The sequence below is a fragment of the Colletes latitarsis genome, unplaced genomic scaffold (genome assembly GCF_051014445.1).
Source record: "Colletes latitarsis isolate SP2378_abdomen unplaced genomic scaffold, iyColLati1 scaffold0006, whole genome shotgun sequence".
Lineage (NCBI taxonomy): Eukaryota > Metazoa > Arthropoda > Insecta > Hymenoptera > Colletidae > Colletes > Colletes latitarsis.
In genome coordinates this window covers 11,202,685-11,274,773 of record NW_027488366.1, presented here as the reverse complement: position 1 = coordinate 11,274,773, position 72,089 = coordinate 11,202,685, and positions in this window count along the sequence as shown.

The window sequence follows — 72,089 nt, the reverse complement described above, 5'->3', positions numbered from 1 at the left end:
AACAGACAATTAAACTTATTTTCGATCAATATTTTAGAGGATAAAATCGATTAGTTCTGGGTTAGGTCCGGGTTATGCCCGCATCTGGCTCATGATTTTGCCTTCTTCGCAAATTTGTTGGCCGGATCCTGGATTTTTTCAGGTTTGGATCACGTAGTATTGTGGTACCACACTGAAACAAACAACTAAACCTGGTTTCGATCAATATTTTAGAGGATAACACCGGTTAGGTCTGGGTTAGGTCTGGGTTATGCCCGCATCTGTCTCATGATTTTGCCTTGTTCGCATACTTGATGTCCAGATCCTGTGTTTTTACGGGTTTGAACCACATAGTAACGTGGTACCAAACAGTTACAGTCAATTAAGCCTGGATTCGGTCAGCATTTTAGAGGATAACACCGATTAGGTCTGGGTCAGGTCTGGGTTATGCCCGCATGTGGCTCATGATTTTGCCTTTTCCGCATACTTGTTGGCCAGATCCTTGGTTTTCTCTGGTTTGGATCACGTAGTAATGTGGTACCACACCGAAACAGCCAATTAAACCTGGTTTCGATCAATATTTTAGAGGATAAAACCGTTTAGGTCTGGGTTAGGTATGGGTTATGTCCACATCTGGCTCATGATTTTGCATTTCCGCATTCTTGCTGACCAGCACCTTGGTTTTATCTTGTTTGAATCAGGTAGTAATGTGGTACCACACTGAAACAGACAATTAAACTTGTTTTCGATCAATATTTTAGAGGATAAAACCGGTTAGGTCTGGGTTACGTCCGGGTTATGCCCGCATCTGGCTCATGATTTTGCCTTCTTCGCATACTTGTTGGCCAGATCCTGGGTTTTTTCGGGTTTGAATCACGTAGTAATGTGGTACCACACTGAAGCAGTCAATTAAACCTGGTTTCGATCAATATTTTAGAGGATGACACCCGTTAGGTCTGGGTTAGGTCTGGGTTATGCCCGCATCTGCCTCATGATTTTGCCTTCTTCGCATACTTGTTGGCCAGATCCATGGTTTTTTCGGGTTTGAATCACATAGGAATGTGGTACCACGAAATAACAGTGAATTAAACCTGGATTCGGTCAGTATTTTAGTCGGTAACAACGGTTAGGCCTGCGTTAGGTCTGGGTTATGCCCTCATCTAACTCATGATTTTACATTCTTCGCATACTTGTTGCACAGATCCTGGGGTTTTTCGGGTTTGATTCACGTAGTAATGTGGTACCACACTGAAACAGTCCATTAAACCTGGTTTTCGATCAATATTTTAGAGGATAACACAGGTTAGGTCTGGGTTAGGTCTGGGTTATGACCGCATCTGGCTCATGATTTTGCATTCTTCGCATACTTGTAGGCCAGATCCTGGGTTTTTTCGGGTTTGAATCACGTAGTAATGTGGTACCACACTGAAACAGCCAATTAAACCTGGATTCGGTCAATATTCTAGAGGATAACACCGGTTATGTCTGGGTTAGGTCTGGGTTATGCCCGCATGTGGCTCATGATTTTGCCTTTTCCGCATACTTGTAGGCCAGATCATGGGTTTTTTCGGGTTTGAATCACGTAGTAATGTGGTACCACACTGAAACAGCCAATTAAACCTGGATTCGGTCAGTATTTTAGTCGGAAAATCCGGTTAGGTCTGGGTTAGGTCTGGGTTATGCCCGCATCTCGCTCATAATTTTGCCTTCTTCGCATACTTGTAGGCCAGATCCTTGGTTTTCTCTAGTTTGAATCACGTAGTAATGTGGTACCACATTGAAACAGTCTATTAAACCTGGTTTCGATCAATATTTTAGAGGATAAAACCGTTTAGGTCTGGGTTAGGTATGGGTTATGTCCACATCTGGCTCATGATTTTGCCTTTTCCGCATTCCTGTTGACCAGAACCTTGGTTTTATGTTGTTTGAATCAGGTAGTAATGTGGTACCACACTGAAACAGACAATTAAACTTATTTTCGATCAATATTTTAGAGGATAAAATCGATTAGTTCTGGGTTAGGTCCGGGTTATGCCCGCATCTGGCTCATGATTTTGCCTTCTTCGCAAATTTGTTGGCCGGATCCTGGATTTTTTCAGGTTTGGATCACGTAGTATTGTGGTACCACACTGAAACAAACAACTAAACCTGGTTTCGATCAATATTTTAGAGGATAACACCGGTTAGGTCTGGGTTAGGTCTGGGTTATGCCCGCATCTGTCTCATGATTTTGCCTTGTTCGCATACTTGATGTCCAGATCCTGTGTTTTTACGGGTTTGAACCACATAGTAACGTGGTACCAAACAGTTACAGTCAATTAAGCCTGGATTCGGTCAGCATTTTAGAGGATAACACCGATTAGGTCTGGGTCAGGTCTGGGTTATGCCCGCATGTGGCTCATGATTTTGCCTTTTCCGCATACTTGTTGGCCAGATCCTTGGTTTTCTCTGGTTTGGATCACGTAGTAATGTGGTACCACACCGAAACAGCCAATTAAACCTGGTTTCGATCAATATTTTAGAGGATAAAACCGTTTAGGTCTGGGTTAGGTATGGGTTATGTCCACATCTGGCTCATGATTTTGCATTTCCGCATTCTTGCTGACCAGCACCTTGGTTTTATCTTGTTTGAATCAGGTAGTAATGTGGTACCACACTGAAACAGACAATTAAACTTGTTTTCGATCAATATTTTAGAGGATAAAACCGGTTAGGTCTGGGTTACGTCCGGGTTATGCCCGCATCTGGCTCATGATTTTGCCTTCTTCGCATACTTGTTGGCCAGATCCTGGGTTTTTTCGGGTTTGAATCACGTAGTAATGTGGTACCACACTGAAGCAGTCAATTAAACCTGGTTTCGATCAATATTTTAGAGGATGACACCCGTTAGGTCTGGGTTAGGTCTGGGTTATGCCCGCATCTGCCTCATGATTTTGCCTTCTTCGCATACTTGTTGGCCAGATCCATGGTTTTTTCGGGTTTGAATCACATAGGAATGTGGTACCACGAAATAACAGTGAATTAAACCTGGATTCGGTCAGTATTTTAGTCGGTAACAACGGTTAGGCCTGCGTTAGGTCTGGGTTATGCCCTCATCTAACTCATGATTTTACATTCTTCGCATACTTGTTGCACAGATCCTGGGGTTTTTCGGGTTTGATTCACGTAGTAATGTGGTACCACACTGAAACAGTCCATTAAACCTGGTTTTCGATCAATATTTTAGAGGATAACACAGGTTAGGTCTGGGTTAGGTCTGGGTTATGACCGCATCTGGCTCATGATTTTGCATTCTTCGCATACTTGTAGGCCAGATCCTGGGTTTTTTCGGGTTTGAATCACGTAGTAATGTGGTACCACACTGAAACAGCCAATTAAACCTGGATTCGGTCAATATTCTAGAGGATAACACCGGTTATGTCTGGGTTAGGTCTGGGTTATGCCCGCATGTGGCTCATGATTTTGCCTTTTCCGCATACTTGTAGGCCAGATCATGGGTTTTTTCGGGTTTGAATCACGTAGTAATGTGGTACCACACTGAAACAGCCAATTAAACCTGGATTCGGTCAGTATTTTAGTCGGAAAATCCGGTTAGGTCTGGGTTAGGTCTGGGTTATGCCCGCATCTCGCTCATAATTTTGCCTTCTTCGCATACTTGTAGGCCAGATCCTTGGTTTTCTCTAGTTTGAATCACGTAGTAATGTGGTACCACATTGAAACAGTCTATTAAACCTGGTTTCGATCAATATTTTAGAGGATAAAACCGTTTAGGTCTGGGTTAGGTATGGGTTATGTCCACATCTGGCTCATGATTTTGCCTTTTCCGCATTCCTGTTGACCAGAACCTTGGTTTTATCTTGTTAGAATCAGGTAGTAATGTGGTACCACACTGAAACAGACAATTAAACTTGTTTTCGATCAATATTTTAGAGGATAAAACCGATTAGTTCTGGGTTAGGTCCGGGTTATGCCCGCATCTGGCTCATGATTTTGCCTTCTTGGCATACTTTTTGGCCAGATCCTTGGTTTTATCTTGTTTGAATCAGGTAGTAATGTGGTACCACACTGAAACAGACAATTAAACCTGGATTCGGTCAATATTTTAGAGGATAACACCGGTTATGTCTGGGTTAGGTCTGGGTTATGCCCGCATCTCGCTCATAATTTTGCCTTCTTCGCATACTTGTTGGCCAGATCCTTGGTTTTCTCTGGTTTGAATCACGTAGTAATGTGGTACCACACTGAGACAGCCAATTAAACCTGGATTCGGTTAGTATTTTAGTCGGCAACACCGGTTAGGTCTGGGTTAGGTCTGGGTTACGCCCGCATGTGGCTCATGATTTTGCCTTTTCCGCATACCTGTTGACCAGATCCTTGGATTTCTCTGGTTTGAATCACGTAGTAATGTGGTACCACACTGAAACAGACTATTGAACCTGGTTTCGATCAGTATTTTAGAGGATAACACCGGTTAGGTCTGGGTTAGGTCTGGGTTATGCCCGTATCTGGCTCATGATTTTGCCCTCTTCGCAAATTTGTTGGCCAGATTCTCGATTTTTTCGGGTTTGAATCACGAAGTATTGTGGTACCACACTGAAACAGACAATTAAACCTGGTTTCGATCAATATTCTAGAGGATAACACCGGTTAGGTCTGGGTTAGGTCTGGGTTATGCCCGCATGTGGCTCATGATTTTGCCTTTTCCGCATACCTGTTGGCGAGATCCTTGGTTTTCTCTGGTTTGAATCACGTAGTAATGTGGTACCACATTGAAACAGTCAATTAAACCTGGTTTCAATCAATATTTTAGAGGATAAAACCGGTTAGGTCTGGGTTAGAAATGGGTTATGTCCACATCTGGCCCACGATTTTGCCTTCTTCGCATACTTGTTGGCCAGATCCTGTGTTTCTTCGGGTTTGAATCACGTAGCAACGTGGTACCAAACAGTTACAGTCAATTAAGCCAGGATTCGGTCAGTATTTTAGAGGATAACATCGGTTAGGTCTGGGTCAGGTCTGGGTTATGCCCGCATGTGGCTCATGATTTTGCCTTTTCCGCATACCTGTTGGCCAGATCCTTGGTCTTCTCTGGTTTGAATCACGTAGTAATGTGGTACCACACTGAGACAGCCAATTAAACCTGAATTCGGTCAGTATTGTAGTCGGTAACACCGGTAAGGTCTGGGTAAGGTCTGGGTTATGCCCGCATCTGGCTCATGATTTTGCCTTTTCCGCATACTTGTAGGCCAGATCCTTGGTTTTTTCTGGTTTGAATCACGTAGTAATGTGGTACCACAGCGAAACAGTCAACTAAACCTGGTTTCGATCAATATTTTAGAGTATAACAACGGTCACGTCTGGGTTAGGTCTGGGTTATGCCCGCATCTGTCTCATGATTTTGCCTTCTTGGCATACTTTTTGGCCAGATCCTTGGTTTTATCTTGTTTGAATCAGGTAGTAATGTGGTACCACACTGAAACAGACAATTAAACTTGTTTTCGATCAATATTTTAGAGGATAACACCGGTTAGGTCTGGGTTAGGTCCGGGTTATGCCCGCATCTGCCTCATGATTTTGCCTTCTTCGCATACTTGTTGGCCAGATCCTTGGTTTTTTCGGGTTTGAATCACATAGGAATGTGGTACCACGAAATAAAAGTGAATTAAAGCTGGATTCGGTCAGTATTTTAGTCGGTAAAACCGGTTAGGTCTGGGTTAGGTCTGGGTTATGACCGCATCTGGCTCATGATTTTGCATTCTTCGCATACTTGTAGGCCAGATCCTGGGTTTTTTCGGGTTTGAATCACGTAGTAATGTGGTACCACACTGAAACAGACAATTAAACCTGGTATCGATCAATATTTTAGAGGATAACACCGGGTATGTCTGGGTTAGGTCTGGGTTATGCCCGCATGTGGCTCATGATTTTGCCTCTTCCGCATTCCTGTTGACCAGAACCTTGGTTTTATCTTGTTTGAATCAGGTAGTAATGTGGTACCACACTGAAACAGACAATTAAACCTGGTATCGATCAATATTTTAGAGGATAACACCGGGTATGTCTGGGTTAGGTCTGGGTTATGCCCGCATGTGGCTCATGATTTTGCCTTTTCCGCATTCCTGTTGACCAGAACCTTGGTTTTATCTTGTTTGAATCAGGTAGTAATGTGGTACCACACTGAAACAGACAATTAAACTTGTTTTCGATCAATATTTTAGAGGATAACACCGATTAGGTCTGGGTCAGGTCTGGGTTATGCCCGCATGTGGCTCATGATTTTGCCTTTACCGCATACTTGTTGGCCAGATCCTTGGTTTTCTCTGGTTTGAATCACGTAATAATGTGAAACAGTCAATTAAACCTGGTTTCGATCAATATTTTAGAGGATAACACCGGTTAGGTCTAGGATAGGCCTGGGTTACGGCCGCATCTCGCTCATGATTTTGCCTTTTTCATATACTTGTTGGTCAGATCTTGTGTTTTTTCGGGTTCGAATCACGTAGTAATGTGGTACCACAGTGAAACAGTCAATTAAACCTGGTTTCGATCAATATTTTAGAGGATAACACCGATTAGGTCTAGTTTAGGCCTGTGTTATGCCCACACCTCGCTCATGATTTCGCCTTTTTCATGTACTTGTAGGCCAGATCTTTAGTTTTTTCGGGTTTGAATCATATAGTAATGTGGTACCACACTGAAACAGTCAATTAAATCTGGATTCGGTCGGTATTTTAGTCGGTAACACCGGTTAGGTCTGGGTTAGGTCTGGGTTACGCCCGCATCTGGCTCATGATTTTGCCTTTTCCGCATACTTGTTGGCCAAATCCTTGGTTTTCTCTGGTTTGAATCACGTAATAATGTGAAACAGTCAATTAAACCTGGTTTCGATCAATATTTTAGAGGATAACACCGGTTAGGTCTAGTTCAGGCCTGTGTTATGCCCACATCTCGCTCATGATTTTGCCTTTTTCATGTACTTGTAGGCCAGATCTTGAGTTTTTTCGGGTTTGAATCATATAGTAATGTGGTACCACACTGAAACAGTCAATTAAACCTGGATTCGGTCAGTATTTTAGTCGGTAACACAGGTTAGGTCTGGGTTAGGTCTGGTTTATGCCCGCATCTGGCTGATGATTTTACATTCTTCGCATACTTGTTGGCCAGATCCTTGGTTTTCACTGGTTTGAATCACGGAGTAATGGGGTACCACACTGAAACAGTCAATTAAACCTGGATTCGGTCAGTATTTTAGTCGGTAACAACGGTTAGGCCTGCGTTAGGTCTGGGTTATGCCCTCATCTATCTCATGATTTTACCTTCTTCGCATACTTGTTGCACAGATCCTGGGTTTTTTCGGGTTTGAATCACGTAGTAATGTGGTACCACACTGAAACAGCCAATTAAACCTGGATTCGGTCAGTATTTTAGTCGTTAAAACCGGTTAGGTCTGGGTTAGGTCTGGGTTATGCCCGCATCTCGCTCATAATTTTGCCTTCTTCGCATACTGGTAGGCCAGATCCTTGGTTTTCTCTGGTTTGAATCACGTAGTACTGTGGTACTACACTGAAACAGTCAATGAAACCTGGTTTCGATCAATATTTTAGAGGATAACACTGGTTAGGTCTGGGTTAGGTATGGGTTATGTCCACATCACGCTCATGATTTTGCCTTTTCCGCATTCCTGTTGACCAGAACCTTGGTTTTATCTTGTTTGAATCAGGTAGTAATGTGGTACCACACTGAAACAGACAATTAAACTTGTTTTCGATCAATATTTTAGAGGATGAAACCGATTAGGTCTGGGTTAGGTCCGGGTTATGCCCGCATCTGGCTCATGATTTTGTCCTCTTCGCATACTTGTTGGCCAGATCCTTGATTTTCTCTGGTTTGAATCACGTAGTAATGTGGTACCACACTGAGACAGCCAATTAAACCTGGATTCGGTCAGTATTTTAGTCGGTAACACCGGTAAGGTCTGGGTTAGGTCTGGGTTATGCCCGCATTTGGCTCATGATTTTGCCTTTTCCGCATTCCTGTTGACCAGAACCTTGGTTTTATCTTGTTTGAATCAGGTAGTAATGTGGTACCACACTGAAACAGACAATTAAACTTGTTTTTGATCAATATCTTAGAGGATAAAACCGGTTAGGTCTGGGTTAGGTCCGGGTTATGCCCGCATCTGGCTCATGATTTTGCCCTCTTCGCATACTTGTTGGCCAGATCCTTGGTTTTCTCTGGTTTGAATCACGTAGTAATGTGGTACCACACTGAGACAGCCAATTAAACCTGGATTCGGTCAGTATTTTAGTCGGTAACACCGGTAAGGTCTGGGTTAGGTCTGGGTTATGCCCGCATCTGGCTCATGATTTTGCCTATTCCGCATTCCTGTTGACCAGAACCTTGGTTTTATCTTGTTTGAATCAGGTAGTAATGTGGTACCACACTGAAACAGACAATTAAACTTGTTTTCGATCAATATTTTAAAGGATAACACCGGTTAGGTCTGGGTTAGGTCTGGGTTATGCCCGCATGTGGCTCATGATTTTGCCTTTTCCGCCTTCCTGTTGACCAGAACCTTGGTTTTATCTTGTTTGAATCAGGTAGTAATGTGGTACCACACTGAAACAGACAATTAAACTTGTTTTCGATCAATATTTTAGAGGATAAAACCGGTTAGCTCTGGGTTAGGTCCGGGTTATGCCAGCATCTGGCTCATGATTTTGCCTTCTTCGCATACTTGTTGGCCAGATCCTGGATTTTCTCTGGTTTGAATCACGTAGTAATGTGGTACCACACTGAAACAGACAATTAAACCTGGTTTCGACCAATATTTTAGAGGATAACACCGGTTAGGTCGGGGTAAGGTCTGGGTTATGCCCGCATCTGGCTCATGATTTTACCTTCTTCGCAAATTTGTTGGCCAGATCCCGGATTTTTTCGGGTTTGAATCACGTAGTATTGTGGTACCACACTGAAACAAACAACTAAACCTGGTTTCGATCAATATTTTAGTCGGTAACACCGGTAAGGTCTGGGTTAGGTCTGGGTTATGCCCGCATCTGGCTCATGAGTTTGCCTTTTCCGCATACTTGTAGGCCAGATCCTGTGTTTTTTCGTGTTTGAACCACATAGTAACGTGGTACCAAACAGTCAATTAAGCCTGGATTCGGTCAGTATTTTAGAGGATAACACCGATTAGGTCTGGGTTAGGTCTGGGTTATGACCGCATCTGGCTCATGATTTTGCATTCTTCGCATACTTGTAGGCCAGATCCTGGGTTTTTTCGGGTTTGAATCACGTAGTAATGTGGTACCACACTGAAACAGCCAATTAAACCTGGATTCGGTCAATATTTTAGTCGGTAAAACCGGTTAGGTCTGGGTTAGGTCTGGGTTATGCCCGCATCTCGCTCATAATTTTGCCTTCTTCGCATACTTGTTGGCCAGATCCTGGGTTTTTTCGGGTTTGAATCAAGTAGTAATGTGGTACCACACTGAGTCAGCCAATTAAACCTGGATTCGATCAGTATTGTAGTCGGTAATACCGGTAAGGTCTGGGTTAAGTCTGGGTTATGCCCGCATCTGGCTCATGATTTTGCCTTTTCCGCATACCTGTGGGCCAGATCCTTGGTCTTCTCTGGTTTGAATCACGTAGTAATGTGGTACCACACTGAGACAGCCAATTAAACCTGGATTCGGTCAGTATTGTAGTCGGTAATACCGGTAAGGTCTGGGTTAAGTCTGGGTTATGCCCGCATCTGGCTCATGATTTTGCCTTTTCCGCATACTTGCAGGCCAAATCCTTGGTTTTCTCTGGTTTGAATCACGTAGTAATGTGGTACCACAGCGAAACAGTCAACTAAACCTGGTTTCGATCAATATTTTAGAGTATAACAACGGTCACGTCTGGGTTAGGTCTGGGTTATGCCCGCATCTGGCTCATGATTTTGCCTTCTTGGCATACTTTTTGGCCAGATCCTTGGTTTTATCTTGTTTGAATCAGGTAGTAATGTGGTACCACACTGAAACAGACAATTAAACTTGTTTTCGATCAATATTTTAGAGGATAACACCGGTTAGGTCTGGGTTAGGTCTGGGTTATGCCCGCATCTGCCTCATGATTTTGCCTTCTTCGCATACTTGTTGGCCAGATCCTTGGTTTTTTCGGGTTTGAATCACATAGGAATGTGGTACCACGAAATAACAGTGAATTAAACCTGGATTCGGACAGTATTTTAGTCGGTAACAACGGTTAGATCTGGGTTAGGTCTGGGTTATGACCGCATCTGGCTCATGATTTTGCATTCTTCGCATACTCCCCTCAGGGGCTGCCAGCCTTTCAGCTGCAGTACGGGCTTAACGAACCCGGGGTACCCGAGTCATACACACACCGTAAGCCTCCTGTTGGTCGTCACAACGACCCATTCACAATTCCCTATTGGTTTTGTGAATGGTACGTGACGGCAGGAGGAACGGGGGTCTTGGCTTAACCGCCTGGGCCACGAGTATGGCGACTCTATAAAATCGCCCTCCAATCCTAAGCTATGGTGCGCGGCGATGGGATGCATGGTTGGGGGAGGAGGCCCAATCCCAAGCGACCACCTCCGGGGAACCTGCCGAACCCCCGGAGTATTAGGCTTACCCGGGTAAGGCGGCTCTGCCCGGGTGGACCTTTATTTCCGACCATCTCGTGGGATTTTTTATGGACTCAGAAAATAAAATGGGGATGGGGCGGGTTTTGTCGGTTGGGGAGGACGGAGACGGGGTTGGGGTTAGGGTGGCGGCGCTCGCGCCCCACTCAGCGCCAGGTCCGGCTTCGTGGAGGGTGGAGGAGGACGACGAGACGGCGTCGGTCTCGTCCTTCTCCTCCAGCACGAGCCACATAGGCTCTAAGAGGAAGAGGACGGGGCAGGCCGTCGTCGAGGTGGGCGGGGCGATGAGCCCGTCGGTGAGGCTGAGTTGCCTCAGGGACGAGGTGACCGAGGAGATATCGGAGAGGATCTCCTCGTCCCTGAGGCGGGTGGAGAAAGTCGCCGCTGCCTGCGCCTTTAAGGGGCAGAAAAGCGGTGGCGCGGAGGCCCTGAAGGCCGCGGCGGAGGAAATGAGGGAGGCGGCGCGGGAGCTCAGAGGGCGGAACGCCCGTCTGCAGCTCCTGTTGGAGGAGGAGCGACAGGGGAGGAGGAGGGCAGAGGCGCTGTGGAACAGCGCGGCCCTTCCTCCCATCCTCCCTCCTCCTCCACCGCCGCGTCCCTCGGCGGAGGTAAATAAGCGGAGTGCGGCGGCAGTGGTGCGGGGCACCGCGGGCCCCTCCACCCGCACTCCGCCCGTGAAGAAGTCCCCGTCCTCCTCAGAAGACGATCTTCTGAGGAGGATTGGGGACATGATTGATGGCAAGCTGGCCGCCTTCCGGGAGGAGCTCCTCGCCGGAAGAGCGGTCAGCAGGAAGGCGGTGCCTCCCCGACCTGTTCCAGTACAGTCGGGGAAGGCAATGAAGGGCGGAGTGAAGGCTCCGCCCAGCGTTGCGGCACCAGGGCCCCGGGTCGCGACCCCCAAGGGGGGTGGTGTACCCGTGGTCGCGGTGGTCGCGTCCTCCACGGCACCCTCCCAAGGGGGGGTGGCGTGGAGTGAGGTGGTGGGGCGGAAGGCGAAGCGGGCGGCGAGGAAGGCCTCGCAACCGCAGCCTCCGCCACCGCCGCCGGCGGCCAAGGTAAAGGCCGCGAAGGTCGGGAAGGCACGACCAGGTCGTCCCCCAAAAACGGCAGCGGTGACGCTGACCGTTGCGCAGGGGGGCGACCTGACCCTCGCGGAGGCGATGCGGCTCGCCAGGGAGAATATCTCCCTGGAAGAGCTGGGCATCGCCTCCGTGAGGGCGAAGAGGGCCGTGACCGGGGGTCTCTTGCTGGAGATCCCCGGTGCAGAAGGCGGCGCGAAGGCGGATCGTCTCGCCCAGAGGCTCCGGGAGCAGCTGGGCGAGCGAGGTGTCCGGGTCGCCCGGCCCACGAAGCGCACGGAGATGCGCGTTTGTGGGCTGGACGACTCGGTCAGCGCACAGGATGTGTCCCGTGCCCTTGCGAGGGCGGGGGACTGTCCTGTGGAGGATCTGCGGGTCGGAGAGATCCGCAGGTCGCCCTCCGGCCTCGGGTCGGTGTGGGCCCGGTGCCCCCTCTCCGCCGCCCGTAAGGTGGCGGAATCCGGGAGGGTGTTGGTGGGGTGGGTTTCGGCGCGAGTGGAAATCCTCGCGCCGCGCCCGCTCCAGTGTCACCGCTGCCTCGAATTGGGGCACGTGAGGCAGTGGTGCACCTCGCCGGTGGACCGCAGCGGTCAGTGTTACCGCTGCGGTGCCAAAGAGCACCGTGCGAGCCAGTGCTCGGCGGCCCCCCACTGCCCGTTGTGTGCGGACATGGGGAGGCCAGCCGATCACAGGGTGGGGAGCAAGAAGTGCTCCCCCCCCTCCCGGAAGGAGAGGAAGAGGCGGGCTGCACCGGCTCCGGTGCCGAGGGCGGTGGCATCGTCCTCGATGGAGGTGGACGGTGCTACGGGGACGGACGGCCGGGAGGAGGCTGGCGCGGCCATTAATTAATGCCGCCCCGCCTCCTCCTCCAGGCCAACCTCAACCACTGCCGCGCGGCACAGGACTTGATGTCCCAAGTCCTCGCGGAGTGGGGGGTTGGCCTGGCGGTCGCCGCCGAGCCGTACCGCGTCCCTGATCACCCTCATTGGGTGGGCGACGCGGACGGCTTGGTGGCGACGGTATGGGGAGGGGGCGACGGGTCCCCACCGTTCTCCTTGTTGGAGCGCGGTCGGGGATTCGTCGCCGTGGACTGGGGGGGAGTCGCTGTGGTGGGGTGCTACATTTCGCCCCGTAGCGGTCACGCTGCGTTCGAGCTGTACTTGGCCGAGGTCGCGGCATGCGTGCAGCGCTGCGCGGCCCGGCCGGTGCTGGTCCTGGGGGATTTTAATGCCAAGTCGGTGGCTTGGGGATCCCCCAGGACCTCCGTTCGCGGCGGGATCCTGGGCGATTGGGCGGCGGGGCTCGACCTCCGGGTATTGAACCGGGGGTCGGAGCACACATGCGTGCGGCGATATGGGGGGTCCATCGTGGATGTTGGATTCGCGACCCCCAACGCCGTGCGCATGGTGTCGGGTTGGCACGTGGTCGCGGGGGCAGAGACACTCTCCGATCACTGGTACATCCGGATGGAGGTCTCTGCCGCCGCGAGTGCATCCCGACACGGCCGCCTGCGTGGCACCCCACCACGCCGCTGGGCGCTTCGGCGCCTCGACAAGGACGCCCTGATGGCAGCTGCCCTCGCTGCAACTTGGCCGCAGGGAGCGGCCGAGTTGCCGAGCATAGAGGAGGAGGTCGCCCGGCTCGGAGCATTGGTCGCGGGTATTTGCGACGCGGCGATGCCTCGTGTCGGGCGGGCTTCTCCTCGCCGGGCGGTGTACTGGTGGTCGGACGCGATCGCGGAGTTGCGAGTCGCGACTGTCCGCGCCCGACGCCAGTACACCCGCGCGCGCCGTCGTCAACGTACAGGCGACGGCGTGGCGCGAGCGAGGGCAGCTGATGACCTGTATGGAGCATACCGCGTGGCGCGGGTTGCTCTGCAGGTCGCCATCAAACGGGCCAAGACCCGGGCATGGAAGGAGCTCCTCCAGACCCTTGATGACGATCCATGGGGGCGCCCATATAAGGTGGTGCTGAATAAGCTCCGCCCGTGGGCGCCCCCCGTCACCGAGGGTCTTGACCCCCGGCTGCTGGAGGACGTGGTCAATACACTCTTCCCAATTGGGGAGAGGGGACCGCGTCCTCCGGCGGCGGCGGCTGTCCCAGTGGAGTGGACGGCCGAACTGGGGGTCACGCAGGAGGAGCTGGCAGCGGCCATCAGACGGCTCGGGGTTCGTAACACGGCCCCGGGTCCGGATGGTGTGCCCGGCCGGGTTTGGGTCTTGACCCAGGGCGTCCTTGGGGCCGACCTCAGGCGGTTGTTCGACCGCTGCCTGAGGGACGGGCGATTCCCCCCCAGTTGGAAGGTGGCGAGGATGGTCCTCCTCCGGAAGGAGGGTCGGCCCGCGGAGTCTCCCTCCGCATACCGGCCCATTTGTCTCCTCGACGAGGTGGGCAAGCTCTTCGAGCGTGTGATTGCTGCCCGCCTCGTCGAGCACCTGTCGCGGGGTGATCCCGGTCTGGCCGACTGCCAGTTCGGTTTCCGGGGGGGCCGATCGACTATCGACGCGATAGGTCGTGTGAGGGCCCTCTCGGGGGCGGCCGTCTCCCGGGGAGGGGTGGCATTGGCAATATCCTTGGATATTGCCAATGCCTTTAACACCCTCCCCTGGGAAGAGATAAGGAGGGGACTCGAATATCATCGGGTCCCCCCTTGTCTCAGGGCGGTCGTCGGGGATTATCTCCGCGGCAGGTGGATCGAGTATCCGGGCCGGGATGGTGATATGCGGAGGGAGGTGTACTGCGGTGTTCCGCAGGGGTCGGTCCTCGGGCCACTCCTGTGGAACATCGCGTACGACTCGGTGTTGCGGGCCGGCCTCCCCGACGGCGTCAGCACGGTGTGTTATGCGGATGACACACTGGTGCTGGCCGTCGGGGCGCACTGGGGGAGGGCCATGCGTCGCGCGGAGGAGGGGTCGCAACGCGTCGTCGACCGGATCAGGGGGATGGGGATGACGGTGGCGGTCCATAAGACCGAGGTGATTGCGTTTCATTCACCTCGGCAGGATCCGCCACCCCCTCTGATCCGGGTGGGTGGGGCTGACATCGAGGTGAAGCCCCAGATCAGGTATCTAGGGCTGATCCTCGATAGCCACTGGCGTTTCGAGGAGCATTTCCGCTGCCTGGTCCCCCGGTTGGAAAGGATGGTTGCGGCTCTGGGCCGGATCCTGCCCAACCTGGGGGGCCCGGCGGGCCGAGTTCGTCGCCTCTATGTGGCAATGGTCCAGTCGGTGGCCCTATACGGGGCCCCCGTCTGGGCGGACGACCTGGCTGCCTCCCGGCGCGGCATGACTATGCTGCGTCGGGTGCAGAGGCGCATGGCGCTCAGGGTCGTCCGCGGGTATCGGACCATGTCACATGAGGCGGCGACGGTTCTAGCGGGGATGCCGCCCATGGACCTGCTCGCGCGGTCGCACGCGGTGATGTACCGGCACCGCGTCGACCGTCGCGCGGGGGTGGGGGCGGTCCCGGGCGGGCAGGAACCTGCTTGGGGCGATTTGAAGCGCCAGGCCCGGCAGTCCGTGTTGCTCGCGTGGCAGGAGCGGCTGGCTCTGCCAACCGCGGGGCACCGGACTGTCGGGGCGGTTCGGCCACTCCTGAAGGAGTGGCTGGACAGAGGCCATGGCAGCCTCACCTACCGGATGGCACAGGTATTTTCCGGGCATGGCAGCTTCGGAAGATACCTGTGCCGGATAGGGAAGGAGCCGACGGCGCGTTGCTGCCACTGCGACGCTGAGCAGGACACGGCGGATCATACCCTGGAGGTATGCCCCGCGTGGGAGGGGGAGCGCCGTGTCCTGGTCGGCGTCGTCGGGCGGGATGTCTCGCTACCGGGCGTGGTGCGCGCCATGCTCGGCAGCGAGGAGAAGTGGAGGGCCGTGGCCTCCTTCTGCGAGAACGTAATGTTGCAGAAGGAGGCCGCGGGGAGGGAGCGCGAGCTTCAGCGGCGGGCTGAAGCTCGCGCTCGTGCGGTGGCCCGAGGTCGTCGCCCGGTCGCGAGGCGTCGCGGGCGGCCGCCTCGGCGTGGCGGATGACCTAGGCTGGGAGGGGGGTCCTGAGGGGACCCTCCTCCCGCCAGGCGGCGCCGGGTCGGACCGGTTGGGGGTAGGAGTGCCTCCCCCTACCGGTCCGACGCAAGGGGAGGCACCCTCGGCGGTCTGGTGCGGCCATGAACGCCCGGCCGCCGAGGGGTGGAAACGGGGTCGCGGGCGGTTGCGAGTTGGGGCTCGCAGCCGCCACTAAACGCGGCCCCGGGACGGATAGCGGCGGGATGGAGTGGCCCCGTCCCGCCGCTATGAGGCAGTGTGTCTACTGGGGGGACCGATTGTCCCCCCGGGGGATGGGCGCGAAAGCGCGGGCACGGGGAGGATACCGGAAGAATGCTTCGAGCGATTCCCGGTATCCTCCCAAAGCGTGCCGAAGGGTCACCGTGGGGTTTTTTAGTGGGTAGGTCCCGCGCCTGTCGTTGTACGGGCGCGGGGAATCCCACACACCCCTCCCACCTCTCCCCAAGGAGGTGGGAGGGAGTCTTTCGAAGATTTTCCCCACGACAAAAAAAAAAAAAAAAAAAAAAAATTCTTCGCATACTTGTAGGCCAGATCCTGGGTTTTTTCGGGTTTGAATCACGTAGTAATGTGGTACCACACTGAAACAGCCAATTAAACCTGGATTCGGTCAATATTTTAGTCGGTAAAACCGGTTAGGTCTGGGTTAGGTCTGGGTTATGCCCGCATCTCGCTCATAATTTTGCCTTCTTCGCATACTTGTTGGCCAGATCCTGGGTTTTTTCGGGTTTGAATCACGTAGTAATGTGGTACCACACTGAAACAGACAATTAAACTTGTTTTCGATCAATATTATAGAGGATACAACCGGTTAGGTCTGGGTTAGGTCCGGGTTATGCCCGCATCTGGCTCATGATTTTGCCCTCTTCGCAAATTTGTTGGCCAGATCCTGGATTTTTTCGGGTTTGAATCATGTAGTATTGTGGTACCACACTGAAACAGCCAATTAAACCTGGTTTCGATCAATATTTTAGAGGATAACACCGGTTAGGTCTGGGTTAGGTCTGGGTTATGCCCGCATGTGGCTCATGATTTTGCCTTTTCCGCATACCTGTTGGCCAGATCCTTGGTTTTCTCTGGTTTGAATCACGTAGTAATGTGGTACCACATTGAAACAGTCAATAAATCCTGGTTTCAATCAATATTTTAGAGGATAAAACCGGTTAGGTCTGGGTTACAAATGGGTTATGTCCACATCTGGCCCACGATTTTGCCTTCTTCGCATACTTGTTGGCCAGATGCTGTGTTTTTTCGGGTTTGAATCACGTAGCAACGTGGTACCAAACAGTTACAGTCAATTAAGCCAGGATTCGGTCAGTATTTTAGAGGATAACACCGGTTAGGTCTGGGTCAGGTCTGGGTTATGCCCGCATGTGGCTCATGATTTTGCCTTTTCCGCATACCTGTTGGCCAGATCCTTGGTCTTCTCTGGTTTGAATCACGTAGTAATGTGGTACCACACTGAGACAGCCAATTAAACCTGGTTTCGATCAATATTTTAGAGGATAAAACCGTTTAGGTCTGGGTTAGGTATGGGTTATGTCCACATCTGGCTCATGATTTTGCATTTCCGCATACTTGTAGGCCAGATCATGGGTTTTTTCGGGTTTGAATCACGTAGTAATGTGGTACCACACTGAAGCAGTCAATTAAACCTGGTTTCGATCAATATTTTAGAGGATAACACCGGTTATGTCTGGGTTAGGTCTGGGTTATGCCCGCATGTGGCTCATGATTTTGCCTTTTCCGCATACTTGTAGGCCAGATCATGGGTTTTTTCGGGTTTGAATCACGTAGTAATGTGGTACCACACTGAAACAGCCAATTAAACCTGGATTCGGTCAGTATTTTAGTCGGTAAATCCGGTTAGGTCTGGGTTAGGTCTGGGTTATGCCCGCATCTCGCTTATAATTTTGCCTTCTTCGCATACTTGTAGGCCAGATCCTTGGTTTTCTCTGGTTTGAATCACGTAGTAATGTGGTACCACATTGAAACAGTCTATTAAACCTGGTTTCGATCAATATTTTAGAGGATAAAACCGTTTAGGTCTGGGTTAGGTATGGGTTATGTCCACATCTGGCTCATGATTTTGCCTTTTCCGCATTCCTGTTGACCAGAACCTTGGTTTTATCTTGTTTGAATCAGGTAGTAATGTGGTACCACACTGAAACAGACAATTAAACTTGTTTTCGATCAATATTTTAGAGGATAACACCGGTTAGGTCTGGGTTAGGTCTGGGTTATGCCCGCATCTGCCTCATGATTTTGCCTTCTTCGCATACTTGTTGGCCAGATCCTTGGTTTTATCTTGTTTGAATCAGGTAGTAATGTGGTACCACACTGAAACAGACAATTAAACCTGGATTCGGTCAATATTTTAGAGGATAACACCGGTTATGTCTGGGTTAGGTCTGGGTTATGCCCGCATCTCGCTCATAATTTTGCCTTCTTCGCATACTTGTTGGCCAGATCCTTGGTTTTCTCTGGTTTGAATCACGTAGTAATGTGGTACCACACTGAAACAGACTATTGAACCTGGTTTCGATCAGTATTTTAGAGGATAACACCGGTTAAGTCTGGGTTAGGTCTGGGTTATGCCCGTATCTGGCTCATGATTTTGCCCTCTTCGCAAATTTGTTGGCCAGATCCTGGATTTTTTCGGGTTTGAATCACGTAGTATTGTGGTACCACACTGAAACAGACAATTAAACCTGGTTTCGATCAATATTTTAGAGGATAACACCGGTTATGTCTGGGTTAGGTCTGGGTTATGCCCGCATGTGGCTCATGATTTTGCCTTTTCCGCATACTTGTAGGCCAGATCATGGGTTTTTTCGGGTTTGAATCACGTAGTAATGTGGTACCACACTGAAACAGCCAATTAAACCTGGATTCGGTCAGTATTTTAGTCGGTAAATCCGGTTAGGTCCGGGTTAGGTCTGGGTTATGCCCGCATCTCGCTCATAATTTTGCCTTCTTCGCATACTTGTAGGCCAGATCCTTGGTTTTCTCTGGTTTGAATCACGTAGTAATGTGGTACCACACTGAGACAGCCAATTAAACCTGGTTTCGATCAATATTTTAGAGGATAAAACCGTTTAGGTCTGGGTTAGGTATGGGTTATGTCCACATCTGGCTCATGATTTTGCATTTCCGCATACTTGTAGGCCAGATCATGGGTTTTTTCGGGTTTGAATCACGTAGTAATGTGGTACCACACTGAAGCAGTCAATTAAACCTGGTTTCGATCAATATTTTAGAGGATAACACAGGTTAGGTCTGGGTTAGGCCTGGGTTATGACCGCATCTGGCTCATGATTTTGCATTCTTCGCATACTTGTAGGCCAGATCCTGGGTTTTTTCGGATTTGAATCACGTAGTAATGTGGTACCACACTGAAACAGCCAATTAAACCTGGATTCGGTCAATATTTTAGAGGATAACACCGGTTATGTCTGGGTTAGGTCTGGGTTATGCCCGCATGTGGCTCATGATTTTGCCTTTTCCGCATACTTGTAGGCCAGATCATGGGTTTTTTCGGGTTTGAATCACGTAGTAATGTGGTACCACACTGAAACAGCCAATTAAACCTGGATTCGGTCAGTATTTTAGTCGGTAAATCCGGTTAGGTCTGGGTTAGGTCTGGGTTATGCCCGCATCTCGCTCATAATTTTGCCTTCTTCGCATACTTGTAGGCCAGATCCTTGGTTTTCTCTGGTTTGAATCACGTAGTAATGTGGTACCACATTGAAACAGTCTATTAAACCTGGTTTCGATCAATATTTTAGAGGATAAAACCGTTTAGGTCTGGGTTAGGTATGGGTTATGTCCACATCTGGCTCATGATTTTGCCTTTTCCGCATTCCTGTTGACCAGAACCTTGGTTTTATCTTGTTTGAATCAGGTAGTAATGTGGTACCACACTGAAACAGACAATTAAACTTGTTTTCGATCAATATTTTAGAGGATAACACCGGTTAGGTCTGGGTTAGGTCTGGGTTATGCCCGCATCTGCCTCATGATTTTGCCTTCTTCGCATACTTGTTGGCCAGATCCTTGGTTTTATCTTGTTTGAATCAGGTAGTAATGTGGTACCACACTGAAACAGACAATTAAACCTGGATTCGGTCAATATTTTAGAGGATAACACCGGTTATGTCTGGGTTAGGTCTGGGTTATGCCCGCATCTCGCTCATAATTTTGCCTTCTTCGCATACTTGTTGGCCAGATCCTTGGTTTTCTCTGGTTTGAATCACGTAGTAATGTGGTACCACACTGAAACAGACTATTGAACCTGGTTTCGATCAGTATTTTAGAGGATAACACCGGTAAGGTCTGGGTTAGGTCTGGGTTATGCCCGTATCTGGCTCATGATTTTGCCCTCTTCGCAAATTTGTTGGCCAGATCCTGGATTTTTTCGGGTTTGAATCACGTAGTATTGTGGTACCACACTGAAACAGACAATTAAACCTGGTTTCGATCAATATTTTAGAGGATAACACCGGTTAGGTCTGGGTTAGGTCTGGGTTATGCCCGCATGTGGCTCATGATTTTGCCTTTTCCGCATACCTGTTGGCCAGATCCTTGGTTTTCTCTGGTTTGAATCACGTAGTAATGTGGTACCACATTGAAACAGTCAATTAAACCTGGTTTCAATCAATATTTTAGAGGATAAAACCGGTTAGGTCTGGGTTAGAAATGGGTTATGTCCACATCTGGCCCACGATTTTGCCTTCTTCGCATACTTGTTGGCCAGATCCTGTGTTTTTTCGGGTTTGAATCACGTAGCAACGTGGTACCAGACAGTTACAGTCAATTAAGCCAGGATTCGGTCAGTATTTTAGAGGATAACACCGGTTAGGTCTGGGTCAGGTCTGGGTTATGCCCGCATGTTGCTCATGATTTTGCCTTTTCCGCATACCTGTTGGCCAGATCCTTGGTCTTCTCTGGTTTGAATCACGTAGTAATGTGGTACCACACTGAGACAGCCAATTAAACCTGGATTCGGTCAGTATTTTAGAGGATAACACCGATTAGGTCTGGGTCAGGTCTGGGTTATGCCCGCATCTGGCTCATGATTTTGCCTTTTCCGCATACTTGTAGGCCAGATCCTTGGTTTTCTCTGGTTTGAATCACGTAGTAATGTGGTACCACAGCGAAACAGTCAACTAAACCTGGTTTCGATCAATATTTTAGAGTATAACAACGGTCACGTCTGGGTTAGGTCTGGGTTATGCCCGCATCTGGCTCATGATTTTGCCTTCTTGGCATACTTTTTGGCCAGATCCTTGGTTTTATCTTGTTTGAATCAGGTAGTAATGTGGTACCACACTGAAACAGACAATTAAACTTGTTTTCGATCAATATTTTAGAGGATAACACCGGTTAGGTCTGGGTTAGGTCCGGGTTATGCCCGCATCTGCCTCATGATTTTGCCTTCTTCGCATACTTGTTGGCCAGATCCTTGGTTTTTTCGGGTTTGAATCACATAGGAATGTGGTACCACGAAATAACAGTGAATTAAAGCTGGATTCGGTCAGTATTTTAGTCGGTAACAACGGTTAGGCCTGCGTTAGGTCTGGGTTATGCCCTCATCTAACTCATGATTTTACCTTCTTCGCACACTTGTTGGACAGATCCTGGGGTTTTTCGGCTTTGATTCACGTAGTAATGTGGGACCACACTGAAACAGTCCATTAAACCTGGTTTTCGATCAATATTTTAGAGGATAACACCGGTTAGGTCTGGGTTAGGTCTGGGTTATGACCGCATCTGGCTCATGATTTTGCATTCTTCGCATACTTGTAGGCCAGATCCTGGGTTTTTTCGGGTTTGAATCACGTAGTAATGTGGTACCACACTGAAACAGACAATTAAACCTGGTATCGATCAATATTTTAGAGGATAACACCGGGTATGTCTGGGTTAGGTCTGGGTTATGCCCGCATGTGGCTCATGATTTTGCCTTTTCCGCATTCCTGTTGACCAGAACCTTGGTTTTATCTTGTTTGAATCAGGTAGTAATGTGGTACCACACTGAAACAGACAATTAAACTTGTTTTCGATCAATATTTTAGAGGATAAAACCGGGTAGCTCTGGGTTAGGTCTGGGTTATGCCCGCATCTGGCTCATGATTTTACCTTCTTCGCAAATTTGTTGGCCAGATCCTGTGTTTTTTCGGGTTTGAACCACATAGTAACGTGGTACCAAACAGTTACAGTCAATTCAGCCTGGATTCGGTCAGTATTTTAGAGGATAACACCGATTAGGTCTGGGTCAGGTCTGGGTTATGCCCGCATGTGGCTCATGATTTTGCCTTTACCGCATACTTGTTGGCCAGATCCTTGGTTTTCTCTGGTTTGAATCACGTAGTAATGTGGTACCACATTGAAACAGTCAATTAAACCTGGTTTCGATCAATATTCTAGAGGATAAAACCGGTTAGGTCTGGGTTAGGTATGGGTTGTGTCCACATATGGCTCATGATTTTGCCTTTTCCGCATTCCTGTTGACCAGAACCTTGGTTTTATCTTGTTTGAAGCAGATAGTAATGTGGTACCACACTGAAACAGACAATTAAACTTGTTTTCGATCAATATTTTAGAGGATAAAACCGGTTAGGTCTGGTTTAGGTCCGGGTTATGCCCGCATCTGGCTCATGATTTTGCGTACTTCGCATACATGTTGTACAGGTCCTGGGCTTTTTCGGGTTTGAATCACCTAGTAATGCGGTGCCACACAGTGACAGTCAAATAAACCTGGATTCGGTCAGTATTTTAGTCGGTAACACCGGTAAGGTCTGGTTTAGGTCTGGGTTATGCCCGCATCTGGCTCATGATTTTGCCTTCTGCGCATACTTGTTGGCGAGATCCTTGGTTTTCTCTGGTTTGAATCACGTAGTAATGTGGTACCACATTGAAACAGTCTATTAAACCTGGTTTCGATCAATATTTTAGAGGATAAAACCGTTTATGTCTGGGTTAGGTATGGGTTATGTCCACATCTGGCTCATGATTTTGCATTTCCGCATTCTTGCTGACCAGCACCTTGGTTTTATCTTGTTTGAATCAGGTAGTAATGTGGTACCACACTGAAACAGACAATTAAACTTGTTTTCGATCAATATTTTAAAGGATAAAACCGGTTAGGTCTGGTTTAGGTCCGGGTTATGCCCGCATCTGGCACATGATTTTGCGTACTTCGCATACATGTTGTACAGGTCCTGGGCTTTTTCGGGTTTGAATCACGTAGTAATGCGGTGCCACACAGTGACAGTCAATTAAACCTGGATTCGGTCAGTATTTTAGTCGGTAACACCGGTAAGGTCTGGGTTAGGTCTGGGTTATGCCCGCATCTGGCTCATGATTTTGCCTTCTTCGCATACTTGTTGGCCAGATCCTGGGTTTTTTCGGGTTTGAATCACATAGGAATGTGGTACCACGAAATAACAGTGAATTAAACCTGGATTCGGTCAGTATTTTAGTCGGTAACAACGGTTAGGCCTGCGTTAGGTCTGGGTTATGCCCTCATCTAACTCATGATTTTACCTTCTTCGCATACTTGTTGGACAGATCCTGGGGTTTTTCGGGTTTGATTCACGTAGTAATGTGGTACCACACTAAAACAGTCCATTAAACCTGGTTTTCGATCAATATTTTAGAGGATAACACCGGTTAGGTCTGGGTTAGGTCTGGGTTATGACCGCATCCCGCTCATGATTTTGCATTCTTCGCATACTTGTAGGCCAGATCCTGGGTTTTTTCGGGTTTGAATCACGTAGTAATGTGGTACCACACTGAAACAGACAATTAAACCTGGTATCGATCAATATTTTAGAGGATAACACAGATTAGGTCTGGGTGTGGTCTGGGTTATGCCCGCATGTGGCTCATGATTTTGCCTTTTCCGCATACTTGTTGGCCAGATCCTTGGTTTTCTCTGGTTTGGATCACGTAGTAATGTGGTACCACACCGAGACAGCCAATTAAACCTGGATTCGGTCAGTATTTTAGTCGGTAACACCGGTAAGGTCTGGGTTAGGTCTGGGTTATGCCCGCATCTGGCTCATGAGTTTGTCTTTTCCGCATACTTGTAGGCCAGATCCTGGGTTTTTTCGGGTTTGAATCACGTAGTAATGTGGTACCACACTGATGCAGTCAATTAAACCTGGTTTCGATCAATATTTTAGAGGATGACACCGGTTAGGTCGGGGTAAGGTCTGGGTTATGCCCGCATCTGGCTCATGATTTTGCATTCTTCGCATACTTGTATGCCAGATCCTGGGTTTTTTCGGGTTTGAATCACGTAGTAATGTGGTACCACACTGAAACAGCCAATTAAACCTGGATTCGGTCAGTATTTTAGTCGGTAAAACCGGTTAGGTCTGGGTTAGGTCTGGGTTATGCCCGCATCTCGCTCATAATTTTGCCATCTTCGCATACTTGTAGGCCAGATCCTTGGTTTTCTCTGGTTTGAATCATGTAGTAATGTGGTACTACACTGAAACAGTCAATGTAACCTGGTTACGATCAATATTTTAGAGGATAACACCGGTTAGGTCTGGGTTAGGTATGGGTTATGTCCACATCTGGCTCATGATTTTGCCTTTTCCGCATTCCTGTTGACCAGAACCTTGGTTTCAACTTGTTTGAATCAGGTAGTAATGTGGTACCACACTGAAACAGACAATTAAACTTATTTTCGAACAATATTTTAGAGGATAAAACCGATTAGTTCTGGGTTAGGTCCGGGTTATGCCCGCATCTGGCTCATGATTTTGCCTTCTTCACAAATTTGTTGGCCGGATCCTGGATTTTTTCAGGTTTGGATCACGTAGTATTGTGGTACCACACTGAAGCAAAGAACTAAACCTGGTTTCGATCAATATTTTAGAGGATAACACCGGTTAGGTCTGGGTTAGGTCTGGGTTATGCCCGCATCTGTCTCATGATTTTGCCTTGATCGCATACTTGATGTCCAGATCCTGTGTTTTTACGGGTTTGAACCACATAGTAACGTGGTACCAAACAGTTACAGTCAATTAAGCCTGGATTGGGTCAGTATTTTAGCGGATAACACCGATTAGGTCTGGGTCAGGTCTGGGTTATGCCCGCATGTGGCTCATGATTTTGCCTTTTCCGCATACTTGTTGGCCAGATCCTTGGTTTTCTCTGGTTTGGATCACGTAGTAATGTGGTACCACACGGAAACAGCCAATTAAACCTGGATTCGGTCAGTATTTTAGTCGGTAACACCCGTAAGGTCTGGGTTAGGTCTGGGTTATGCCCGCATGTGGCTCATGATTTTGCCTTCTGCGCATACTTGTTGGCCAGATCCTTGGTTTTCTCTGGTTTGAATCACGTAGTAATGTGGTACCACATTGAAACAGTCTATTAAACCTGGTTTCGATCAATATTTTAGAGGATAAAACCGTTTAGGTCTGGGTTAGGTATGGGTTATGTCCACATCTGGCTCATGATTTTGCATTTCCGCATTCTTGCTGACCAGCACCTTGGTTTTATCTTGTTTGAATCAGGTAGTAATGTGGTACCACACTGAAACAGACAATTAAACTTGTTTTCGATCAATATTTTAGAGGATAAAACCGGTTAGGTCTGGGTTACGTCCGGGTTATGCCCGCATCTGGCTCATGATTTTGCCTTCTTCGCATACTTGTTGGCCAGATCCTGGGTTTTTTCGGGTTTGAATCACGTAGTAATGTGGTACCACACTGATGCAGTCAATTAAACCTGGTTTCGATCAATATTTTAGAGGATGACACCCGTTAGGTCTGGGTTAGGTCTGGGTTATGCCCGCATCTGCCTCATGATTTTGCCTTCTTCGCATACTTGTTGGCCAGATCCTTGGTTTTTTCGGGTTTGAATCACATAGGAATGTGGTACCACGAAATAACAGTGAATTAAACCTGGATTCGGTCAGTATTTTAGTCGGTAACAACGGTTAAGCCTGCGTTAGGTCTGGGTTATGACCCCATCTAACTCATGATTTTACATTCTTCGCATACTTGTTGCACAGATCCTGGGGTTTTTCGGGTTTGATTCACGTAGTAATGTGGTACCACACTGAAACAGTCCATTAAACCTGGTTTTCGATCAATATTTTAGAGGATAACACCGGTTAGGTCAGGGTTAGGTCTGGGTTATGCCCGCATGTGGCTCATGATTTTGCCTTTTCCGCATACTTGTAGGCCAGATCATGGGTTCTTTCGGGTTTGAATCACGTAGTAATGTGGTACCACACTGAAACAGCCAATTAAACCTGGATTCGGTCAGTATTTTAGTCGGTAAAACCGGTTAGCTCTGGGTTAGGTCCGGGTTATGCCAGCATCTGGCTCATGATTTTGCCATCTTCGCATACTTGTTGGCCAGATCCTGGGTTTTCTCTGGTTTGAATCACGTAGTAATGTGGTACCACACTGAAACAGACAATTAATCCTGGTTTCGATCAATATTTTAGAGGATAACACCGGTTATGTCTGGGTTAGGTCTGGGTTATGCCCGCATGTGGCTCATGATTTTGCCTTTTCCGCATACTTGTAGGCCAGATCATGGGTTCTTTCGGGTTTGAATCACGTAGTAATGTGGTACCACACTGAAACAGCCAATTAAACCTGGATTCGGTCAGTATTTTAGTCGGTAAAACCGGTTAGCTCTGGGTTAGGTCCGGGTTATGCCAGCATCTGGCTCATGATTTTGCCATCTTCGCATACTTGTTGGCCAGATCCTGGGTTTTCTCTGGTTTGAATCACGTAGTAATGTGGTACCACACTGAAACAGACAATTAAACCTGGTTTCGATCAATATTTTAGAGGATAACACCGGTTAGGTCGGGGTAAGGTCTGGGTTATGCCCGCATCTGGCTCATGATTTTACCTTCTTCGCAAATTTGTTGGCCGGATCCTGGATTTTTTCAGGTTTGAATCACGTAGTATTGTGGTACCACACTGAAACAAACAACTAAACCTGGTTTCGATCAATATTTTAGAGGATAACACCGGTTAGGTCTGGGTTAGGTCTGGGTTATGCCCGCAACTGTCTCATGATTTTGCCTTGTTCGCATACTTGATGTCCAGATCCTGTGCTTTTACGGGTTTGAACCACATAGTAACGTGGTACCAAACAGTTACAGTCAATTAAGCCTGGATTCGGTCAGTATTTTAGAGGATAACACCGATTAGGTCTGGGTCAGGTCTGGGTTATGCCCGCATGTGGCTCATGATTTTGCCTTTTCCGCATACTTGTTGGCCAGATCCTTGGTTTTCTCTGGTTTGGATCACGTAGTAATGTGGTACCACACCGAGAAAGCCAATTAAACCTGGATTCGGTCAGTATTTTAGTCGGTAACACCGGTAAGGTCTGGGTTAGGTCTGGGTTATGCCCGCATCTGGCCCATGAGTTTGCCTTTTCCGCATACTTGTAGGCCAGATCCTGTGTTTTTTCGGGTTTGAACCACATAGTAACGTGGTACCAAACAGTTACAGTCAATTAAGCCTGGATTCGGTCAGTATTGTAGAGGATAACACCGATTAGGTTTGGGTTAGGTCTGGGTTATGCCCGCATGTGGCTCATCATTTTACCTTCTTCGCATACTTGTAGGACAGATCCTGGGTTTTTTCGGGTCTGAATCACGTAGTAATGTGGTACCACACTGAAACAGTCCATTAAACCTGGTTTTCGATCAATATTTTAGATGATAACGCCGGTTAGGTGTGGGTTAGGTCTGGGTTATGCCCGCATCTGCCTCATGATTTTGCCTTCTGCGCATACTTGTTGGCCAGATCCTGGGTTTTTTCGGGTTTGAATCACGTAGTAATGTGGTACCACATTGAAACAGTCAATTAAACCTGGTTTCGATCAATATTCTAGAGGATAAAACCGGTTAGGTCTGGGTTAGGTATGGGTTATGTCCACATATGGCTCATGATTTTGCCTTTTCCGCATTCCTGTTGACAAGAACCTTGGTTTTATCTTCTTTGAAGCAGGTAGTAATGTGGTACCACACTGAAACAGACAATTAAACTTGTTTTCGATCAATATTTTAGAGGATAAAACCGGTTAGGTCTGGGTTAGGTCCGGGTTATGCCCGCATCTGGCTCATGATTTTGCCTTGTTCGCATACTTGTTGGCCAGATCCTGGATTTTTTCGGGTTTGAATCACGTAGTATTGTGGTACCACACTGCAACAGACAATTTAACCTGGTTTCGATCATTATTTTACAGGATAACACCGGTTAGGTCTGGGTTAGGTCTGGGTTATGGCCGCATCTGGCTCATGATTTTGCCTTGTTCGCATACTTGTTGTCCAGATCCTGTGTTTTTCGGGTTTGAACCACATGGTAACGTGGTACCAAACAGTTGATGTCAATTAAGCCTGGATTCAGTCAGTATTTTAGAGGATAACACCGATTAGGTCTGGGTCAGGTCTGGGTTATGCCCGCATGTGGCTCATGATTTTGCCTTTTCCGCATACTTGTTGGCCAGATCCTTGGTTTTCCCTGGTTTGAATCACGTAGTAATGTGGTATAACACTGAGACAGCCAATTAAACCTTGTTTTCGATCAATATTTTAGAGGATAACACCGGTTAGGTCTGGGTTAGGTCTGGGTTATGCCCGCATCTCGCTCATGATTTTGCCTTCTTGGCATACTTGTAGGCCAGATCCTTGGTTTTCTCTGGTTTGAATCACGTAGTAATGTGGTACCACACTGAAACAGCCAATTAAACCTGGATTCGGTCAGTATTTTAGTCGGTAAGACCGGTAATGTCTGGGTTAGGTCTGGGTTATGCCCGCATCTGGCTCATGGTTTTGCCTTGTCCGCATTCTTGTTGGCCAGATCCTGGGTTTTTCGGGTTCGAATCACGTAGTAATGTGGCACCACACGGAAACAGTCCATTGAACATGGTTTCGATCAATATTTTAGAGAATAACACCGGTTAGGTCTGGGTTAGGTCCGGGTTATGCCCGCATCTGGCTCATGATTTTGCCTTTTCCGCATACTTGTAGGCCATATCCTTGATTTTCTCTGGTTTGAATCACGTAATAATGTGGTACCACACTGAAACAGCCAATTAAACCTGGATTCGGTCAGTATTTTAGTCGGTAAAACCGGTTAGGTCTGCGTTAGGTCTGGGTTATGCCCGCATCTGGCTCATCATTTTGACTTCTTCGCATACTTGTAGGCCAGATCCTTGGTTTTCTCTGGTTTGAATCACGTAGTAATGTGTTACCACAGTGAAACAGACAATTAAACCTGGATTCGGTCAGTATTTTAGTCGGTAACACCGGTAACGTCTGGGTTAGGTCTGGGTTATGCCCGCATCTGGCTCATGATTTTGCTTTTTCCGCATACTTGTAGGCCAGATCCTTGGTATTCTCTGGTTTGAATCACGTAGTAATGTGGTACCACACTGAGACAGCCAATTAAACCTGGATTCGGTCAGTATTTTAGTCGGTAACACCGGTAAGGTCTGGGTTAGGTCTGGGTTATGCCCGCATCTGGCTCATGATTTTGCCTTTTCCGCATACTTGTAGGCCAGATCCTTGGTTTTCTCTGGTTTGAATCACGTAGTAATGTGGTACCACAGCGAAACAGACAATTAAACTTGTTTTCGATCAATATTTTAGAGGTAAAACCGCGTAGGTCTGGGTTAGGTCCGGGTTATGCCCGCATCTGGCTCATGTTTTTGCCTTCTTCGCATACTTGTTGGCCAGATCCCGGGTTTTCTCTGGTTTGAATCACGTAGTAATGTGGTACCACACTGAAACAGACAATTAAACCTGCTTTCGATCAATATTTTAGAGGATAACACCGGTTAGGTCTGGGTAAGGTCTGGCTTATGCCCGCATCTGGCTCATGATTTTACCTGCTTCGAAAATTTGTTGGCCAGATCCTGGATTTTTACGGGTTTGAATCACGTAGTATTGTGGTACCACACTGAAACAGACAATTAAACCTGGTTTCGATCAATATTTTAGAGGATAACACCGGTTAGGTCTGGGTTAGGTCTGGGTTATGCCCGCATCTAGCTCATGATTTTGCCTTTTCCGCATACTTGTTGGCCATATCCTTGGTTTTCTCTGGTTTGAATCACGTAATAATGTGGTACCACAGTGATACAGTCAATTAAACCTGGTTTCGACCAATATTTTAGAGGATAACACCGGTTAGGTCTGGGTTATGCCCGCATCTGGCTCATGATTTTGCCTTTTCCGCATACTTGTTGGCCAAATCCTTGGTTTTCTCTGGTTTGAATCACGTAATAATGTGGTACCACATTGATACAGTCAATTAAACCTGGTTTCGACCAATATTTTAGAGGATAACACCGGTTTGGTCTAGGATAGGCCTGGGTTATGGCCGCATCTCACTCGTGATTTTGCCTTTTTCATATACTTGTTGGCCAGATCTTGTGTTTTTTCGGGTTTGAATCATATAGTAATGTGGTACCAAACTGAAACAGGCAATTAAACCTGGATTCGATCAATATTTCAGGGGATAACACCGGATAGGTCTGGGTTAGGTCTGGGTTATGCCCGCATCTCGCTCATAATTTTGCCTTCTTCGCATACTTGTTGGCCAGATCCTGGGTTTTTTCGGGTTTGAATCACGTAGTAATGTGGTACCACACTGAAACAGACAATTAAACCTGGTTTCGATCAATATTTTAGAGGATAACACCGGTTAGGTCTGGGTTAGGTCTGGGTTATGCCCGCATCTGGCTCATGATTTTGCCTACTTCGCATACATGTTGTACAGGTCCTGGGTTTTTTCGGGTTTGAATCACGTAGTAATGCGGAGCCACACAGTAACAGGCAATTAAACCTGGATTATGTCAGTGTTTTAGTCGGTAAAACCGGTAAGGTCTGGGTTAGGTCTGGGTTATGCCCGCATCTGGCTCATGATTTTGCCTTTTCCGCATACTTGTAGGCCAGATCCTGTGTTTTTTCGGGTTTGAATCACGTAGTAATGTGGTACCACACTGAAACAGCCAATTAAACCTGGATTCGGTCAGTATTTTAGTCGGTAACACCGGTAACGTCTGGGTTAGGTCTGGGTTATGCCCGCATCTGGCTCATGATTTTGCTTTTTCCGCATACTTGTAGGCCAGATCCTTGGTATTCTCTGGTTTGAATCACGTAGTAATGTGGTACCACACTGAAACAGACAATTAAACCTGGTTTCGATCAATATTTTAGAGGATAACCCCGGTTAGGTCTGGGTTAGGTCTGGGTTATGCCCGCATCTGACTCATGATTTTGCCTTGTTCGCATACTTGTTGTCCAGATCCTGTGTTTTTTCGGGTTTGAACCACATGGTAACGTGGTACCAAACAGTTACTGTCAATTAAGCCTGGATTCGGTCAGTATTTTAGGGGATAATACCGATTAGGTCTGGGTCAGGTCTGGGTTATGCCCGCATGTGGCTCATGATTTTGCCTTTTCCGCATACTTGTTGGCCAGATCCTTGGTTATCTCTGGTTTGAATCACGTAGTAATGTGGTACCACACTGAGACAGCCAATTAAACCTGGATTCGGTCAGTATTTTAGTCGGTAACACCGGTTAGGCCTGGGTTAGGTCTGGGTTATGCCCCCATCTGACTCATGATTTTACCTTCTTCGTATACTTGTTGGACAGATCCTGGGTTTTTTCGGGTTTGAATCATGTAGTAATGTGGTACCACACTGAAACAGTCCATTAAACCTTGTTTTCGATCAATATTTTAGAGGATAACACCGGTTAGGTCTGGGTTAGGTCTGGGTTATGCCCCCCTCAGGGGCTGTGTCCGGCCAGGTGTCCGGCGCAGTACGGGGCGTAGCGACCCCGAGGTACCTGATGCTAATCACACCGTAAGCCTCCTGTTGGTCGTCGCAACGACCCATTCACAACTCCATTTTTGGTTTTGTGAATGGTACGTGACGGCAGGAGGACCGGGGGCCTTGGCTTAATCGCCTGGGCTGCGAGGATGGTAACTCTATAAATTACCCTCTAATCCTAAGTTATGGTGCGCGGCGATGGGATGCATGGTTGGGAGAGAAGGCCCAATCCCTAGCGACCACCTCCGGGGGCACCTGCCGAACCCCCAGAGTAATAGGCTTCCCCAGGCATGGCGGCTCTGCCTGGGGTGACTTCCATTCCGACCACTCTCGTGGGAACAACTATGAAAGTTACACAATCTAAAGCAAACAACCGGACGGAAATTTTGGACAACGGCATGGCACGCACATCGGCAATCGACAATGTTCTTATGGACAAGAGACTGGATGGACCATATCCTAGTGGGGATAAACCCAAAGTCAGGAATGTGGAGGTGGTGAATCCCCCGGTGGGGACCCACCTAGAGGGGGAAGTTGACCTACTCAGGGTCAACTCCGCCCCCATTGTCAGCCTGGAGCGGCTCAATATCACCGAGTGGCGTAAGGCTGGGGGAGAGTCTCCGCCCGGTAAGAGGCATGATGCCGAGGGACCGCAGCTCTCGTTGAGCGACGCAACCTACGGTAATGGCATGGCGACGTCGCGCGCTGGCGACTGCCTCGACGAAAACTCCCAGGACGGCGACGAGTGGGCTCCTCAGATATCTACCGCCGACGACCCCGAGAGCGTCTACACTAGCGACGACGATTACAGGCCCGGCAAGAGGAAGAGGAAGGGTCCCGGGGCTGGAAGACCCCGGGGCATCTTCGTGGACCCGAAGAAGCTTGGTCCGGGCATGAAGCACCTGCCAAAGCAGGCAGACCTCCGCAATATAGCGGAGGTCATGCGATTGGACGAGCTCCTGGGTCGGTTAAAGGAGCAATTGGAGTCCGTTGTCAGGGTGGCAGACACCGCGAGTCACCTTAAGACAACGGACATCCGTGGTCTCCGTCTGGCTGCTCGGATAGCGATGGTCAGCGCCGAGGAGCTGCACGGCAGAGCTGATCGGGCCGAAAACCCGAACAGACCGGCCCGGGAGGTAGTAATTCGCCAAGGCGAATGGGAGCGAAAAGCCAAGGGTCTGGAAAAGAGGCTGGAGGTGGCAGATAAGACCGCCACCACCCTGTCCGAGACCGTAAGGGTCAAGGACAGGGAGTTGGAGCACCACAGGCGGGAAGTGGACCGCCTGAGGTACAAGCGGGAGCAGCGACGGCTGCTGAGAGCAGGGGAGGAAGTGGCCGGCGAGACGCCGCCGGACCAGGAGCTGCCTTGTGCCCCTCGGCCACGACGGAAGGATGTCCTTCCGTCCACATTTGCCGAGGGGGAATCCAGTATGGAGGTAGAGACGGCGGTCCCTGGACCGTCGTCTGCAGCTCGGCCCGTCCTGATTCAGGAGGAGAGTCCCGCGTCCGGAAGCCCTTTGGTGGTCATGATGACCGAAGTCGTGAAAAGGGTTTCCGAGATGGCGGGGCAAATATCAGCCGTAGAGGATCGGGTCGAGGCACGGCTGGAAGCTGTTTGGCGGGTTGTAACCCGCCCGCCATTGGGGAAAGGCATGGTGCACACACCTCCATCAGTGGGGGCGACACCATCGGTGGCGACGAAGGGGCCAGATGTGCCTCAAAGAAACGCGAAGGGGACGACGAAACCGGGTTGCACGATTGCACCCGTGAAAGCTTCCGCGGAACCGCTCAGGGCGACGTCAAATAAGAAAGGCGCCGCTAAGGCCCAAGGTGGTACAGCAGCGGCCGGAGGGGCGGGTGCGGCAAAGCCACCCGCCCACAAATATACGATGCCGCCGAAGGCAGCGCCTCGTCCCCCTCCACCACCACCCAAGGCGGATAGCGACAGGTTCGCTCCGCCTGCCCACAATAAGGCGAGGCCCACCCCTGACCGCGCCAACGATGTGCAGGGCTCATGGGCGGAGGTGGTGAGGCGGGGGAAGAGAAAGGGAAGCGGCAAGGGTGCGGTACCTGCCACATCCTCCACCGAGGGCGGAAAATGCGCCGCAGCGAGTAGGCCAGCCGCAAAAACTGCGGCTGGCAGTAACAGGATGGTTGGTGCCCAGCCTGCGGCTGTCAAGTTACCGAGGCTGCCAAAAAATGCGGCAGTCTCGGTGACCGCCGCCACTGGGCGCGAAAAGGACCTGGGCCCCCTCCTCACTAGGGTGATGCCCGGGATCTGCAAGGATCTCGGGATAACCGGGATGCGGCCCACAAGGGCGGTCACCGGGGCGCTCCTATTGGCGATCCCCGGTGAAAATGGGAAGGAGAAGGCGACCGCCCTGAGAGCGCGCCTTGAGGGGGCCCTCCAGGTCGAGGGTGTTCGGGTGGCTTGCCCTCAGAAGCAGGCCGAGTTAAGGGTTTCCGGCCTGTCGGAGGCAGCCACCCAGGACGCGGTAAGGGAGGCCCTTGCCAACGCCGGGAGTTGCGGCGCTGCGGAGGTCAATGTTGGTGACCTCCGCCGGGACAGCTCGGGCATGTTCACCGCCTGGGCCCGCTGTCCCCTTCGCGCCGCAACCAAGCTCGCGAAGTCCGGCCGAATAATCGTCGGCTTCCTCGAGGCCCGGCTGGCAGTGCTCGCCGCGAGGCCGCTGCAGTGCCAACGCTGCCTGGAGTTCGGTCATGTCCGGTAGCGGTGCACAAGTACCATTGATCGCAGCGGCCTCTGTTACCGTTGCGGGGGGGCCTCCCACACAGCCAGGGAGTGTACGGCCGCCCCAAAATGCCCCCTTTGTGTGGGCTTGGGGCGGCCAGCGGATAACCGCATGGGTGGGGCGGCGTGCCGTCCCCCCAAACGGAAGGGGAAGAAGGGGAAGGGTGCGGTTGTGCCCCCATCCACGGTGCCGGTTGGTGTTGAGCCGGCACCGCTGTCCGTTGCAATGGATGTTCAGGGGGCGGCTTGTTCCCAGCCGTCCCCTGCTGTGGTGTCGGGGGTTACTCCCGCCCCAGCACCTGTCGCGGCGGCAGTGAAGGTGGTGGGGTGTGCACCCGCACCCCCACCGATGACGGAGATGATGGAGGTGGATGTGGCGTCTAACGACTCAGCGCCCTCCACCTCCACAATATCGGAAGTTGTGTTGCCGGGTGGGGGAACTGCAGTGCCCCCACCGCAAGCGGCAGCCCAGTCGCCGTGCGGGTCAGAGCCCCTTAGTAGGGGAGTGATGGCCTCGTACGGCGGCAAAGATCCGGGGCGCGCTGAGGCGTCCCAAAACGTTGGACGGGGAGGCCTGGAGGAGGCCGCGGGTGAGACCCGATAATGTCTCAACGCCTCCTCCAGGTCAATTTGAACCACTGCCGGGGGGCCCAGGATCTCATGCTCCAAACTCTCCGGCAGTGGAACGTCGGGATGGCCGTGATCGCCGAGCCCTATCGTGTCCCCAAACACCCAGCTTGGGTGGGGGACCATAACGGTGTCTCGGCGATCACATGGCAGTACGGGAGCGGCACGCCGCCATGCTCCGTAGTGGGAAGGGGCCGCGGTTTTGTGGCGGTTAAGAGGGGGGAACTGGTGGTTGCCGGGTGTTACGCGTCGCCCGCTATGGGCCTCAGCGATTTTGAGGCGTACCTCGACGAGGTGGGGAGATGCATCTCCCCACATCTCGCCAGTGGGGTACTCGACCTGGGGGATTTTAATGCCCACGCTGCAGCGTGGGGCTGTCCCAGGACGACCGTCAAGGGCGACGCGATGCTCGTATGGGCGGCGGGTCACGGCCTCGTAGTGTTGAATGAGGGGGCCGTGAGCACGTGCGTGCACGCGCGGGGCGAGTCGATCGTCAACATATCGTTGGCGAGCCCCGCCATAGCGCGCCGTGTGTCGGACTGGAGGGTCGCGGACGAGGTGGCCACGTTAAGCGACCACCTCTATATTACGTTCTCCGTATCCGCGACCCCCGGCGTAAATGGACCCCGCCAACCGGGTAGGGAAGCACACCCGGCGCCACGCTGGTCCGCCAAGAGGCTGGACCCGGACGCCCTAGCGATGGCAGCCTCCGTCGTGGCATGGCAGGAAATGCCACGCCGGACCCTCGGCAATCCTTCTGCCGGGGCGCGTTGGTTCCGGGAGACCATGTCGTCGTTGTGTGACGCGGTCATGCCCCGGGCCACCGCCCCGAGCCGCGGGGGGTCCGTGTACTGGTGGTCGGGCGAGATCGAGGATTTACGCACTCGATGCGTTGTCGCCCGACGCCGGTACACCCGCGCCAGGAGAAGACGCGGGGCGACGGAGGCAGAGGTGGTGAGGTTGTGCGGGGAATTTTCCCTGGCGCGAAGAACCCTCCGCCGGGCCATCGCGACCGCGAAAGCCCAGGCAAGGACGGAGCTCCTCGGATGCAAATCCATGGGGGCGCCCTTATCATATGGTCGTAGGGAAGATGCGATCATGGGCGCCCCCGATCACAGAGAGCCTCGACCCCCAGCTGCTCGGGGAAACTATGCGCGTCCTCTTCCCCGTTGGGGGAGAGGCATTTCTGCATCCCCCCGAGCCACAGCCGGATCACCCGCCTTGGTGGTCCGACGAACTGAGGGTCGCGGAGGAGGAGCTAGCGAGGGCCGTCCGGAGAATGGCTGCCAAGAAGACGGCACCAGGACCGGACGGCATACCTGGCAGGGCCTGGGCAGTAGCGGTGGGCGTTCTGGGGGCCGGGCTGATAAGTGTCTTTGACGCGTGCCTGCGGACCGGTCAGTTCCCCCCCATATGGAAGGTGGCGAGGTTGGTCCTCCTCCACAAGCCAGGGAAGCCCGCGGATTCTCCATCCGCTTTCCGACCCATATGTCTTTTGGACGAGGCTGGAAAGCTCCTCGAGCGGGTCATAGTATCCCGACTCGAGGGGCACCTGTCCCGCGTCGGCCTTGATCTGGCCGACCGACAGTTCGGCTTTCGCCGGGGCCGCTCCACAGTCGGCGCCATAGCGACAGTGCGGACCCTGGCGGAATCGGCAATTTCCCGGGGGGGTGTGGCGTTGGCAGTATCTCTCGACATAGCCAACGCCTTTAACACCGTCTCCTGGGGGGCGATAGGTCGGGCACTCCAATACCACCGGGTGCCCGCCTATCTATGCCGACTGATCGGCCTATGAAAGCCTCTGCGACCTTCGCCAGCGGGGCGTGGACCCGCATGGCGAGGAGGCCGCCAGGGCCCGGAACCAGGCGCGGCGACGCGTCTATAGTCGGTGGCTGGTCTGGTTATCGAAGCCAGACCAGCGGGATGATCGCGTCGCCGCGGCGGTCCGCCCAGTGTTTTATGCCTGGGTGGGCCGTAGCTGGGGTACGCCCACCTACCGCCTGACACAGGTACTGACCGGACACGGTTGCTTCGGTCGGTACCTGCATCGGATAGGGCGGGAGGCGACGGCTGCGTGCCATCATTGCAGGGGAAGGCAGGACACCGCGCAGCACACGTTGGAGATTTGTCCGGCGTGGGCAGCTCAGCGCGGTGTCCTCGTTAGAGCGATTGGGGCGGACCTCTCGCTGCCGGCCGTCATACGTGCAATGGTCGGCAGCGAGGAGGCGTGGGCGGCCATGGCCTTGTTTTGTGAGGAGGTCATGGCCGCCAAGGAAGACGCCGAAAGGCCGCGTGAGGAGGTGGGGGGCAGGCGGCGACGCCGGCCGTAAGACCCTCCACCGCTCCCCGTGGCAGGGGGAGCGCGAAGGGGTCGGTGATGGTGTTTGTGGTGCGAGGTGAGGGACTTTATGGCCTCATTTCCCCCCCGCACCCAGCCCATCACCGTACCGGGGGCCCGTGGCAGGGGCCCCGTCTAGCGGGGACGGCAGTGTTAGCCGGCCCCGCAGCCGTGGTCGCGATCGGGTGGGGGCCCGGTCGCGGCTAGTAGCAACGGCAAGAGTGGGGGCGACGTCGCGTGTGACCGCGCGGCGTCGCCGGGGGGCAATCAGTTTCGTTTGCCCCCATTGGGGGGGAGGATCACATCTCCTTCCCCGCGAAGGGCCCGTAGTAGGGCGTTGCGCCAACGGGGAGAGTCACGGTAGTATCGCTAGTTTGGTTCCCGTGACTCTCCCCAGATAAAGGGCGCAGGCGGTCACCGTGGTGTCTTAGCCGGTAAGAGTCCGGCACTACCCCGGCCTCCCCCCCCCCCAGGGAGCCGGGGTGTCCATGAGGATTTCACCACGTTAAAAAAAAAAAAAAAAAAAGGTCTGGGTTATGCCCGCATCTGGCACATGATTTTGCCTTCTGCGCATACTTGTTGGCCAGATCCTTGGTCTTCTCTGGTTTGAATCACGTAGTAATGTGGTACCACACTGAGACATCCAATTAAACCTGGATTCGGTCACTATTTTAGTCGGTAACACCGGTAAGGTCTGGGTTAGGTCTGGGTTATGCCCGCATCTGGCTCATGATTTTGCCTTTTCCGCATACTTGTAGGCCAGATCCTTGGTTTTCTCTGGTTTGAATCACGTAGTAATGTGGTACCAAATTGAAACAGTCTATTAAACCTGGTTTCGATCAATATTTTAGAGGATAAAACCTGTTAGGTCTGGGTTAGGTAAGGCTTATGTCCACATCTGGCTCATGATTTTGCATTTTCCGCATTCCTGTTGACCAGAACCTTGGTTTCATCTTGTTTGAATCAGGTAGTAATGTGGTACCACACAGAAACAGACAATTAAACTTGTTTTCGATCAATATTTTAGAGGATAAAACCGCGTAGGTCTGGGTTAGGTCCGGGTTATGCCCGCATCTGGCTCATGTTTTTGCCTTCTTCGCATACTTGTTGGCCAGATCCTGGGTTTTCTCTGGTTTGAATCACGTAGTCATTAGGAACCACACTGAAACAGACAATTAAACCTGGTTTCGATCAATATTTTAGAGGATAACACCGGTTAGGTCTGGGTAAGGTCTGGGTTATGCCCGCATCTGGCTCATGATTTTACCTTCTTCGAAAATTTGTTGGCCAGATCCTGGATTTTTTCGGGTTTGAATAACGTAGAATTGTGGTACCACACTGAAACAGACAATTAAACCAGGTTTCGATCAATATTTTAGAGGATAACACCGGTTAGGTCTGGGTTAGGTCTGGGTTATGCCCGCATGTGGCTCATGATTTTGCCTTGTTCGCATACTTGTTGGCCAGAACCTGTGTTTTTTCGGGTTTGAACCACATAGTAACGTGGTACCAAACAGTTACAGTCAATTAAGGCTGGATTCGGTCAGTATTTTAGAGGATAACACCGATTAGGTCTGGGTCAGGTCTGGGTTATGCCCGCATCTGGCTCATGATTTTGCCTTTTCCGCATACTTGTTGGCCAAATCCTTGGTTTTCTCTGGTTTGAATCACTTAATAATGTGGTACTACAGTGAAACAGTCAATTAAACCTGGTTTCGATCAATATTTTAGAGGATAACACCGGTTAGGTCTAGGATAGGCCTGGGTTATGGCCGCATCTCGCTCATGATTTTGCCTTTTTCATATACCTGTTGGCCAGATCATGTGTTTTTACGGGTTTGAATCATATAGTAATGTGGTACCAAACTGAAACAGTCAATTAAACCTGGTTTCGATCAATATTTCAGGGGATAACACCGGATAGGTCTGGGTTAGGTCTGGGTTATGCCCGCATCTCGCTCATAATTTTGCCTTCTTCGCATACTTGTTGGCCAGATCCTGGGTTTTTTCGGGTTTGAATCACGTAGTAATGTGGTACCACACTGAGACAGACAATTAAACCTGGTTTCGGTCAGTATTTTAGAGGATAACACCGATTAGGTCTGGGTCAGGTCTGGGTTATGCCCGCATGTGGCTCATGATTTTGTCGTTTCCGCATACTTGTTGGCCAGATCCTTGGTTTTCTCTGGTTTTAATCACGTAGTAATGTGGTACCACACTGAAACAGCCAATTAAACCTGGATTCGGTCAGTATTTTAGTCGGTAACACCGGCAAGGTCTGGGTTAGGTCTGGGTTATGTCCGCATCTGGCTCATGATTTTGCCTTTTCCGCATACTTGTAGGCCAGATCCTTGGTTTTCTCTGGTTTGATTCACGTAGTAATGTGGTACCACACTGAGACAGACAATTAAACCTGGATTCGGCCAGTATTTTAGTCGGTAACACCGGTTAGGCCTGTGTTAGGTCTGGGTTATGCCCCCATCTGACTCATGATTTTACCTTCTTCGCATACTTGTTGGACAGATCCTGGGTTTTTTCGGGTTTGAATCACGTAGTAATGTGTTACCACATTGAAACAGTCAACTAACCTGGTTTCGATCAATATTTTAGTTGATAAAACCGGTTAGGTCTGGGTTAGGTATGGGTTATGTCCACATCTGACTCATGATTTTGCCTTTTCCGCATTCCTGTTGACCAGAACCTTGGTTTTATCTTGTTTGAATCAGGTAGTAATGCGGTACCACACTGAAACAGACAATTAAACTTGTTTTCGATCAATATTTTACAGGATAAAACCGGTTATGACTGGGTTAGGTCCGGTTTATGCCCGCATCTGGCTCATGATTTTGCCTTCTTCGCATACTTGTTGGCCAGATCCTGTGTTTTTTCGGGTTTGAATCACGTAGTAATGTGGTACCTCACTGAAACAGACAATTAAACGTGGTTTCGATCAATATTTCAGATGATAAAACCGGTTAGGTATGGGATAGGTCTGGGTTATGCCCGCATCTGGCTCATGATCTTGCCTTTTCCGCATTCTTGTTGGCCAGATCGTGTGTTCTTTCGGGTTTGAACCACATGGTAACGTGGTACCAAACTGTTACTGTCAATTAAGCTTGGATTCGGTCAGTATTTTAGAGGATAACACCGATTAGGTCTGGGTCAGGTCTGGGTTATGCCCGCATGTGGCTCATGATTTTGCCTTTTCCGCATACTTGTTGGCCAGATCCTTGGTTTTCTCTGGTTTGAATCACGTAGTAATGTGGTACCACACTGAAACAGTCAATGAAACCTGGTTTCGATCAATATTTTAGAGGATAACACAGGTTAGGTCTAGGATAGGCCTGGGTTATGGCCGCATCTCGCTCATGATTTTGCCTTTTTCATATACTTGTTGGCCAGATCTTGTGATTTTTCGGGTTTGAATCATATAGTAATGTGGTACCAAACTGAAAGAGTCAATTAAACCTGGTTTCGATAAATATTTCAGGGGATCACACCGGATAGGTCTGGGTTAGGTCTGGGTTATGCCCGTATCTCGCTCATAATTTTGCCTTCTTCGCATACTTGTTGGCCAGATCCTGGGTTTTCTCTGGTTTGATTCACGTAGTAATGTGGTACCACACTGAAACACTCAATGAAACCTGGTTTCGATCAATATTTTAGAGGATAACACCGGTTAGGTCTGGGTTAGGTATGGGTTATGTCCACATCTGGCTCATGATTTTGACTTTTCCGTATTCCTGTTGACCAGAACCGTAGTTTTATCTTGTTTGAATCAGGTAGTAATGTGGTACCACACTGAAACAGACAATTAAACTTGTTTTCGATCAATATTTTAGAGGATAAAACCGGTTAGGTCTGGGTTAAGTCCGGGTTATGCCCGCATCTGGCTCATGATTTTGCCTTCTTCGCATACTTGTTGGCCAGATCCTTGGTTTTTTCGGGTTTCAATCACGTAGTAATGTGGTACCACGAAGTAACTGTGGATTACACCTGGATTCGGTCAGAATTTTAATCGGTAACACCGGTTAGACCTGGGTCAGGTCTGGGTTATGCCCCCATCTGACTCAAGATTTTACCTTCTTCGCATAGTTGTTGGACAGATCCTGGGTTTTTTCGGGTTTGAATCACGTAATAATGTGGTACCACTGTGAAACAGTCAATTAAACCTGGTTTCGATCAATATTTTAGAGGATAACACTGGTTAGGTCTAGGTTAGGCCTGGGTAATGGCCGCATCTCGCTCATGATTTTGCCTTTTTCATATACTTGTTGGCCAGATCTTGTGTTTTTTCGGGTTTGAATCATATAGTAATGTGGTACCAAACTGAAACAGTCAATTAAACCTGGTTTCGATGAATATTTTAGAGGATAAAATCGGTTAGGTCTGGGTTAGATATGGGTTATGCCCACATCTGGCTCATGATTTTGCCTTTTCCGCATTCCTGTTGACCAGAACCTTGGTTTTATCTTGTTTGAATCAGGTAGTAATGTGGTACCACACTGAAACAGACAATTAAACTTGTTTTCGATCAATATTTTAGAGGATAAAACCGGTTAGGTCTGGGTTAGGTCCGGGGAATGCCCGCATCTGGCACATGATTTTGCCTTCTTCGCATACTTGTTGGCCAGATCCATGGTTTTTTTGGGTTTGAATCACGTAGTAATGTGGTACCACGAAGTAACAGTGAATTAAACCTTGATTCGATCAGTATTTTAGTCGGTAACACCGGTTAGGCCTGGGTTAGGTCTGGGTTATGCCCCCATTTGACTCATGATATTACCTTCTTCGCATACTTGTTGGACAGATCCTGGGTTTTTTCGGGTTTGAATCACGTAGTAATGTGGTACCACACTGAAACAGTCAATTAAACCTGGTTTCGATCAATATTTTAGAAGGTAACACCGGTTAGGTCTGGGTTAGGTATGGGTTATGTCCACATCTGGCTCATGATTTTGCCTTTTCCGCATTCCTGTTGACCAGAACCTTGGTTTTATCTTGTTTGAATCAGGTAGTAATGCGGTACCACACTGAAACAGACAATTAAACCTGGTTTCGATCAATATTTTACAGGATAAAACCGGTTAGGTCTGGGTTAGGACCGGGTTATGCCCGCATCTGGCTCATGATTTTGCCCTCTTCGCATACTTGTTGGCCAGATCCTTGGTTTTCTCGGGTTTGAATCACGTAGTAATGTGGTGGCACGAAGTAACAGTGAATTACACCTGGATTCGGTCAGAATTTTAGTCGCTAACACCGGTTAGGCCTGGGTTAGGTCTGGGTTATGCCCCCATCTGACTCGTGATTTTACCTTCTTCGCATAGTTGTTGGACAGATCCTGGGTTTTTTCGGGCTTGTATCACGTAGTAATGTGGTACCACACTGAAACAGTCCACTAAACCTGGTTTCCGATTAATATTTTAGAAGATAACACCGGTTAGGTCTGGGTTAGGTCTGGGTTATGCCCGCATGTGGCTCATGATTTTGCCTTTTCCGCATACTTGTTGGCCAGATCCTTGGTTTTCTCTGGTTTGAATCACGTAGTAATGTGGTACCACACTGAAACAGTCAATGAAACCTGGTTTCGATCAATATTTTAGAGGATAACACAGGTTAGGTCTAGGATAGGCCTGGGTTATGGCCGCATCTCGCTCATGATTTTGCCTTTTTCATATACTTGTTGGCCAGATCTTGTGATTTTTCGGGTTTGAATCATATAGTAATGTGGTACCAAACTGAAAGAGTCAATTAAACCTGGTTTCGATAAATATTTCAGGGGATCACACCGGATAGGTCTGGGTTAGGTCTGGGTTATGCCCGTATCTCGCTCATAATTTTGCCTTCTTCGCATACTTGTTGGCCAGATCCTGGGTTTTCTCTGGTTTGATTCACGTAGTAATGTGGTACCACACTGAAACACTCAATGAAACCTGGTTTCGATCAATATTTTAGAGGATAACACCGGTTAGGTCTGGGTTAGGTATGGGTTATGTCCACATCTGGCTCATGATTTTGACTTTTCCGTATTCCTGTTGACCAGAACCGTAGTTTTATCTTGTTTGAATCAGGTAGTAATGTGGTACCACACTGAAACAGACAATTAAACTTGTTTTCGATCAATATTTTAGAGGATAAAACCGGTTAGGTCTGGGTTAAGTCCGGGTTATGCCCGCATCTGGCTCATGATTTTGCCTTCTTCGCATACTTGTTGGCCAGATCCTTGGTTTTTTCGGGTTTCAATCACGTAGTAATGTGGTACCACGAAGTAACTGTGGATTACACCTGGATTCGGTCAGAATTTTAATCGGTAACACCGGTTAGACCTGGGTCAGGTCTGGGTTATGCCCCCATCTGACTCAAGATTTTACCTTCTTCGCATAGTTGTTGGACAGATCCTGGGTTTTTTCGGGTTTGAATCACGTAATAATGTGGTACCACTGTGAAACAGTCAATTAAACCTGGTTTCGATCAATATTTTAGAGGATAACACTGGTTAGGTCTAGGTTAGGCCTGGGTAATGGCCGCATCTCGCTCATGATTTTGCCTTTTTCATATACTTGTTGGCCAGATCTTGTGTTTTTTCGGGTTTGAATCATATAGTAATGTGGTACCAAACTGAAACAGTCAATTAAACCTGGTTTCGATGAATATTTTAGAGGATAAAATCGGTTAGGTCTGGGTTAGATATGGGTTATGCCCACATCTGGCTCATGATTTTGCCTTTTCCGCATTCCTGTTGACCAGAACCTTGGTTTTATCTTGTTTGAATCAGGTAGTAATGTGGTACCACACTGAAACAGACAATTAAACTTGTTTTCGATCAATATTTTAGAGGATAAAACCGGTTAGGTCTGGGTTAGGTCCGGGGAATGCCCGCATCTGGCACATGATTTTGCCTTCTTCGCATACTTGTTGGCCAGATCCATGGTTTTTTTGGGTTTGAATCACGTAGTAATGTGGTACCACGAAGTAACAGTGAATTAAACCTTGATTCGATCAGTATTTTAGTCGGTAACACCGGTTAGGCCTGGGTTAGGTCTGGGTTATGCCCCCATTTGACTCATGATATTACCTTCTTCGCATACTTGTTGGACAGATCCTGGGTTTTTTCGGGTTTGAATCACGTAGTAATGTGGTACCACACTGAAACAGTCAATTAAACCTGGTTTCGATCAATATTTTAGAAGGTAACACCGGTTAGGTCTGGGTTAGGTATGGGTTATGTCCACATCTGGCTCATGATTTTGCCTTTTCCGCATTCCTGTTGACCAGAACCTTGGTTTTATCTTGTTTGAATCAGGTAGTAATGCGGTACCACACTGAAACAGACAATTAAACCTGGTTTCGATCAATATTTTACAGGATAAAACCGGTTAGGTCTGGGTTAGGACCGGGTTATGCCCGCATCTGGCTCATGATTTTGCCCTCTTCGCATACTTGTTGGCCAGATCCTTGGTTTTCTCGGGTTTGAATCACGTAGTAATGTGGTGGCACGAAGTAACAGTGAATTACACCTGGATTCGGTCAGAATTTTAGTCGCTAACACCGGTTAGGCCTGGGTTAGGTCTGGGTTATGCCCCCATCTGACTCGTGATTTTACCTTCTTCGCATAGTTGTTGGACAGATCCTGGGTTTTTTCGGGCTTGTATCACGTAGTAATGTGGTACCACACTGAAACAGTCCACTAAACCTGGTTTCCGATTAATATTTTAGAAGATAACACCGGTTAGGTCTGGGTTAGGTCTGGGTTATGCCCGCATCTGGCTCATGATTTTGCCTTCTGCGCATACTTGTTGGCCAGATCCTTGGTTTATTCTGGTTTGAATCACGTAGTAATGTGACACCACATTGCAACAGTCAATTAAACCTGGTTTCGATCAATATTTTAGAGGATAAAACCGGTTAGGTCTGGGTTAGGTATGGGTTATGTCCACATCTGGCTCATGATTTTGCCTTTTCCGCATTCCTGTTGACCAGAACCTTGGTTTTATCTTGTTTGAATCAGGTAGTAATGCGGTACCACACTGAAACAGACAATTAAACTTGTTTTCGATCAATATTTCACAGGATAAAACCGGTTATGTCTGGGTTAGGTCCGGTTTATGCCCGCATCTGGCTCATGATTTTGCCTTCTTCGCATACTTGTTGGCCAGATCCTGTGTTTTTTCGGGTTTGAATCACGTAGTAATGTGGTACCTCACTGAAACAGACAATTAAACGTCGTTTCGATCAATATTTCAGATGATAAAACCGGTTAGGTATGGGATAGGTCTGGGTTATGCCCGCATCTGGCTCATGATCTTGCCTTTTCCGCATTCTTGTTGGCCAGATCCAGGGTTTTCTCTGGTTTGAATCACGTAGTCATGTGGTACCACCCTGAAACAGACAATTAAACCTGGTTTCGATCAATATTTTAGAGGATAACATCGGTTTGGTCTGGGTTAGGTCTGGGTTATGCCCGCATCTGGCTCATGATTTTGCCTTGTTCGCATAGTTGTTGTCCAGATCGTGTGTTTTTTCGGGTTTGAACCACATGGTAACGTGGTACCAAACTGTTACTGTCAATTAAGCCTGGATTCGGTCAGTATTTTAGAGGATAACACCGGTTAGGTCTGGGTCAGGTCTGGGTTATGCCCGCATGTGGCTCATGATTTTGCCTTTTCCGCATACTTGTTGGCCAAATCCTTGGTTTTCTCTGGTTTGAATCGCGTAATAATGTGGTACCACAGTGAAAGAGTCAATTAAACCTGGTTTCGATCAATATTTTAGAGGATAACACAGGTTAGGTCTAGGATAGGCCTGGGTTATGGCCGCATCTCGCTCATGATTATGCCTTTTTCATATACTTGTTGGCCAGATCTTGTGATTTTTCGGGTTTGAATCATATACTAATGTGGTACCAAACTGAAAGAGTCAATTAAACCTGGTTTCGATAAATATTTCAGGGGATAACACCGGATAGGTCTGGGTTAGGTCTGGGTTATGCCCGTATCTCGCTCATAATTTTGCCTTCTTCGCATACTTGTTGGCCAGATCCTGGGTTTTCTCTGGTTTGATTCACGTAGTAATGTGGTACCACACTGAAACACTCGATGAAACCTGGTTTCGATCAATATTTTAGAGGATAACACCGGTTAGGTCTGGGTTAGGTATGGGTTATGTCCACATCTGGCTCATGATTTTGACTTTTCCGTATTCCTGTTGACCAGAACCGTAGTTTTATCTTGTTTGAATCAGGTAGTAATGTGGTACCACACTGAAACAGACAATTAAACTTGTTTTCGATCAATATTTTAGAGGATAAAACCGGTTAGGTCTGGGTTAAGTCCGGGTTATGCCCGCATCTGGCTCATGATTTTGCCTTCTTCGCATACTTGTTGGCCAGATCCTGGGTTTTTTCGGGTTTGAATCACCTAGTAATGTGGTACCACGAAGTAACTGTGAATTACACCTGGATTCGGTCAGAATTTTAATCGGTAACACCGGTTAGACCTGGGTCAGGTCTGGGTTATGCCCCCATCTGACTCAAGATTTTACCTTCTTCGCATAGTTGTTGGACAGATCCTGGGTTTTTTGGGTTTGATTCACGTAGTAATGTGGTACCACTGTGAAACAGTCAATTAAACCTGGTTTCGATGAATATTTTAGAGGATAAAATCGGTTAGGTCTGGGTTAGGTATGGGTTATGCCCACATCTGGCTCATGATATTGCCTTTTCCGCATTCCTGTTGACCAGAACCTTGGTTTTATCTTGTTTGAATCAGGTAGTAATGTGGTACCACACTGAAACAGACAATTAAACTTGTTTTCGATCAATATTTTAGAGGATAAAACCGGTTACGTCTGGGTTAGGTCCTGGGAATGCCCGCATCTGGCTCATGATTTTGCCCTCTTCGCATACTTGTTGGCCAGATCCTTGGTTTTTTCGGGTTTGAATCACGTAGTAATGTGGTGGCACGAAGTAACAGTGAATTACACCTGGATTCGGTCAGAATTTTAGTCGCTAACACCGGTTAGGCCTGGGTTAGGTCTGGGTTATGCCCCCATCTGACTCGTGATTTTACATTCTTCGCATAGTTGTTGGACAGATCCTGGGTTTTTTCGGGCGTGTATCACGTAGTAATGTGGTACCACACTGAAACAGTCCATTAAACCTGGTTTCCGATTAATATTTTAGAAGATAACACCGGTTAGGTCTGGGTTAGGTCTGGGTTATGCCCGAATCTGGCTCATGATTTTGCCTTTTCCGCATTCCTGTTGACCAGAACCTTGGTTTTATCTTGTTAGAATCAGGTAGTAATGTGGTACCACACTGAAACGGACAATTAAACTTGTTTTCGATCAATATTTTACAGGATAAAACCGGTTAGGTCTGGGTTAGGACCGGGTTATGCCCGCATCTGGCTCATGATTTTGCCCTCTTCGCATACTTGTTGGCCAGATCCTTGGTTTTTTCGGGTTTGAATCACGTAGTAATGTGGTGGCACGAAGTAACAGTGAATTACACCTGGATTCGGTCAGAATTTTAGTCGCTAACACCGGTTAGGCCTGGGTTAGGTCTGGGTTATGCCCCCATCTGACTCGTGATTTTACATTCTTCGCATAGTTGTTGGACAGATCCTGGGTTTTTTCGGGCGTGTATCACGTAGTAATGTGGTACCACACTGAAACAGTCCATTAAACCTGGTTTCCGATTAATATTTTAGAAGATAACACCGGTTAGGTCTGGGTTAGGTCTGGGTTATGCCCGAATCTGGCTCATGATTTTGCCTTCTGCGCATACTTGTTGGCCAGATCCTTGGTTTTTTCGGGTTTGAATCATATACTAATGTGGTACCAAACTGAAAGAGTCAATTAAACCTGGTTTCGATAAATATTTCAGGGGATAACACCGGATAGGTCTGGGTTAGGTCTGGGTTATGCCCGTATCTCGCTCATAATTTTGCCTTCTTCGCATACTTGTTGGCCAGATCCTGGGTTTTCTCTGGTTTGATTCACGTAGTAATGTGGTACCACACTGAAACACTCGATGAAACCTGGTTTCGATCAATATTTTAGAGGATAACACCGGTTAGGTCTGGGTTAGGTATGGGTTATGTCCACATCTGGCTCATGATTTTGACTTTTCCGTATTCCTGTTGACCAGAACCGTAGTTTTATCTTGTTTGAATCAGGTAGTAATGTGGTACCACACTGAAACAGACAATTAAACTTGTTTTCGATCAATATTTTAGAGGATAAAACCGGTCAGGTCTGGGTTATGCCCGCATGTGGCTCATGATTTTGCCTTTTCCGCATACTTGTTGGCCAAATCCTTGGTTTTCTCTGGTTTGAATCGCGTAATAATGTGGTACCACAGTGAAAGAGTCAATTAAACCTGGTTTCGATCAATATTTTAGAGGATAACACAGGTTAGGTCTAGGATAGGCCTGGGTTATGGCCGCATCTCGCTCATGATTATGCCTTTTTCATATACTTGTTGGCCAGATCTTGTGATTTTTCGGGTTTGAATCATATACTAATGTGGTACCAAACTGAAAGAGTCAATTAAACCTGGTTTCGATAAATATTTCAGGGGATAACACCGGATAGGTCTGGGTTAGGTCTGGGTTATGCCCGTATCTCGCTCATAATTTTGCCTTCTTCGCATACTTGTTGGCCAGATCCTGGGTTTTCTCTGGTTTGATTCACGTAGTAATGTGGTACCACACTGAAACACTCGATGAAACCTGGTTTCGATCAATATTTTAGAGGATAACACCGGTTAGGTCTGGGTTAGGTATGGGTTATGTCCACATCTGGCTCATGATTTTGACTTTTCCGTATTCCTGTTGACCAGAACCGTAGTTTTATCTTGTTTGAATCAGGTAGTAATGTGGTACCACACTGAAACAGACAATTAAACTTGTTTTCGATTAATATTTTAGAGGATAAAACCGGTTAGGTCTGGGTTAAGTCCGGGTTATGCCCGCATCTGGCTCATGATTTTGCCTTCTTCGCATACTTGTTGGCCAGATCCTGGGTTTTTTCGGGTTTGAATCACCTAGTAATGTGGTACCACGAAGTAACTGTGAATTACACCTGGATTCGGTCAGAATTTTAATCGGTAACACCGGTTAGACCTGGGTCAGGTCTGGGTTATGCCCCCATCTGACTCAAGATTTTACCTTCTTCGCATAGTTGTTGGACAGATCCTGGGTTTTTTGGGTTTGAATCACGTAATAATGTGGTACCACTGTGAAACAGTCAATTAAACCTGGTTTCGATCAATATTTTAGAGGATAACACTGGTTAGGTCTAGGTTAGGCCTGGGTAATGGCCGCATCTCGCTCATGATTTTGCTTTTTTCATATACTTGTTGGCCAGATCTTGTGTTTCTTCGGGTTTGAATCATATAGTAATATGGTACCAAACTGAAACAGTCAATTAAACCTGGTTTCGATGAATATTTTAGAGGATAAAATCGGTTAGGTCTGGGTTAGGTATGGGTTATGCCCACATCTGGCTCATGATATTGCCTTTTCCGCATTCCTGTTGACCAGAACCTTGGTTTTATCTTGTTTGAATCAGGTAGTAATGTGGTACCACACTGAAACAGACAATTAAACTTGTTTTCGATCAATATTTTAGAGGATAAAACCGGTTACGTCTGGGTTAGGTCCTGGGAATGCCCGCATCTGGCTCATGATTTTGCCTTCTTCGCATACTTGTTGGCCAGATCCATGGTTTTTTCGGGTTTGAATCACGTAGTAATGTGGTACCACGAAGTAACAGTGAATTAAACCTTGATTCGATCAGTATTTTAGTCGGTAACACCGGTTAGGCCTGGATTAGGTCTGGGTTATGCCCCCATCTGACTCATGATATTACCTTCTTCGCATACTTGTTGGACAGATCCTGGATTTTTTCGGGTTTGAATCACGTAGTAATGTGGTACCACACTGAAACAGTCAATTAAACCTGGTTTCGATCAATATTTTAGAAGGTAACACCGGTTAGGTCTGGGTTAGGTCTGGGTTATGTCCACATCTGGCTCATGATTTTGCCTTTTCCGCATTCCTGTTGACCAGAACCTTGGTTTTATCTTGTTAGAATCAGGTAGTAATGTGGTACCACACTGAAACGGACAATTAAACTTGTTTTCGATCAATATTTTACAGGATAAAACCGGTTAGGTCTGGGTTAGGACCGGGTTATGCCCGCATCTGGCTCATGATTTTGCCCTCTTCGCATACTTGTTGGCCAGATCCTTGGTTTTTTCGGGTTTGAATCACGTAGTAATGTGGTGGCACGAAGTAACAGTGAATTACACCTGGATTCGGTCAGAATTTTAGTCGCTAACACCGGTTAGGCCTGGGTTAGGTCTGGGTTATGCCCCCATCTGACTCGTGATTTTACATTCTTCGCATAGTTGTTGGACAGATCCTGGGTTTTTTCGGGCGTGTATCACGTAGTAATGTGGTACCACACTGAAACAGTCCATTAAACCTGGTTTCCCATTAATATTTTAGAAGATAACACCGGTTAGGTCTGGGTTAGGTCTGGGTTATGCCCGAATCTGGCTCATGATTTTGCCTTCTGCGCATACTTGTTGGCCAGATCCTTGGTTTTTTCGGGTTTGAATCACGTAGTAATGTGGTACCACATTGCAACAGTCAATTAAACCTGGTTTCGATCAATATTTTAGAGGATAAAACCGGTTAGGTCTGGGTTAGGTATGGGTTATGTCCACATCTGGCTCACGATTTTGCCTTTTCCGCATTCCTGTTGACCAGAACCTTGGTTTTATCTTGTTTGAATCAGGTAGTAATGTGGTACCACACTGAAGCAGACAATTAAACTTGTTTTCGATCAATATTTTAGAGGATGACACCGGTTAGGTCTGGGTCAGGTCTGGGTTATGCCCGCATCTGGCTCATGATTTTACCTTTTCCGCATACTTGTTGGCCAGATCCCGTGTTTTTTCGGGTTTGAATCACGTAGTAATGTGGTAACTCACTGAAACAGACAATTAAACGTGGTTTCGATCAATATTTCACATGATAAAACCGGTTAGGTATGGGATAGGTCTGGGTTATGCCCGCATCTGGCTCATGATTTTGCCTTGTTCGCATAGTTGTTGTCCAGATCGTGTGTTTTTTCGGGTTTGAACCACATGGTAACGTGGTACCAAACTGTTACTGTCAATTAAGCCTGGATTCGGTCAGTATTTTAGAGGATAACACCGGTTAGGTCTGGGTCAGGTCTGCGTTATGCCCGCATCTGGCTCATGATTTTGCCTTTTCCGCATACTTGTTGGCCAGATCCTTGGTTTTCTCTGGTTTGAATCACGTAGTAATGTGGTACCACACTGAAACAGTCAATTAAACCTGGTTTCGATCAATATTTTAGAGGATAACACCGGTTAGGTCTGAGTTAGGTCTGGGTTATGCCCGCATCTGGCTCATGATTTTACCTTATCCGCATACTTGTTGGCCAGATCCTTGGTTTTCTCTGGTTTGAATCACGTAGTAATGTGGTACCACGAAGTAACAGTGAATTACACCTGGATTCGGTCAGTATTTTAATCGGTAACACCGGTTAGGCCTGGGTTAGGTCTGGTTTATGCCCCCATCCGACTCAAGATTTTACCTTTTTCGCATAGTTGTTGGACAGATCCTGGGTTTTTTCGTGTTTGAGTCACGTAATAAAGTGGTACCACTGTGAAACAGTCAATTAAACCTGGTTTCGATCAATATTTTAGAGGAAAACACCGGTTAGGTCTAGGTTAGGCGTGGGTAATGGCCGCATCTCGCTCATGATTTTGCCTTTTTCATATACTTGTTGGCCAGATCTTGTGTTTTTTCGGGTTTGAATCATATAGTAATGTGGTACCAAACTGAAACAGTCAATTAAACCTGGTTCGATGAATATTTTAGAGGATAAAACCGGTTAGGTCTGGGTTAGGTATGGGTTATGCCCACATCTGGCTCATGATTTTGCCTTTTCCGCATTCCTGTTGACCAGAACCTTGGTTTTACCTTGTTTGAATCAGGTAGTAATGTGGTACCACACTGAAACAGACAATTAAACTTGTTTTCGATGAATATTTTAGAGGATAAGACCGGTTAGGTCTGGGATAGGTCCGGGTAATGCCCGCATCTGGCTCATGATTTTGCCTTCTTCGCATACTTGTTGGCCAGATCCATGGTTTTTTCGGGTTTGAATCACGTAGTAATGTGGTACCACGATGTAACAGTGAATTAAACCTGGATTCGATCAGTATTTTAGTCGGTAACACCGGTTAGGCCTGGGTTAGGTCTGGGTTATGCCCCCATCTGACTCATGATTTTACCTTCTTCGCATACTTGTTGGACAGATCCTGGGTTTTTTCGGGTTTGAATCACGTAGTAATGTGGTACCACACTGAAACAGTCAATTAAACCTGGTTTCGATCAATATTTAAGAAGGTAACACCGGTTAGGTCTGGGTTAGGTCTGGGTTATGCCCGCACCTGGCTCATGATTTTGCCTTTTCCGCATACTTGTTGGCCAAATCCTTGGTTTTCTCTGGTTTGAATCGCGTAATAATGTGGTACCACAGTGAAACAGTCAATTAAACCTGGTTTCGAACAATATTTTAGAGGATAACACAGGTTAGGTCTAGGATAGGCCTGGGTTATGGCCGCATCTCGCTCATGATTTTGCCTTTTTCATATACTTGTTGGCCAGATCTTGTGATTTTTCGGGTTTGAATCATATAGTAATGTGGTACCAAACTGAAAGAGTCAATTAAACCCGGTTTCGATAAATATTTCAGGGGATAACACCGGATAGGTCTGGGTTAGGTCTGGGTTATGCCCGTATCTCGCTCATAATTTTGCCTTCTTCGCATACTTGTTGGCCAGATCCTGGGTTTTCTCTGGTTTGATTCACGTAGTAATGTGGTACCACACTGAAACACTCAATGAAACCTGGTTTCGATCAATATTTTAGAGGATAACACCGGTTAGGTCTGGGTTAGGTATGGGTTATGTCCACATCTGGCTCATGATTTTGACTTTTCCGTATTCCTGTTGACCAGAACCGTAGTTTTATCTTGTTTGAATCAGGTAGTAATGTGGTACCACACTGAAACAGACAATTAAACTTGTTTTCGATCAATATTTTAGAGGATGACACCGGTTAGGTCTGGGTCAGGTCTGGGTTATGCCCGCATCTGGCTCATGATTTTACCTTTTCCGCATACTTGTTGGCCAGATCCTGTGTTTTTTCGGGTTTGAATCACGTAGTAATGTGGTACCTCACTGAAACAGACAATTAAACGTGGTTTCGATCAATATTTCAGATGATAAAACCGGTTAGGTATGGTATAGGTCTGGGTTATGCCCGCATCTGGCTCATGATCTTGCCTTTTCCGCATTCTTGTTGGCCAGATCCTTGGTTTTCTCTGGTTTGAATCACGTAGTCATGTGGTACCACCCTGAAACAGACAATTAAACCTGGTTTCAATCAATATTTTAGAGGATAACATCGGTTTGGTCTGGGTTAGGTCTGGGTTATGCCCGCATCTGGCCCATGATTTTGCCTTGTTCGCATAGTTGTTGTCCAGATCGTGTGTTTTTTCGGGTTTGAACCACATGGTAACGTGGTACCAAACTGTTACTGTCAATTAAGCCTGGATTCGGTCAGTATTTTAGAGGATAACACCGGTTAGGTCTGGGTCAGGTCTGGGTTATGCCCGCATGTGGCTCATGATTTTGCATTTTCCGCATACTTGTTGGCAGATCCTTGGTTTTCTCTGGTTTGAATCACGTAGTAATGTGGTACCACACTGAAACAGTCAATTAAACCTGGTTTCGATCAATATTTTAGAGGATAACACCGGTTAGGTCTGAGTTAGGTCTGGGTTATGCCCGCATCTGGCTCATGATTTTACCTTATCCGCATACTTGTTGGCCAGATCCTTGGTTTTCTCTGGTTTGAATCACGTAGTAATGTGGTACCACGAAGTAACAGTGAATTACACCTGGATTCGGTCAGTATTTTAATCGGTAACACCGGTTAGGCCTGGGTTAGGTCTGGTTTATGCCCCCATCTGACTCAAGATTTTACCTTTTTCGCATAGTTGTTGGACAGATCCTGGGTTTTTTCGTGTTTGAGTCACGTAATAATGTGGTACCACTGTGAAACAGTCAATTAAACCTGGTTTCGATCAATATTTTCGAGGAAAACACCGGTTAGGTCTGGGTTAGGTATGGGTTATGCCCACATCTGGCTCATGATTTTGCCTTTTCCGCATTCCTGTTGACCAGAACCTTGGTTTTCTCTGGTTTGAATCGCGTAATAATGTGGTACCACAGTGAAACAGTCAATTAAACCAGGTTTCGATCAATATTTTAGAGGATAACACCGGTTAGGTTTAGGTTAGGCCTGGGTTATGGCCGCATCTCGCTCATGATTTTGCCTTTTTCATATACTTGTTGGCAAGATCATGTGTTTTTTCGGGTTTGAATCATATAGTAACGTGGTACCAAACTGAAATAGTCAATTAAACCTGGTTTCGATCAATATTTCAGGGGATAACACCGGATAGGTCTGGGTTAGGTCTGGGTTATGCCCGCATCTCGCTCATAATTTTCATTCTTCGCATACTTGTTGGCCAGATCCTGGGTTTTTTCGGGTTTGAATCACGTAGTAATGTGGTACCACACTGAAACAGACAATTAAACCTGGTTTCGATCAATATTTTAGAGGATAACACCGGTTAGGTCTGGGTTAGGTATGGGTTATGTCCACATCTGGCTCATGATTTTGACTTTTCCGTATTCCTGTTGACCAGAACCGTAGTTTTATCTTGTTTGAATCAGGTAGTAATGTGGTACCACACTGAAACAGACAATTAAACTTGTTTTCGATCAATATTTTAGAGGATAAAACCGGTTAGGTCTGGGTTAAGTCCGGGTTATGCCCGCATCTGGCTCATGCTTTTGCCTTCATCGCATACTTGTTGGCCAGATCCTGGGTTTTTTCGGGTTTGAATCACGTAGTAATGTGGTACCACACTGAAACAGTCAATTAAACCTGGTTTCGATCAATATTTTAGAGGATAAAACCGGTTAGTTCTGGGTTAGGTATGGGTTATGTCCACATCTGGCTCATGATTTTGCCTTTTCCGCATTCCTGTTGACCAGAACCTTGGTTTTATCTTGTTAGAATCAGGTAGTAATGTGGTACCACACTGAAACGGACAATTAAACTTGTTTTCGATCAATATTTTACAGGATAAAACCGGTTAGGTCTGGGTTAGGACCGGGTTATGCCCGCATCTGGCTCATGATTTTGCCCTCTTCGAATACTTGTTGGACAGATCCTTGGTTTTTACGGGTTTGAATCACGTAGTAATGTGGTGGCACGAAGTAACAGTCAATTACACCTGGATTCGGTCAGAATTTTAGTCGCTAACACCGGTTAGGCCTGGGTTAGGTCTGGGTTATGCCCCCATCTGACTCGTGATTTTACCATCTTCGCATAGTTGTTGGACAGATCCTGGGTTTTTTCGGGCTTGTATCACGTAGTAATGTGGTACCACACTGAAACATTCCATTAAACCTGGTTTCCGATTAATATTTTAGAAGATAACACCGGTTAGGTCTGGGTTAGGTCTGGGTTATGCCCGAATCTGACTCATGATTTTGCCTTCTGCGCATACTTGTTGGCCAGATCCTTGGTTTTTTCGGGTTTGAATCAGGTAGTAATGTGGCACCACATTGCAGCAGTCAATTAAACCTGGTTTCGATCAATATTTTAGAGGATAAAACCGGTTAGGTCTGGGTTAGGTATGGGTTATGTCCACATCTGGCTCATGATTTTGCCTTTTCCGCATTCCTGTTGACCAGAACCTTGGTTTTATCTTGTTTGAATCAGGTAGTAATGTGGTACCACACTGAAACAGACAATTAAACTTGTTTTCGATCAATATTTTAGAGGATAACACCGGTTAGGTCTGGGTCAGGTCTGGGTTATGCCCGCATCTGGCTCATGATTTTACTTTTTCCGCATACTTGTTGGCCAGATACTTGGTTTTCTCTGGTTTGAATCACGTAGTAATGTGGTACCACGAAGTAACAGTGAATTACACCTGAATTCGGTCAGTATTTTAATCGGTAACACCGGTTAGGCCTGGGTTAGGTCTGGGTTATGCCCCCGTCTGACTCAAGATTTTACCTTCTTCGCATAGTTGTTGGACAGATCCTTGGTTTTCTCTGGTTTGAATCACGTAGTAATGTGGTACCACACTGAAACAGTCAATGAAACCTGGTTTCGATCATTATTTTAGAGGATAACACCGGTTAGGTCTGAGTTAGATCTGGGTTATGCCCGCATCTGGCTCATGATTTTACCTTATCCGCATACTTGTTGGCCAGATCCTTGGTTTTCTCTGGTTTGAATCACGTAGTAATGTGGTACCACGAAGTAACAGTGAATTACACCTGGATTCGGTCAGTATTTTAATCGGTAACACCGGTTAGGCCTGGGTTAGGTCTGGTTTATGCCCCCATCTGACTCAAGATTTTACCTTTTTCGCATAGTTGTTGGACAGATCCTGGGTTTTTTCGTGTTTGAGTCACGTAATAATGTGGTACCACTGTGAAACAGTCAACTAAACCTGGTTTCGATCAATATTTTAGAGGATAAAACCGGTTAGGTCTGGGATAGGTCCGGGTAATGCCCGCATCTGGCTCATGATTTTGCCTTCTTCGCATACTTGTTGGCCAGATCCATGGTTTTTTCGGGTTTGAATCATATAGTAATGTGGTACCAAACTGAAAGAGTCAATTAAACCTGGTTTCGATCAATATTTTAGAGGATAACACCGGTTAGGTCTGGGTTAGGTATGGGTTATGTCCACATCTCGCTCATGATTTTGCCTTTTTCATATACTTGTTGGCCAGATCTTGTGATTTTTCGGGTTTGAATCACGTAGTAATGTGGTACCACACTGAAACACTCAATGAAACCTGGTTACGATCAATATTTTAGAGGATAACACCGGTTAGGTCTGGGTTAGGTATGGGTTATGTCCACATCTGGCTCATGATTTTGATTTTTCCGTATTCCTGTTGACCAGAACCGTAGTTTTATCTTGTTTGAATCAGGTAGTAATTTGGTACCACACTGAAACAGACAATTAAACTTGTTTTCGATCAATATTTTAGAGGATAACACCGGTTAGGTCTGGGTTAGGTATGGGTTATGTCCACATCTCGCTCATGATTTTGCCTTTTTCATATACTTGTTGGCCAGATCTTGTGATTTTTCGGGTTTGAATCATGTAGTAATGTGGTACCAAACTGAGAGAGTCAATTAAACCTGGTTTCGATAAATATTTCAGGGGATAACACCGGATAGGTCTGGGTTAGGTCTGGGTTATGCCCGTATCTCGCTCATAATTTTGCCTTCTTCGCATACTTGTTGGCCAGATCCTGGGTTTTCTCTGGTTTGATTCACGTAGTAATGTGGTACCACACTGAAACACTCAATGAAACCTGGTTTCGATCAATATTTTAGAGGATAACACCGGTTAGGTCTGGGTTAGGTATGGGTTATGTCCACATCTGGCTCATGATTTTGACTTTTCCGTATTCCTGTTGACCAGAACCGTAGTTTTATCTTGTTTGAATCAGGTAGTAATGTGGTACCACACTGAAACAGACAATTAAACTTGTTTTCGATCAATATTTTAGAGGATAAAACCGGTTAGGTCTGGGTTAAGTCCGGGTTATGCCCGTATCTGGCTCATGATTTTGCCTTCTTCGCATACTTGTTGGCCAGATCCTGGGTTTTTTCGGGTTTGAATCACGTAGTAATGTGGTACCACGAAGTAACTGTGAATTACACCTGGATTCGGTCAGAATTTTAATCGGTAACACCGGTTAGACCTGGGTCAGGTCTGGGTTATGCCCCCATCTGACTCAAGATTTTACCTTCTTCGCATAGTTGTTGGACAGATCCTGGGTTTTTTCGGGTCTGAATCAGGTAATAATGTGGTACCACTGTGAAACAGTCAATTAAACCTGGTTTCGATGAATATTTTAGAGGATAAAATCGGTTAGGTCTGGGTTAGGTATGGGTTATGCCCGCATCTGGCTCATGATTTTGCCTTTTCCGCATACTTGTTGGCCAAATCCTTGGTTTTCTCTGGTTTGAATCGCGTAATAATGTGGTACCACAGTGAAACAGACAATTAAACCAGGTTTCGATCAATATTTTAGAGGATAACACCAGTTAGGTTTAGGTTAGGCCTGGGTTATGCCCGCATCTCGCTCATGATTTTGCCTTTTTCATATACTTGTTGGCCAGATCTTGTGTTTTTTCGGGTTTGAATCATATAGTAACGTGGTACCAAACTGAAATAGTCAATTAAACCTGGTTTCGATCAATATTTCAGGGGATAACACCGGATAGGTCTGGGTTAAGTCCGGGTTATGCCCGCATCTGGCTCATGCTTTTGCCTTCATCGCATACTTGTTGGCCAGATCCTGGGTTTTTTCGGGTTTGAATCACGTAGTAATGTGGTACCACACTGAAACAGTCAATTAAACCTGGTTTCGATCAATATTTTAGAGGATAAAACCGGTTAGTTCTGGGTTAGGTATGGGTTATGTCCACATCTGGCTCATGATTTTGCCTTTTCCGCATTCCTGATGACCAGAACCTTGGTTTTATCTTGTTAGAATCAGGTAATAATGTGGTACCACACTGAAACGGACAATTAAACTTGTTTTCAATCAATATTTTACAGGATAAAACCGGTTAGGTCTGGGTTAGGACCGGGTTATGCCCGCATCTGGCTCATGATTTTGCCCTCTTCGCATACTTGTTGGCCAGATCCTTGGTTTTTTCGGGTTTGAATCACGTAGTAATGTGGTGGCACGAAGTAACAGAGAATTACACCTGGATTCGGTCAGAATTTTAGTCGCTAACACCGGTTAGGCCTGGGTTAGGTCTGGGTTATGCCCCCATCTGACTCGTGATTTTACCTTCTTCGCATAGTTGTTGGACAGATCCTGGGTTTTTTCGGGCTTGTATCACGTAGTAATGTGGTACCACACTGAAACATTCCATTAAACCTGGTTTCCGATTAATATTTTAGAAGATAACACCGGTTAGGTCTGGGTTAGGTCTGGGTTATGCCCGAATCTGGCTCATGATTTTGCCTTGTGCGCATACTTGTTGGCCAGATCCTTGGTTTTTTCGGGTTTGAACCACGTAGTAATGTGGCACCACATTGCAACGGTCAATTAAACCTGGTTTCGATCAATATTTTAGAGGATAAAACCGGTTAGGTCTGGGTTAGGTATGGGTTATGTCCACATCAGGCTCATGATTTTGCCTTTTCCGCATTCCTGTTGACCAGAACCTTGGTTTTAGCTTGTTTGAATCAGGTAGTAATGTGGTACCACACTGAAACAGACAACTAAACTTGTTTTCGATCAATATTTTAGAGGATAACACCGGTTAGGTCTGGGTCAGGTCTGGGTTATGCCCGCATCTGGCTCATGATTTTACCTTTTCCGCATGCTTGTTGGCCAGATACTTGGTTTTCTCTGGTTTGAATCGCGTAATAATGTGGTACCACAGTGAAACAGTCAATTAAACCAGGTTTCGATCAATATTTTAGAGGATAACACCAGTTAGGTTTAGGTTAGGCCTGGGTTATGGCCGCATCTCGCTCATGATTTTGCCTTTTTCATATACTTGTTGGCCAGATCTTGTGTTTTTTCGGGTTTGAATCATATAGTAACGTGGTACCAAACTGAAATAGTCAATTAAACCTGGTTTCGATCAATATTTCAGGGGATAACACCGGATAGGTCTGGGTTAGGTCTGGTTATGCCCGCATCTCGCTCATAATTTTGCATTCTTCGCATACTTGTTGGCCATATCCTGGGTTTTTTCGGGTTTGAATCACGTAGTAATGTGGTACCACACTGAAACAGTCAATTAAACCTGGTTTCGATCAATATTTTAGAGGATAAAACCGGTTAGTTCTGGGTTAGGTATGGGTTATGTCCACATCTGGCTAATGATTTTGCCTTTTCCGCATTCCTGTTGACCAGAACCATGGTTTTATCTTGTTAGAATCAGGTAGTAATGTGGTACCACACTGAAACGGACAATTAAACTTGTTTTCGATCAATATTTTACAGGATAAAACCGGTCAGGTCTGGGTTAGGACCGGGTTATGCCCGCATCTGGCTCATGATTTTGCCCTCTTCGCATACTTGTTGGCCAGATCCTTGGTTATTTCGGGTTTGAATCACTTAGTAATGTGGTGGCACGAAGTAACAGTGAATTACACCTGGATTCGGTCAGAATTTTAGTCGCTAACACCGGTTAGGCCTGGGTTAGGTCTGGGTTATGCCCCCATCTGACTCGTGATTTTACCTTCTTCGCATAGTTGTTGGACAGATCCTGGGTTTTTTCGTGTTTGAGTCACGTAATAATGTGGTACCACTGTGAAACAGTCAATTAAACCTGGTTTCGATCAATATTTTAGAGGAAAACACCGGTTAGGTCTAGGTTAGGCCTGGGTAATGGCCGCATCTCGCTCATGATTTTGCCTTTTTCATATACTTGTTGGCCAGATCTTGTGTTTTTTCGGGTTTGAATCATATAGTAATGTGGTACCAAACTGAAACAGTCAATTAAACCTGGTTTCGATGAATATTTTAGAGGATAAAACCGGTTAGGTCTGGGATAGGTCCGGGTAATGCCCGCATCTGGCTCATGATTTTGCCTTCTTCGCATACTTGTTGGCCAGATCCATGGTTTTTTCGGGTTTGAATCACGTAGTAATGTGGTACCACACTGAAACAGTCAATTAAACCTGGTTTCGTTCAATATTTAAGAAGGTAACACCGGTTAGGTCTGGGTTAGGTCTGGGTTATGCCCGCATCTGGCTCATGATTTTGCCTTCTTCGCATACTTGTTGGCCAGATCCTGGGTTTTTTCGGGTTTGAATCACGTAGTAATGTGGTACCACGAAGTAACTGTGAATTACACCTGGATTCGGTCAGAATTTTAATCGGTAACACCGGTTAGACCTGGGTCAGGTCTGGGTTATGCCCCCATCTGACTCAAGATTTTACCTTCTTCGCATAGTTGTTGGACAGATCCTGGGTTTTTTCGGGTTTGAATCACGTAATAATGTGGTACCACTGTGAAACAGTCAATTAAACCTGGTTTCGATCAATATTTTAGAGGATAACACTGGTTAGGTCTAGGTTAGGCCTGGGTAATGGCCGCAACTCGCTCATGATTTTGCCTTTTTCATATACTTGTTGGCCAGATCTTGTGTTTTTTCGGGTTTGAATCATATCGTAATGTGGTACCAAACTGAAACAGTCAATTAAACCTGGTTTCGATGAATATTTTAGAGGATAAAATCGGTTAGGTCTGGGTTAGGTATGGGTTATGCCCACATCTGGCTCATGATTTTGCCTTTTCCGCATTCCTGTTGACCAGAACCTTGGTTTTATCTTGTTTGAAACAGGTAGTAATGTGGTACCACACTGAAACAGACAATTAAACTTGTTTTCGATCAATATTTTAGAGGATAAAACCGGTTAGGTCTGGGTTAGGTCCGGGGAATGCCCGCATCTGGCTCATGATTTTGCCTTCTTCGCATACTTGTTGGCTAGATCTTGTGTTTTTTCGGGTTTGAATCATATAGTAATGTGGCACCAAACTGAAACAGTCAATTAAACCTGGTTTCGATCAATATTTCAGGGGATAACACCGGATAGGTCTGGGTTAGGTCTGGGTTATGCCCGCATCTCGCTCATAATTTTGCATTCTTCGCATACTTGTTGGCCAGATCCTGGGTTTTTTCCGGTTTGAATCACGTAGTAATGTGGTACCACAATGAAACAGACAATTAAACCTGGTTTCGATCAATATTTTAGAGGATAACACCGGTTAGGTCTGGGTTAGGTATGGCTTATGTCCACATCTGGCTCATGATTTTGACTTTTCCGTATTCCTGTTGACCAGAACCGTAGTTTTATCTTGTTTGAATCAGGTAGTAATGTGGTACCACACTGAAACAGACAATTAAACTTGTTTTCGATCAATATTTTAGAGGCTAAAACCGGTTAGGTCTGGGTTAAGTACGGGTTATGCCCCCGTCTGACTCAAGATTTTACCTTCTTCGCATAGTTGTTGGACAGATCCTGGGTTTTTTCGGGTTTGAATCACGTAATAATGTGGTACCACTGTCAAACAGTCAATTAAACCTGGTTTCGATCAATATTTTAGAGGATAACACCGGTTAGGTCTAGGTTAGGCCTGGGTTATGCCCGCATCTGGCTCATGATTTTGCCTTTTCCGCATACTTGTAGATCAGATCCTTGGTTTTCTCTGGTTTGATTCACGTATTAATGTGGTACCACACTGAAACAGTCAATGTAACCTGGTTTCGATCAATATTTTAGAGGATAACACCGGTTAGGTCTGGGTTAGGTATGGGTTATGTCCACATCTGGCTCATGATTTTGCCTTTTCCGCATTCCTGTTGACCAGAACCTTGGTTTTATCCTGTCAGAATCAGGTAGTAATGTGGTACCACACTGAAACGGACACTTAAACTTGTTTTCGATCAATATTTTACAGGATAAAACCGGTTAGGTCTGGGTTAGGACCGGGTTATGCCCGCATCTGGCTCATGATTTTGCCCTCTTCGCATACTTGTTGGCCAGATCCTTGGTTTTTTCGGGTTTGAATCACGTAGTAATGTGGTACCACGAAGTAACAGTGAATTAAACCTGGATTCGATCAGTATTTTAGTCGGTAACACCGGTTAGGCCTGGGTTAGGTCTGGGTTATGCCCCCATCTGACTCATGATTTTACCTTCTTCGCATACTTGTTGGACAGATCCTGGTTTTTTTCGGGTTTGAATCACGTAGTAATGTGGTACCACACTGAAACAGTCAATTAAACCTGGTTTCGATCAATGTTTTAGAGGATAAAACCGGTTAGTTCTGGGTTAGGTATGGGTTATGTCCACATCTGGCTCATGATTTTGCCTTTTCCGCATTCCTGTTGACCAGAACCTTGGTTTTATCCTGTCAGAATCAGGTAGTAATGTGGTACCACACTGAAACGGACACTTAAACTTGTTTTCGATCAATATGTTAGAGGATAACACCGGTTAGGTCAGGGTCAGGTCTGGGTTATGCCCGCATCGGGCTCATGATTTTACCTTTTCCGCATACTTGTTGGCCAGATCCTTGGTTTTCTCTGGTTTGAATCACGTAGTAATGTGGTACCACGAAGTAACAGTCAATTAAACCTGGTTTCGATCAATATTCTAGTCGGTAACACCGGTTAGGCCTGGGTTAGGTCTGGGTTATGCCCCCGTCTGACTCAAGATTTTACCTTCTTCGCATAGTTGTTGGACAGATCCTGGGTTTTTTCGGGTTTGAATCACGTAATAATGTGGTACCACTGTCAAACAGTCAATTAAACCTGGTTTCGATCAATATTTTAGAGGATAACACCGGTTAGGTCTAGGTTAGGCCTGGGTTATGCCCGCATCTGGCTCATGATTTTGCCTTTTCCGCATTCCTGTTGACCAGAACCTTGGTTTTATCCTGTTAGAATCAGGTAGTAATGTGGTACCACACCGAAACGGACACTTAAACTTGTTTTCGATCAATATTTTACAGGATAACACCGGTTAGGTCTGGGTTAGGTATGGCTTATGTCCACATCTGGCTCATGATTTTGACTTTTCCGTATTCCTGTTGACCAGAACCGTAGTTTTATCTTGTTTGAATCAGGTAGTAATGTGGTACCACACTGAAACAGACAATTAAACTTGTTTTCGATCAATATTTTAGAGGCTAAAACCGGTTAGGTCTGGGTTAAGTACGGGTTATGCCCGCATCTGGCTCATGATTTTGCCTTCACCGCATACTTGTTGGCCATATCCTGGGTTTTTTCGGGTTTGAATCACGTAGTAATGTGGTACCACACTGAAACAGTCAATTAAACCTGGTTTCGATCAATGTTTTAGAGGATAAAACCGGTTAGTTCTGGGTTAGGTATGGGTTATGTCCACATCTGGCTCATGATTTTGCCTTTTCCGCATTCCTGTTGACCAGAACCTTGGTTTTATCCTGTTAGAATCAGGTAGTAATGTGGTACCACACCGAAACGGACACTTAAACTTGTTTTCGATCAATATTTTACAGGATAAAACCGGTTAGGTCTGGGTTAGGACCGGGTTATGCCCGCATCTGGCTCATAATTTTGCCCTCTTCGCATACTTGTTGGCCAGATCCTTGGTTTTTTCGGGTTTGAATCACGTAGTAATGTGGTACCACGAAGTAACAGTGAATTACACCTGAATTCGGTCAGTATTTTAATCGGTAACACCGGTTAGGCCTGGGTTAGGTCTGGGTTATGCCCCCGTCTGACTCAAGATTTTACCTTCTTCGCATAGTTGTTGGACAGATCCTGGGTTTTTTCGGGTTTGAATCACGTAATAATGTGGTACCACTGTCAAACAGTCAATTAAACCTGGTTTCGATCAATATTTTAGAGGATAACACCGGTTAGGTCTAGGTTAGGCCTGGGTTATGCCCGCATCTGGCTCATGATTTTGCCTTTTCCGCATACTTGTAGGTCAGATCCTTGGTTTTCTCTGGTTTGATTCACGTATTAATGTGGTACCACACTGAAACAGTCAATGTAACCTGGTTTCGATCAATATTTTAGAGGATAACACCGGTTAGGTCTGGGTTAGGTATGGGTTATGTCCACATCTGGCTCATGATTTTGCCTTTTCCGCATTCCTGTTGACCAGAACCTTGGTTTTATCTTGTTTGAATCAGGTAGTAATGTGGTACCACACTGAAACAGACAATTAAACTTGTTTTCGATCATTATTTTAGAGGATAACACCGGTTAGGTCTGGGTTAGGTCTGGGTTATGCCCGCATCTGGATCATGATTTTGCCTTCTTCGCATACTTGTTGGCCAGATCCTTGGTTTTTTCGGGTTTGAATCACGTAGTAATGTGGTACCACGAAGTAACAGTGAATTAAACCTGGATTCGATCAGTATTCTAGTCGGTAACACCGGTTAGGCCTGGGTTAGGTCTGGGTTATGCCCCCATCTGACTCATGATTTTACCTTCTTCGCATACTTGTTGGACAGATCCTGGTTTTTTTCGGGTTTGAATCACGTAGTAATGTGGTACCACACTGAAACAATCAATCAAACCTGGTTTCGATCAATGTTTTAGAGGATAAAACCGGTTAGTTCTGGGTTAGGTATGGGTTATGTCCACATCTGGCTCATGATTTTGCCTTTTCCGCATTCCTGTTGACCAGAACCTTGGTTTTATCCTGTCAGAATCAGGTAGTAATGTGGTACCACACTGAAACGGACACTTAAACTTGTTTTCGATCAATATTTTACAGGATAAAACCGGTTAGGTCTGGGTTAGGACCGGGTTATGCCCGCATCTGGCTCATGATTTTGCCCTCTTCGCATACTTGTTGGCCAGATCCTTGGTTTTTTCGGGTTTGAATCACGTAGTAATGTGGTACCACGAAGTAACAGTGAATTACACCTGAATTCGGTCAGTATTTTAATCGGTAACACCGGTTAGGCCTGGGTTAGGTCTGGGTTATGCCCCCGTCTGACTCAAGATTTTACCTTCTTCGCATAGTTGTTGGACAGATCCTGGGTTTTTTCGGGTTTGAATCACGTAATAATGTGGTACCACTGTCAAACAGTCAACTAAACCTGGTTTCGATCAATATTTTAGAGGATAACACCGGTTAGGTCTAGGTTAGGCCTGGGTTATGCCCGCATCTGGCTCATGATTTTGCCTTTTCCGCATACTTGTAGGTCAGATCCTTGGTTTTCTCTGGTTTGATTCACGTATTAATGTGGTACCACACTGAAACAGTCAATGTAACCTGGTTTCGATCAATATTTTAGAGGATAACACCGGTTAGGTCTGGGTTAGGTATAGGTTATGTCCACATCTGGCTCATGATTTTGCCTTTTCCGCATTCCTGTTGACCAGAACCTTGGTTTTATCTTGTTTGAATCAGGTAGTAATGTGGTACCACACTGAAACAGACAATTAAACTTGTTTTCGATCATTATTTTAGAGGATAACACCGGTTAGGTCTGGGTTAGGTCTGGGTTATGCCCGCATCTGGCTCATGATTTTGCCTTCTTCGCATACTTGTTGGCCAGATCCTTGGTTTTTTCGGGTTTGAATCGCGTAATAATGTGGTACCACAGTGAAACAGTCAATTAAACCTGGTTTCGATCAATATTTTAGAGGATAACACCGGTTAGGTCTAGATTAGGCCTAGGTTATGGCCGCATCTCGCTCATGATTTTGCCTTTTTCATATACTTGTTGGCCAGATCTTGTGTTTTTTCGGGTTTGAATCATATAGTAATGTGGCACCAAACTGAAACAGTCAATTAAACCTGGTTTCGATCAATATTACAGGGGATAACACCGGATAGGTCTGGGTTAGGTCTGGGTTATGCCCGCATCTCGCTCATAATTTTGCCTTCTTCGCATACTTGTTGGCCAGATCCTGGGTTTTTTCGGGTTTGAATCACGTAGTAATGTGGTACCACAGTGAAACAGTCAATTAAACTTGTTTTCGATCAATATGTTAGAGGATAACACCGGTTAGGTCAGGGTCAGGTCTGGGTTATGCCCGCATCGGGCTCATGATTTTACCTTTTCCGCATACTTGTTGGCCAGATCCTTGGTTTTCTCTGGTTTGAATCACGTAGTAATGTGGTACCACGAAGTAACAGTCAATTACACCTGGATTCGGTCAGTATTTTAATCGGTAACACCGGTTAGGCCTGGGTTAGGTCTGGGTTATGCCCCCATCTGACTCAAGATTTTACCTTCTTCGCATAGTTGTTGGACAGATCCTGGGTTTTTCCGGTTTGAATCACGTAATAATGTGGTACCACTGTGAAACAGTCAATTAAACCTGGTTTCGATCAATATTTTAGAGGATAACACCGGTTAGGTCTAGGTTAGGCCTGGGTTATGGCCGCATCTCGCTCATGATTTTGCCTTTTTCATATACTCGTTGGACAGATCCTGTGTTTTTTCGGGTTTGAATCACGTAATAATGTGGTACCACTGTGAAACAGTCAATTAAACCTGGTTTCGATCAATATTTTAGAGGATAACACTGGTTAGGTCTAGGTTAGGCCTGGGTAATGGCCGCAACTCGCTCATGATTTTGCCTTTTTCATATACTTGTTGGCCAGATCTTGTGTTTTTTCGGGTTTGAATCACGTAGTAATGCGGTGCCACACAGTAACAGTCAATTAATCCTGGATTCGATCAGTATTTTAGTCGGTAACACCGGTTAGGCCTGGGTTAGGTCTGGGTTATGCCCCCATCTGACTCATGATTTTACCTTCTTCGCATACTTGTTGGACAGATCCTGGTTTTTTTCGGGTTTGAATCACGTAGTAATGTGGTACCACGAAGTAACAGTGAATTAGACCTGGATTCGGTCAGTATTTTAATCGGTAACACCGGTTAGGCCTGGGTTAGGTCTGGGTTATGCCCCCATCTGACTCAAGATTTTACCTTCTTCGCATAGTTGTTGGACAGATCCTGGGTTTTTTCCGGTTTGAATCACGTAATAATGTGGTACCACTGTGAAACAGTCAATTAAACCTGGTTTCGATCTATATTTTAGAGGATAACACCGGTTAGGTCTAGGTTAGGCCTGGGTTATGGCCGCATCTCGCTCATGATTTTGCCTTTCTCATATACTTGTTGGCCAGATCTTGTGTTTTTTCGGGTTTGAATCATATAGTAATGTGGCACCAAACTGAAACAGTCAATTAAACCTGGTTTCGATCAATATTTCAGGGGATAACACCGGATAGGTCTGGGTTAGGTCTGGGTTATGCCCGCATCTCGCTCATAATTTTGCCTTCTTCGCATACTTGTTGGCCAGATCCTGGGTTTTTTCGGGTTTGAATCACGTAATAATGTGGTACCACTGTGAAACAGTCAATTAAACCTGGTTTCGATCAATATTTTAGAGGATAACACCGGTTAGGTCTAGGTTAGGCCTGGGTTATGGCCGCATCTCGCTCATGATTTTGCCTTTTTCATATACTCGTTGGACAGATCCTGGGTTTTTTCGGGTTTGAATCACGTAATAATGTGGTACCACTGTGAAACAGTCAATTAAACCTGGTTTCGATCAATATTTTAGAGGATAACACTGGTTAGGTCTAGGTTAGGCCTGGGTAATGGCCGCAACTCGCTCATGATTTTGCCTTTTTCATATACTTGTTGGCCAGATCTTGTGTTTTTTCGGGTTTGTATCACGTAGTAATGCGGTGCCACACAGTAACAGTCAATTAATCCTGGATTCGATCAGTATTTTAGTCGGTAACACCGGTTAGGCCTGGGTTAGGTCTGGGTTATGCCCCCATCTGACTCATGATTTTACCTTCTTCGCATACTTGTTGGACAGATCCTGGTTTTTTTCGGGTTTGAATCACGTAGTAATGTGGTACCACACTGAAACAATCAATCAAACCTGGTTTCGATCAATATTTTAGAAGATAACACCGGTTAGGTCTGGGTTAGGTCTGGGTTACGCCCGCATCTGGCTCATGATTTTGCCTTTTCCGCATTCTTGTTGTCCAAATCGTTGGTTTTCTCTGGTTTGAATCGCGTAATAATGTGGTACCACAGTGAAACAGTCAATTAAACCTGGTTTCGATCAATATTTTAGAGGATTACACCGGTTAGGTCTAGGTTAGGCCTGGGTTATGGCCGCATCTCGCTCATGATTTTGCCTTTTTCATATACTTGTTGGCCAGATCTTGTGTTTTTTCGGGTTTGAATCATATAGTAATGTGGTACCAAACTGAAACAGTCAATTAAACTTGTTTTCGATCAATATGTTAGAGGATAACACCGGTTAGGTCAGGGTCAGGTCTGGGTTATGCCCGCATCGGGCTCATGATTTTACCTTTTCCGCATACTTGTTGGCCAGATCCTTGGTTTTCTCTGGTTTGAATCACGTAGTAATGTGGTACCACGAAGTAACAGTGAATTAGACCTGGATTCGGTCAGTATTTTAATCGGTAACACCGGTTAGGCCTGGGTTAGGTCTGGGTTATGCCCCCATCTGACTCAAGATTTTACCTTCTTCGCATAGTTGTTGGACAGATCCTGGGTTTTTTCCGGTTTGAATCACGTAATAATGTGGTACCACTGTGAAACAGTCAATTAAACCTGGTTTCGATCAATATTTTAGAGGATAACACCGGTTAGCTCTAGGTTAGGCCTGGGTTATGGCCGCATCTCGCTCATGATTTTGCCTTTCTCATATACTTGTTGGCCAGATCTTGTGTTTTTTCGGGTTTGAATCATATAGTAATGTGGTACCACAGTGAAACAGTCAATTAAACCTGGTTTCGATCAATATTTTAGAGGATAAAACCGGTTAGGTCGGGGTTAGGTCTGGGTTATGCCCGCATCTGGCTCATGATTTTGCCTTTTCCGCATACTTGTTGGCCAAATCCTTGGTTTTCTCTGGTTCGAATCACGTAGTAATGTGGTACCACACTGAAACAGTCAATGAAACCTGGTTTCGATCAATATTTCAGGGGATAAAACTGGTTAGGTCTGGGTCAGGTATGGGTTATGCCCACATCTGGCTCATGATTTTGCCTTTTCCGCATTCCTGTTGGCCAGATCCTTGGTTTTCTCTGGTTTGAATCACGTAGTAATGTGGTACCACGAAGTAACAGTGAATTACACCTGGATTCGGTCAGTATTTTAATCGGTAACACCGGTTAGGCCTGGGTTAGGTCTGGGTTATGCCCCCATCTGACTCATGATTTTACCTTCTTCGCATACTTGTTGGACAGATCCTGGTTTTTTCGGGTCTGAATCACGTAGTAATGTGGTACCACACTGAAACAGTCAATCAAACCTCGTTTCGATCAATATTTTAGAAGATAACACCGGTTAGGTCTGGGTTAGGTCTGGGTTATGCCCGCATCTGGCTCATGATTTTGCCTTTTCCGCATTCTTGTTGGCCAAATCCTTGGTTTTCTCTGGTTTGAATCGCGTAATAATGTGGTACCACAGTGAAACAGTCAATTAAACCTGGTTTCGATCAATATTTTAGAGGATAACACCGGTTAGGTCTAGGTTTGGCCTGGGTTATGGCCGCATCTGGCTCATGATTTTGCCTTCTTCGCATACTTGTTGGCCAGATCCTTGGTTTTTTCGGGTTTGAATCACGTAGTAATGTGGTACCGCGAAGTAACAGTGAATTAAACCTGGATTCGATCAGTATTTTAGTCGGTAACACCGGTTAGGCCTGGGTTAGGTCTGGGTTATGCCCCCATCTGTCTCATGATTTTACCTTCTTCGCATACTTGTTGGACAGATGCTGGGTTTTTTCGGGTTTGAATCACGTAGTAATGTGGTACCACACTGAAACAGTCAATTAAACCTGGTTTCGATCAATATTTTAGAAGATAACACCGGTTAGGTCTGGGTTAGGTCTGGGTTATGCCCGCATCTGGCTTATGATTTTGCCTTTTTCGCATACTTGTAGGCCAGATCCTTGGTTTTCTCTGGTTTGAATCACGTAGTAATGTGGTACCACACTGAAACAGACCATTAAACTTGGTTTCGATCAATATTTTAGAGGATAACACCGGTTAGGTCTGGGTTAGGTCTGGGTTATGCCCGCAACTCGCTTATGATTTTGCCTTCTTCGCATACTTGTTGGCCAGATCCTGGGTTTTTTAGGGTTTGAATCACGTAGTGATGTGGTTCCACACTGAAACAGTCCATTAAACTTGGTTTCGATCAATATTTTAGAGGATAACACCGGTTAGGTCCGGGTCACGTCTGGGTTATGCCCGCATCTGGCTCATGATTTTGCCTTTTCCGCATTCTTGTTGGCCAAATCCTTGGTTTTCTCTGGTTTGAATCGCGTAATAATGTGATACCACTGTGAAACAGTCAATTAAACCTGGTTTCGATCAATATTTTAGAGGATAACACCGGTTAGGTCTAGGGTTATGGCCGCATCTCGCTCATGATTTTGCCTTTTTCATATACTTGTTGGCCAGATCTTGTGTTTTTTCGGGTTTGAATCATATAGTAATGTGGTACCAAACTGAAACAGTCAATTAAACCTGGTTTCGATCAATATTTCAGGGGATAACACAGGATAGGTCTGGGTTAGGTCTGGGTTATGCCCGCATCTGGCTCATGATTTTGCCCACTTCGCATACATGTTCGACAGGTCCTGGGTTTTCTCTGGTTTGAATCGCGTAGTAATGTGGTACCACGAAGTAACAGTGAATTACACCTGGATTCGGTCAGTATTTTAATCGGTAACACCGGTTAGGCCTGGGTTAGGTCTGGGTTATGCCCCCATCTGACTCAAGATTTTACCTTCTTCGCATAGTTGTTGGACAGATCCTGGGTTTTTTCCGGTTTGAATCACGTAATAATGTGGTACCACTGTGAAACAGTCAATTAAACCTGGTTTCGATCAATATTTTAGAGGATAACACCGGTTAGCTCTAGGTTAGGCCTGGGTTATGGCCGCATCTCGCTCATGATTTTGCCTTTCTCATATACTTGTTGGCCAGATCTTGTGTTTTTTCGGGTTTGAATCATATAGTAATGTGGTACCAAACTGAAACAGTC